This window comes from Solanum stenotomum, chromosome 12 (genome assembly GCF_019186545.1).
Source record: "Solanum stenotomum isolate F172 chromosome 12, ASM1918654v1, whole genome shotgun sequence".
Taxonomy (NCBI): Eukaryota; Viridiplantae; Streptophyta; class Magnoliopsida; order Solanales; family Solanaceae; genus Solanum; species Solanum stenotomum.
In genome coordinates, this window is record NC_064293.1 from 19,660,112 (window position 1) to 19,732,200 (window position 72,089).

At 31.3% G+C, this 72,089-nt stretch overlaps 4 protein-coding genes and 1 pseudogene across 5 annotated transcripts; 3 read left to right on the top strand and 2 right to left on the bottom strand.

The window, feature by feature from the left end:
- Positions 1-6,326: 6,326 nt before the first annotated feature.
- Positions 6,327-8,909, top strand: LOC125847210 (uncharacterized; annotated as a pseudogene).
- Positions 8,910-21,650: 12,741 nt separating this feature from the next.
- On the top strand, positions 21,651-24,046 carry LOC125848301 (uncharacterized). The gene is made up of 5 exons (XM_049528156.1): positions 21,651-21,976; positions 22,201-22,460; positions 22,629-22,722; positions 22,837-22,951; positions 23,632-24,046. The coding sequence occupies exons 1-5, from the start codon at positions 21,841-21,843 to the stop codon at positions 23,813-23,815; spliced, it is 789 nt and encodes a 262-aa protein (XP_049384113.1). The 5' UTR covers positions 21,651-21,840; the 3' UTR covers positions 23,816-24,046.
- Positions 24,047-37,284: 13,238 nt separating this feature from the next.
- On the bottom strand, positions 37,285-43,182 carry LOC125848272 (CDPK-related protein kinase-like). The gene is made up of 11 exons (XM_049528112.1): positions 42,447-43,182; positions 40,528-40,658; positions 40,215-40,256; positions 39,968-40,076; positions 39,552-39,630; positions 39,093-39,389; positions 38,900-39,012; positions 38,604-38,711; positions 38,458-38,520; positions 38,198-38,365; positions 37,285-37,908 (listed from the first exon to the last, which is right to left on the bottom strand). Exons 1-11 carry the CDS (start codon positions 42,966-42,968, stop codon positions 37,768-37,770), a joined length of 1,773 nt encoding a protein of 590 aa, XP_049384069.1. The 5' UTR covers positions 42,969-43,182; the 3' UTR covers positions 37,285-37,767.
- Positions 43,183-49,411: 6,229 nt separating this feature from the next.
- On the bottom strand, positions 49,412-53,596 carry LOC125848293 (phosphoglycerate mutase-like protein 4). Of its 2 annotated transcripts, XM_049528140.1 has the most exons (7): positions 53,365-53,596; positions 52,968-53,088; positions 52,128-52,178; positions 51,525-51,635; positions 50,481-50,612; positions 49,966-50,041; positions 49,412-49,880 (listed from the first exon to the last, which is right to left on the bottom strand). In XM_049528140.1, exons 1-7 carry the CDS (start codon positions 53,559-53,561, stop codon positions 49,657-49,659), a joined length of 912 nt encoding a protein of 303 aa, XP_049384097.1. In that variant the 5' UTR covers positions 53,562-53,596; the 3' UTR covers positions 49,412-49,656. The 2 variants fall into 2 exon arrangements, with proteins under 2 accessions (XP_049384097.1, XP_049384098.1); XM_049528141.1 differs by lacking the exon at positions 50,481-50,612.
- An 8,228-nt stretch (positions 53,597-61,824) lies between these two features.
- LOC125848281 (patatin-like protein 1) lies at positions 61,825-64,971 on the top strand. The gene is made up of 6 exons (XM_049528124.1): positions 61,825-62,070; positions 62,361-62,542; positions 62,644-62,827; positions 63,255-63,416; positions 63,526-63,828; positions 64,511-64,971. The coding sequence occupies exons 1-6, from the start codon at positions 61,894-61,896 to the stop codon at positions 64,763-64,765; spliced, it is 1,263 nt and encodes a 420-aa protein (XP_049384081.1). The 5' UTR covers positions 61,825-61,893; the 3' UTR covers positions 64,766-64,971.
- The last annotated feature ends 7,118 nt before the right edge of the window (positions 64,972-72,089 follow it).

Below are 72,089 nucleotides of genomic sequence, written 5' to 3' on the forward strand. Positions count from 1 at the left end.
TGGCAATTTGATGATAGTTCCTAATATGCCTTGTCAACCAAAAGAATGCTCGTATATATACTTTGAAGTTGAACTGGTCATTGCTCATTATTAAAAATAGAAAACAAAGGGACAGCACAGTGTTTGTTCAAATTTCATATGATTAATATGAACATGAAAATTAAAAATAGTTCAAAGCATCTGTAGCCTAAAGTGATTGTATTCGTATGTTGAAAAGAATAAGGAAGGATACATATTGTATTTCAAGAAACTTGGGTTTGTAAATTGGAAAAGAAAAATAGTTCTACATCTATTACTGTTTCAAAAATAGATTAATTTTTTTAAAAAAAGTAAATTATTTTTACAATTACACTAATTTCCCTAATCATTTTCAAGACTTAATATACAGGTGGTGTGGTAAAAGGAGCCATGACAGTTACTATTATTTTTTAATGAGTGTATCAAGTCCAACAAGTAAAGTAAACGGAAAAGGAGTAAAATGAAGTTGAACCTGTTTAATTCTTTGAAATTCGCGTGTCTTCTATTCAATTGCTGACTATAAATGTCAATGCAAATAGATTTACATTTTACCATACTGTTTAACATGCATGTAGCTTGTTAATTGGATCCTCACACTACATAAAGAAAATGAGCTTTAGCTGCAATTAATTAGCAATTGCCGCTAAATATTTATTTTTAGCGGCAATTAATATATGTCCCTAAAGGCTTTAGCGATATTGGATCTAATGACACTTAACTAATGCTGATAAAGACTTTAACACTCTTTATTAATGTGTCTATTTATTGTTGCTAAAAATTATTTTTTATTGTAGTGATCAATGAATGTGCATAAATTGATCTTTGAGCTCCTGTTGATATGTTTGTATTCTAATTTCATTAAATTACTTACAAACGCACTTGCATGCAACTACCCATTTGAATGACGAGATTGTTGCGAGGTTCTAACATGAAAGCCTTTTTGTCCACCACCACCAACTTGTTTTCTAGCACACATTCGATGCACAATGTGTTACTTATTTTCACCGTTTTAATTTGTATGACACTTTTTTAGTCTATTTAGAAAAATATATATGTCACATTTTTATAATTAGAAAAGAGAAATCTATCTTTAAAATTTCTTTCTATCGTCTTGAAATGATTCATAGTCACACAAATATCTAATATATATTTTATATACAGTAATAAATTTCAAGAATCCTCCCGTGTTTTTTAGACTGTCAAATCAAATGATGCCACATATTTGTAATGGAGGGAATATCTTGAGGAATCTTTCCTCGATGTTGGGGAGTACTTACCTTCAGCTCACATGCCTTCTTTAGCTTTTTAACTCAATATATACCCACCTAAAACCCTTGGCAAACACACAATACACATTGCTAGCTAGCTCTAAATACTTTTAACTAGCTTTTGTTTCCTCTCTATACGCATTTCCTTCATATGGCCAACTTTTCTGTTTGTGGTTCACTCTTCATGTTATTAATCTTGTCAAACCTATTCCTTTTCAGCCAAGGAAGAAATTTGGCGGCGTCAACACAAAATGTTAATCTTGTTAATGATATAAAAGTAACCTTAGGAGCAAAGATTGAAAAGAAGATTACTGGGAGACGTGGATTTAGATTGATGGAAGGATCAGTAGATGCTTATCATTTTGCTACCCCAGGTCACAGTCCAGGCATTGGTCACTCTAAACACGATTGATATATATAAGCCAATGTAGTTATATTTGGTGATGGACACTCAATCGATCATTTGTAATGCTCATTAATTTCTGTCTGTGTTTTTCAATATGCATGTATTTATGTAGTGCTTTTCAAACCCCACGTGTGAAATTACACTGGGTATGTATGTTGTTGTTGTATGTATGCAGTGCTTCATCAGTTCGGGTAGGTCTCTAGGGCACAATGTTGTAAATTTGATTTTAGTTCTGAATTTAATTAGAGTTACATTTTCATCGAGCATCCTTGTTGAGTTTCTTATCTTATCCGTTGGATCACAATTTGATGAATTCTAGCTACGTATTCTGGGGCCGAAACAAAATTAATGTAGAATTGAACGACATGCTATTTAAAAGCTTAAGTTGTTACATGGTGACCTCTCTTAAAATTTGGTTCAAACAAAAATTTATTTCGCGGGAAAATTGTAGATGGTGGAAAAAGACTTTTTATTATGTTATCCTGTTGAACCAAATTTCGACCTTGAAATATGAATTGGTGCATGTTTTCGCTCATTGCGCTATCGCGTCTGCGCAAGATTTAATTTTTGATAGCTTCTGTTTTAGAGGTTCTATCTTGTATGAAACCACCCTGAGCCCTCGAGTTATATCCCAATCCCCGTAAATCATAAACTGTAATGCATATTATACATGCATTCAAAATTTTAAGCTCAATATCGTTAGTAATTTGTATCATATTCAAGTCAATCATATATTGATATCTCGTATCAGACGTGGTATCTGAGTCAACAGAATATGTACCAGGCGTGGTACTTAAGCCAATCAAAAGATATCATATGTCAGGCATGGTATAGAGCCAACCATAAATGAATCAATCAACAATCATAATCACAATGAATACAAATCTCATTTGTACACCCAAGTAAATACATTTATTGCATGCGAATGACAACAAGTTAACATTTCAGTTATACTTCTTCCATTTTCATTATACATGTTATACTAACAAAGCAGTTAGCAAACTAATATAACATAAATGGAAAACAAACAATAATCCTACCTCAAATCAAGCTTGAAAGCTCTATCAAACCCGAGTGTTCCCCTTGTTATAAAGTCTAGCTCATTCTTAGTTTTTAAACAATCAAACTAACATATAATCAGACCCAAATGGTTTAAATACACCCGGATTATATCCTAATTCAAAATCAAGGCCAATTTCATGATAATTCTCTCTAAATCAGGATTTTCCACCACTATACCAAACAAAACTATCTTCTAAGAACACCACCATAAATTCTAAAGCTTAAGAATCTAATTACTAAGTTAGGAGAGTATTTTACTTACCTTTACCGATAATAACGATGAAAAACACATAAAATTCTCCCTAAGTCGCCCCTGCTTTTCCCTATAACGTGGTTGCAAAATAATGAGCAATTTTTTGGAATTTACTTCATTAACTGCAACTAACCCCACTATAGCGGCTTAGTTCCACTGCTATAAACGGTGTGTCGCCCATTATAACGACTTGCACGAGACAGAGACTTAGAAATTCTCCAAAATTAGCCTATTTCGCGACATACCTTTAAACCTTGACGTTCTAAACTAACCATTCATACAAAATTCTATATCGTGTGTTCTATTCATCCGAACACACTACCAAAAATTCCTACAGACTCCTTGACATCTTATCAACAAGGAAATCAGACTTTACCTAGACGTTTAACCCAATCCTCCCCAAATTGTCCTAGAACTTGCCTCACTCAGATTTCGTCAAAGCTTAGCCTATCCTGAAATTGTTGGCTCACAACTCCAAAATTTTCCACTCTCATTTTCCTTCTCTAATAGTTCACCCATAACGACGAGGGAGGTCGTTACAACAAATTATTTTTGGGGGAAGTTTTGGGTGAAGTTTCACCATTTGCTTGGTCATAAATTTTGGGAGAAATGTTTTTTTTTAAAAAAATAAATATGAATTATATCCATAAGTTTTAATAAATATTAAAAATACCCTTAAGTTGGTATTATCATTTTATAAGGAACATGTTTCGTAAAAAGCCATGATAAAGAACACAATGAATATGAATCTGAAAAAAAGGAAGAAAACAAAAGGACAATATCATATTTGTATACGAAAAACTATTATTACTCCTTGTAATTAGAAGTGATTTCTGAGAGCAAGCTCGAATAAAATTTGTATAAAATATGTATATAACTGTACAAATTTTGTATATCAAACTAAGACTGAAATTTAGTCTAAAACTATAAATGATGGGTGTTGTTATAAAATATAAAAGTTAAGGTTAAATTTCAAATTTTAAAGGATTTCTTATACTAAAACTTGATCCAAATACTATTTTTTTTTCCAGTATTTAAAAATTTGAGATATTTGTCGAACAACAACAAGTTATATGGTTAAACACCATTTTCAAAATAAATTTGAAAACATTTTTGGCCAAACGGTAAGTCAAGTAATTCCATAAGCCAGGTAGACTAGTTTTTGACAAAGAACCTTTTTTGCCATAAATTGCAAAAGGAATCTTCCCCTAGTTGTGCCAAATGATGTTGCTTTTAAGTTGGAAGTTGGAAGCCGCAAAGGGTCACCTAGGCATTTAGGTTGCCTCTCTAATTAATATAAAATAAAAATACTTGTGGCTGTAAAGTGAGCAGCTGATTCCTATAAACCTCTTCATTATACAAGTACACACAATGCCTTGGTAAGTGCTTAAGAGCATAGAACCAGTTGGACTCTCCTCTGTATTTTCAATAGGTAGCCCTTGAGGTCTCGAAAAGGTAGGTAGATTAAAGCCTTTTATTTCATGGAAAGTGTTAAATAGCCAAAAAAATTAATCAGAATTTGACTAAAAAATTTAAAAAACTAGAGAGAATACTATTTTATAGTATACTTACAAAAGTTGAAAATCGAACAATATTTAATATATTCAGATCCAACCACCTTGGAATTAAAGAGATTTTCTTTCCTCTCAGAGATGTTGGAAAGGAGAAAATGGCATACTACTATTTTTTAATCAGCAATGAAACAATAACGACAAAAGGATTAGTTATTATAAAAATAAAAAACCTAGAGAGAGTAGAAAGGCAAAAGGCAAAAGGCAAAAGCTGCTCCAACAACATTGGTTGTCAAGTATAAATTACAAATTAAGTGATACTTAATACTCACTTAGCTTCATGGAATCTGGTCAATAGGTAATCATGCACTCCAGCAGTAGACTTTCAGAAGATTAATTATAATATTGTCACTAATTTTTTCATATATAATAAAATGTAGAGTAATGCTAAATGAACAAAAAAATTGGTCAGAAAATTAAAAAAATTATAATTTTTTTTTTAATTTTAAAATAAACTGATCTTTTCTCTATTTTTTAGTTAAAAGATATTAAAGTTAAAAAGGTAAAATATTTTAAAAAATAAAATAACATAGATAAAATAAAATTCTGACCAGCCTTTCTAGCAAAAAAGATTTATCCTAAAATAGAGTATTATATATGTGGCATGACAAAATAAAAGTGCACCTGGACTGAAAAATTAATTAACGTACCTGGATGTTCTTTGTGGGCGGCTCTCACACAGTAAATCTTTCAGAAAACAAAACTTGTACGTTATCTCTATTAGACATACATCCGTATCATATTTATTAATATTTTTTTTTATAATTTAAAATAATTACACTATTATTTCACTGATTAATAATTTTATATCATATTTCAAGTCAGATACTCGTTACTTAATACATTAAAATGGAGAGAGTAGCAAGCGAGAGAAGGAGAGAGTCTAGCAAAATCAGAGACGAAGTCAGGATTAAGAATTTGGGGTTCTAAACTTCTTTAATAAGTATCAATTAATTTTGTTAGGGTTTCATAAATTAATATACATATTTTTTTAATTAATTTTCTAGTACAAATACAGAGTCTACGGTGATTATAAAAAGATCCAAAAGAACTGCCGACCTAGGGTTTGGCTCCTACATAGGCAGCATTTGCGCAGCTATCATGGCTGCTACGGCCACTGGACGGCCTCCTTTCGAGGCTGTCCAGGCCCCCCCACCACCCCAAACTACCACATACACCACCCTTTTCAATTTCAATACTATAAATCCTAAACAATCTGCCCTAATTAACTAAAAAATAATGGTAAAATCAATCGAAATAATTCATGGAAAACCTACTATCACGTTTTTAATGGAGGAAAGAGAAGACTTTATGATCGAAGAGGAATTACATCAAGCAGTGGTGTTTAAATTATCCCATGGTGCGCCAGATTTGAAGGTATTAAAGTCAATTTTACTGAAACATCTTGGTACCAAGGGCAATTGTTTAATAGACTTACTTGCTCCAAGACAAATTTTGTTGAATATGAAGATTATGTATTATCTTTATCTCGCTCAGTTAATTATGATCTCTACAATGGAGAAGAGCACTATTGTAGGATTTTTTCATGATCCATTGGATATAACCCTAAGGAGGAAACGACGTTAGCTGTGGTTTGGATTTCTTTATCGAACTTATCTCCAGATTTGTTTGCAAAGAAGTCTCTGATGTCTATAGCATCAGCAGTTGGGAAACCAATAGCTATAGATAAAGCTACTCAAAGCAAGTCAAGACCTAGCACGACTAGGGTCAAGGTAATACTTGATCTAATGAAAAAGCTTTCAAATCGTATAAGATTGTAGTTTGTGGATGGAAAATCTGGTAAGTTGATCAAGGTTTTTCAGGAGATTGTATATGATAATCTACCTTTGTATTGCAATTATTGTAAGCACCAAGGCCATGATGAAGATAATTGCCGTTTCATCTCGAGAAGAAATCAAAATAACAAACAAATTAATGATATCATTGAAGTTGCTTTAAAAGGTACTACCGATAGTGAAAAGTATCAAGGTGATGCGAGAGAAATACTAAATGAAAAAAGAAAGATTGTAGATGTCAATCAAAGTAAAACTACTTCTTTAGATCGACAATTAGTTGCTGCCACTTTTGAGCAAAATCGTGCAAACTTGATGAATGTTGATACAAGTAATATTGGTGTTCAAACAACTACCGAAAATAAAGATGATTGCAATAACCAACAGGTTGCTACTAATGAGGTGCAATCAAAAAAAGTTGGGCTGAATTTGATGTCTAATGCAACTATAAGCGCAGGGGGAACACCAAGAATTGGGGTTGATGCGCCGCAAGTTGGTTCAAGGAAAAAATTAATGGATTCAAAACAAAAACTAATGGATACATTTGATGTTGAAGATGCTGAAATTTATGGAAAACATGTTTTGCTAGTTGAAAACGAGAATGCAACTAAAAACTGGACAGTGGTTGCACAAAAAAAAATCAACTAGTAGCTGAATCCTTTCCCCAACTAGACAAAATAATTCTCCATGTAGTGAAAAAGGTCCGACTGAAAATTTTCATGACAGTGAGAAGAGGCAAGATATTAGTAATTATGCCTCAAGAGACCAATTATGTTCGAATAGCTTTGATGCTTTATTGAAGAATACTGGAAAGCAAGTAAGGTTAACAGAGAATGACAACGATTTGATCCAAGAAGATCAGGTCTCATCACCTGCTTTGAATAGCAAATTAAGTTCAGAAGTTTTCGTATTTGTGCCTAAATGTGTGCTTGCAAAGAAGAATGAGTCAAGGGCCTTAGGGGTCGTTTGGTTTGAATACAAGTTATCCTGGGATTAGTTATGTTGGGATAAATTATGCTGGGATTAGTTATGTTGAGAGTAGTTTTTATTGCTTGTTTGGTTTGTCATATTCAAACTTATATCCATTGCATAATTTTTAATAATAAGTTGTTTGTTTACAAAAATACCCTCCACCTTATTTTTTTTTTATTTTACATTCTCTTTGCAAAATGTAGTTATTCATTCTCAAAAATTAAACTTTCATGTTATTTAGCTTAAATATTTTTATATGTGCATTTCCATGATTGTGCCGTGTGTTTTTAGAATTAAACTTTCATCTTATTTAACTTTAAAATAAAACTTCCATCTTATTTAACTTAAAAATAAAAATCATCTTATTTAGCTTAAAAATAAAACATTCATCTTATTTAGCTTAAAAATTAAACTTTCATCTTATTTAGCTTAAAAATTAAACTTTCATTTTAAATTTATCAAAGTAAAAGAAATTTTATCATTAAAGTTATCTACATTTTAATGGATACATAGAATATAATTTTTAAGTGAGTAATAAACTATGTAATTTAGTAGTGAGTGAATATTTTAAGAGAAATCAAAATATAAATAAACATAAAATTAGGCAAAAAAAAAAATCAACCTATAATATATTCATAAATAAAAATTGTATTTATAAAATGTATTTTTTTAATAGAAAAATATATTATGATAAAAACAACGATTAAGTAAGGTTGTGAATGTTACTATAGTTGTTGAAAATTATATTAATATACATGAATGTATGAGTGGTGTATAAAAGAGAGTTTAAGGGGATAATTTTGTTAATTTACATACTTTATCCCAGGATAAGTTATCCTGGGATTACTATTCCACCCTCAAGGAGGGATAACTTATCCCAGTACTATTTGTTAATCTTGGGATAAGTTATCCCATCCTGTCTAACCAAACAACGGATTAAGAGACACTAAATTTTTATCCCATGATAACTTTCTCTATCCATCACACCAAACGACCCCTTAGTGTCAAATACAATTGATTTGGGTGAGGATTCTCTTGATGAAGATGAGGAAGACGATATGCTGGACATATGCTTTGATAGAGTGGCTAGGGAAGGGGATATATTACCTAGGCAACAAAGAAGTAGAAGCAACAAAAGCAAAAAGAAGACACATGACAACACGATGAACGGTAAAATGACTGAGGAGTTTGTTCCAAGGCACCTACCGATGCGACAGGCAAAGCAAAACTATTTGACAGTATCAATAGGTTCAACTAGATCCAACAAATCCATAAAGAAGGTATGAATTATCAAATGTTGTTGGATGGATTTGAAGAAGAAGACAAGAGAAAAATACTTCAAGTTACTTTTGATGGACAATCAATCTTTTTTAATTCATGCTTTTGTAATAGAAAGTTTGAGGTTGGTAGCTCAACTTTCTTCTTGATTGACATATTTTTACATTATTTAAGCATCCTCATTTGTAATATCATCATGGAGTGTATTACTAACTCTGTGATGATCAGAAAATACTAAGTTCTCTCTAGCTCTTATTTTCTTCATGCTTGTTAAGTAACAGTAGTTAGGTACTTCATTAGGATTAGTAAGGTAAGGCCTAGCCCCCTTTGCTTGTACTTGTTCCTACTAATATATTTTTATGTTTAATAAAAGGCCTCTAGACACTGTCTAGTGGTAAATTTGCTTTAAAAAAAGGATCTACTGAAAAGCTATTTGGTTTGCCCGAATCCATGAACCCCCACCTAGCTGCGCCTCTGAGCAAGATAGGAGAAAGGCGAACAAGATACACAGATATATGTGAATCACACTAGATACATGTATCTAAATTCTGACGCTTTTGATTAGAATTTCGAATACTGGCAGTTAATTAATTAGGTTAGTTCATTATATTAATTAAATGCATCACCATCTAAAACCCCACATTGATCCTTGTACTATTTCTTTTATAAATTACAGACAAAGATTTACTTACTAAATTAATTGCCTATGTTCGTAGACTGCTTTAAAATAAATAAAAATATACACCAGTCTCACATGGAGACACAAACTCGTGGATTCAATTTAAAAATAACAGCAAGTTGGAAGCACTAGTACTCTATATATATTTTTCTTTGGCAAACTATCCAATATGCATTGTTCGACTAAAGTTACTTATAGATCGGAGAGTAATTAGTTGAACATTCTTAATAAAAAATTATATTGTACATATTAAAAATACTTAATATTTTATATACAAGTCAAAAACTATTTTTTTTTTTGGGATATATATAAATTCTTGAATGATCTTAGCTAAATTTGTAAGTTTGTTATATTTAATATAAATATACATTATGCACATATGTAATGAAGATTTCCATAATCCACTAACTTATTTAGGATTACAGTGTAGCTGAGTTTTTATATAATCATCTTTTCTAAAAAGGTTAAATCACTTAGCTTGAAGTTCCAAATGTCCATACTTTTCATGGATAGTGATTCTCCAAATGAGAAGAATGTTTATTTATTGTTGCTCGAAAAACAGTATGAAAATTATCACTGCAATTTTTGATACCTTCAACTGCTTAAATTTGAAAATTCAAAAATATAATAATTTTAACGAACAAAAGAGAAAGATAATATGTAATTTGTCGCAAATAAAAAGAGGGTTTATGCAGTAATTGTGATAAACCTTAACGATGAAGAAAATGAGAAAGAGACTTTTTGGATCGGATTGAAATTATTGATGCATCTGGCATGCTATTGATGTATCTAACACATTATTAAGTTAAGATTATATGTATCTAATATTTTATCGGTAAATCTTATTAAGTGTATATGTATCTAACAAAATATACGCATGTATCTGAATAATAATTTGTGAATCTGAGTTAAGAAGTCTAAACTTTGCTGAATCGCCAAAGAAAGAGAAGGATTTTGATTATTTTGATTTTTTTAGGACTTGTGATATGTCATATCCTTTAAAGTTGTTGTAGAAGTGATTTTCTCCTTAATTAATGACTTTCAGTCATATTTCTTAATTAGACACACTCCTTAATTAATGACTTTCAATTAGATCACTTAATTAGACACATTAATTAATACGAGATACATGTATCTGAGACCCAAAATATGGTAAGGAATGAAATATTGCAAACTAGTGCGAATCTAAGTAATTAAATACTACCTCCATCCACTTTTATTTGTCATGATTTCCTTTTTAGAGTCAAACAATAGAACTTTGACTAACATTTTGCGATGTATTTTTTCATCATATTGATATCCAAAAAATTGCAATTTATAGTAATTTTCGCATAGTTTTTGAATATCTATATTTTTTAATTAAAATATCGAATTAATGTAATCTAATTCAAATTCAAAAATTAGTCAAATAAACTTTCGAAAAGCTCAACATGATAATTAAAAGTGAACGAGGGAGTACTAAAGTAGTGAGAATTGTGTAAGTTGCCCTATGTACAACTTGTACCTTAGATTTGGGTTACTGGGCCTCTTTTCTTGCGCTCTATTACTCTGTGGGGTTCATATTAGTTGAAGCCCATTTTACTGAAAGACTCCACATCTTGCTCTAGCCCAAATCCTCTTTCTAAAATGGGCCATATTGAACCTCTAATTTCTACAGACTGGCCTTCGCTCAGTTCTGCAGGGTAACTGAGCAAATAGCCCATTTGGGGGCAATTTTTTTGAGCTATGCCACAAGTTTATAAATTTTTGTATGTCTACTAATTTCTAGGGATGGAAACGGGGCGGGACAGGGTGGGTTTTAGGTTATACAGAGTAGGATGAGTTTTGAGCTATGCGGGGAGGACTAATTTTTTTATGGATTGAGCTCAACCCAACCCGCCCTGTCCTGCCCCGTTTCTTTGCCATCCCTATCCATTTCAAAATAGTTTTATTTATAACAGATTGAAGTTAAGAAAATTCATGTCGAAAGTTATAAATTTTATTTGAAATGAATAGGTCATGTACTAATGTATATGACTGAATATTAGTCGCATAACATTTTTGCATGCACTTCAAGTACTACGGAGAATGATCAATGCCCAGAAACAAGTCTACTGCCTTTATAACAAACCTCTTTGGTGGTTTATAATATTATGTTTGTTTTCTATATTCTAACTTTTCTTAACCTTCTATTAACATATTTATCATAAATATAAAAAATTAAAAGTTGATAAATTTCATCCTTATAAATATACTCTTTTATTTAACAAATGATTTGAAATTAAAGCCCATTTCCGCAAAAAAAAACTAATAATAAATAGGCCAGCTGAATATTTTGTGTAGTTACATTTTATTTTAGATGTGGACTGCTTCGTAGGTTAATTTTTTTTAAAAAAAATGCATGATAGTGTAAAAATAGTACTTTATCCCATCAAACCACTTTCAAGAAATTACATATAAAATTAATATGATCAAGAAAAAGTTACATGAGGAGATATATTATTAAATCCAAATTTTAATAAGATCCCCACATATTCAAATAGTGAAAGGATTATGTTAATGAAAGCTAACAACCTTAATGTTTTGGACCAAAAAGAAATTTTAAAAAACTAAACTAAAACAAAAATATTCATTAAATTAAAATTTATTATTCAAAATAATTTAATTATTCGAATATTAATTATTTAAACTGACCATTCTGCCCATTTTATTGCAACGAAGTACATTTTGACATCTACTCCTCATTACTGATAAAGGAATAAACTCTATCCTTGTTGGATCACCGTCAGAATTTTCAGTTTTATATTTTGAACAATGTTAGTATTAAAGAGTTTTAAAGCTGTCAAAGGAATAAAAAAAACGTTCTTTATGGCCTCCTCCCCTTATCGTCAAGTGGTGGTGGGAATGATAAGTACTAAGTTCGAAGCTACTGAGTTTCGAACACGCAAGCGCCCTAAGTGTTAATTGTTTTAAGGCATTTGAAATCACTGAGCTACACCACCTTATTGTGTCAAGAGTGTCTAGAATATGTTATTTAATTACTTAATATATCATTTTACTTGTTTATACAGTATTATTTTCAGATAAATGGTGTCCAATTGGACACTCATATAGCTCTGCACCTGTATCGAACACCAAATTAAAAAAGTAAAAAAGTAAGAAAATTTTAAAATTTGAGATGCCGTAAATGTGGTAGACGGTAGGAAATTTATTGTCTAACTTTTTAGCTACTACTTGCAAAGGTCCCATGTTTTTAGGCACAAAAAAGTTAGATGAGGACTCTGGTTGCACTGCACCATCAAAGTGACTATTTTCCGGCTCATGCCAAAGGGAGTGGAGTGGTTCCGCTACATTAATTTTTGCTGATATTTTTTGTGTTCAGTATATGAATAAAAAAATTTATTACAATATATTATTTAATATAATCTAAATAAATATTATGGGAGGTGAAGATGGTGGGTAGGAAGTGTGAGGTAATTGGGGTGTGAGCTACGAGAATGGGGTAAAGATGTGATGTGTTGAAATATGGGGAGGACATGTAATATTATTTGTATAATTTATTTTCTATAAGTCTATAAGGAAAGTCATTTTTCTAAATTTTAAGTATTTCTTATAAAAAAGTATTTTTCAAAATTTTTGAACAACTATATATGAAAAATTGCGAGATGTTTTCTGAAAACTATATTCTTGTAATTTTAAAGATTAGAATCTATTTTGAATATTTTCTCTATATTATTTACTTAATATTTGTTAGTGGTAATACGTGAAAGAGAAAAGCTCTGGCCAGATCAGTACAAAAAGAAATGTGGTAAACTGCAAGCTACTTCATTCCTCAATAAACACCTTTATTTTTCATAATTCCCATTATTTCCTGTCATTTCAAAATATTTTCAAAATTTTTTATTTTACTTTCAAAATCAAACTTTCGAATACATAACTCCCCACTCCCAAAACTCATGTTTATCATTTCCTAATTTCACTCCACAAATCTCTCCCAATTTTTATTTTCATGATCTTGTCAGTTAATTGCTCCATTACATTTGAAATTCGAAATCAGTCTCTTTTCTGTCAAAATAAATTCAAACGTGAAATAGGTACCCTTTTCATCTTCTCCAATTGTCTGTTCATCCTTTGTTTTTCAATTTATTTTTTCAAAACATTGATACATATGGATGGTGCATCATCTTTTAGTCTTGGTTTTACACAATTAAATGAACCTAATATTGATCGCGTTTTAAGTCTGAAAATGTTGGTTGGGCTGAAAATAAATCTAAAAAACTGCACGATCCTTTAGTAATGGCGAAGGTAAACATTGAGAAGTTGAAGAAGGATGACCCTTCATCTTCGAAAGCACAGGTTGTTAAAATCCCAAAAAAGAGGGATACAAATTTTGCTCCTGCAATTTCTCAACCATCCTTACCTAAGGTCAGTATGTCGATCTTATTTTATCGATTGTTAAATTTTTTTTGTTAGTTAGTTAATCAAATAATGATACATTAATGAAAAATTCATGTTTCATATTGTAATGTATCAATTTTTAAGTTTAATTAATTGATACACTAAACCCTAATTTTGTTCATTATTTGAGGAGTTGTTGTAGTTATGTAAAATTATTGAAACAAAAATAATGTTCAATGGTGTATCATTCAAAACATATATTATTCAGTGTGTTTCTGCTACATTAGTAGCATGTTAAATGGTCTATCATTTAAAATTGTATTAGTCAGTGTGTATCAGATACATTATATCAGTTTTAATGAGTATCAGATATAAAAATTCACTAAAATGTATCACATACACATATACGATACATTGCAAGTTACTAATTATTTAACTGTACTCCATTGTTTGTATCATGTTTAAGTGTTGGGCAATTTTTGTATCATGTTCAACTGGTGGGCATTTTTTGTATCATGTGTTACTGTTGTTAGTTTTGTATCATGTGTAATTGTTTGTTATTTTTGTATCATGTTTAACTGTTGATCATTTTTTGTTCAATACAATCTATAAATATGTGATAAAAAAAATTTCAACTCACTCTTTGAGGTTTGATTTTACATACAACATGTGTTTTGTAGATGATTTGAATGTGTCCATAGGTGTCGAGGGTATTGAGTTATTCAAAAAAATCTATTGTTGGCATACCTCAACATTCCTAACTGCAATTACCAAGGACAAATCACAAAATGCTTGTTGCTTCTTGAGGTGAAGCTGGATAACATAAATGAGCTCCATATTCGGCATGTAAATGGGAACATACTGTGTTTCAGTATCAAATAATTTACAAAAATAATCGGACTGAAATGCACAAGGAATCCCGATGATTTCAAATATTCAGATTCTACTCAAAGCTGGCTTCTTCAAACATAGTTTCCTCATTCAAAAAATAATGTGAGCAAGGGACGATTTGTTCAACGATTTATATAAGATGATCGGGACAACAATCAGGACGTTGTCCAAATGGAAATTCTTTACTTCATTCACACCTTTGTTTTCTCTCAACTGGGTGATACACCTATACATGTCAATGAATTTCTAATGGTTGAAGATGGTAGATATCAACATTTTTCTTGGGGACAACTTGCATTCTCCAACATTGAGGCAAGAGTTCACCAAAGAAAAACACATTAATATATAGCTGCAATTTTTTCAGATACATTAGAAAAATAATAATAGATACATTAAAACAATATATTCTCTTCCACACTATACATTAAACAACAAAAAATTCATATATTGATACATTAACATAAAAAAATCTGAAACGTTATAGTAACAATACACTAACTCACAACTATAAAAATCCATTAAATATACATCAAATGAAACTAGAATCGTATCAAGTTGAAAGTAGTAATGTATCATGATTTAAGTTGAAAGCAGTAATGTATCATGATTGATCTATCTGATACTTTATACTCCCTCCGTCCCTATTTACTTGTCCATATTTCCTTTTTTGGTTGTCCCTATTTAGTTGTCCATTTTGACAAATCAAGAAAGGACAACAAATTTTTTCCTATTATACCCTTATTTACACTTCTTGAAAATTGTAAAAGTGTATGTTGTTTCCCTCCAATTTATTTCACTTTAATTCAAATAAGTGGTTGTAATTTTGAAGTGAAAAGTTGTCATAAGGGTAAAATTGTAACTTTACTGTGCTAATCATTGTTGCCTTAATCTGTGTGCCATTTCTAAAGTGGACAACTAAAAAGGGACGGAGGGAGTATTAACAGTACAATAACTCACAAATTTGAAAACCCATAACATATACGTCGAAGGTTTAATGTATCAAGCTCTAACCAGTAATGTATCATTATGTATAGATCAATATACGAATTCTTGAATGAAAAAATAATGATTAAAGCACAAAAATATGTGTTGCATACCTTTTGTTATCAGATCTTTTAACTCGAAATTGAAGTTATGTTCTATTTTGTATTTTGTCATTACAACCACTAGAGTGATTTTATCCTTGTACAATTGTTTCACCTTCACTTCGTACTATTTGTATCAACTATGTAATTCGCTATCTCCATATTTTATATATAGCACGAATCACCAATTTTTGATTCCATCAAATTAAGAGCATGTGTGTCCTTTTCAACACAGACAATTACACCAAATCTTTGTATCTCGCTAACATTCTTAGCAGTTGTATCAATACGGATACATAGCAAAAACAACCTCACGTTTCTTCACCTCAACATACAATTTTACTCTTATATCATTCCTAATAATCAGTGGAGATGAAATACCTTTTACAATGTATCGGATCTTAATTTTTTTCCTCAATTCATCAATATTCAACTCAGCTGCAATGGCTGAAACTAGATTCATGAATGAAATATTTTCACCAATCACTATCCCATCACTCATGTATCATTCATAGCTAATCTCATTTTCCCATATTCCTGAATGCTTCAACAAAATCGAAATATTCATTACGTATCTGATCAAATTTTCAACAAAAGTTTTGAATCCTACTCAAAAGTTTCTTCGTTAAAACATGGACAAAGATGAACATTATTTTGAATTGATTTTTTATTTAGGATTCACATTTCTCTGATTGACAGTAAGGAGGAACTGAACAACGTGAATTATTGGATTTTACTTTGATTTTCCGTTTGTTTTCCCTTTTAAGCGCAACAACCACAAATATAATGTATCATAATTAATGTATTCGAACTATCAATTATGTATTCGGAATGTGTAAAATTTAAGGAATTAATTTAATTTTAAAAAGAATAAGGACATGATTTAATTTCACCATTACACTATGAGATTCTTAATTTTTTTTTTACATAAATTTAATTTTGATTTTCATTAAAATCACCATGCGAAAGACTAAACCTCGCCAAATCACCATTATAGTAAAAATAAAAAAAAATCGAGTGAATTCATGCTATACGGATAAGAGAATAATTATTAGAAAAAATAAATTCAAAATAGATAATAACCTTTAAAATATACAAGGACATGTGGCCTCTAAGACTACTGGATACAATTGTTCGTGCTAGCACGGGCCCAATATGTAGAATTTAAAAAGTTGAATAAATTTAAGGACAAATTGCTTAACTACACTCCTTTACTTACCTTAATATCCATTTATCCCTACTTATTTCAAAAATTTCAAAAATCCCTTATTTTACCTATGTATCCCGCATGTATCATGTGCGCAACGCTATGTGGAATGTATCAAACACTATGTATCCCTCTATGTGGAATGTATCAAACCTAATGTATCCCGTGCACAACGCTATGTATCCCGCTATGTGGAATGTATCAAACCTAATGTATCCCGTGCATAACGCTATGTATCCCACAAATATCATTTTTAAGGAATTTTTGGTAAATAGAAAACTAGAAGAGATAGGATGTTATTTAGTACTTATAGTATGTGGTTCCTATAATTTATACTAAATTTAATATGATTTTTAGATATATAAGTGGTTAATTACTTTTTGTTTGCGCAAATTTATTGTGGAGAGGTCCATTAAGATGTCTATAATTAAAGTGATATTCGTCATCAACCGTTAATTTTTCACTCAAAGTAGTTACAAGATATAAAACAATATTACCGACATTCAAAATAATAAAGCAACAACTAAAGTATTAATTTAAAACTAAAAGTCATAGCTAAAACAAATTCCATAATTTTGAAAAAATTATACACTAATTAAATTATAGTAGAAAAAATAAGTACTTTTTTTTTAAAATTCCGAAACACGCTGAAGCAGGAACGTCGACGAAGATGTGTCTGTTTCAACATGAAATCTTGAATTTAAAACTAAAAGTCATAGCTAAAAAGGATTCCATAATTTCGAAAAGATTATACGTTAATTAGATTAAAGTAGAACAAAAGAAATAAATTTTTTTTAAAAATATTTCTGAAACACGCTAAAGGAGGCACGTCAATTTTAAAAGTCATAGCTAAAAAGGATTCAATAATTTCAAAAAAAATTATACACTAATTAAATTAAAGTAGAATAAAAGAAATAAATTATTTTTTTCCAGGAACATGCTAAAGCAGGCACGTCGACGGAGAACTAAAAGTCATAGCTAAAACAAATTCTATAATTTTGAAAAAATTATACACTAACTAAATTAAAATAGAACAAAAGAAATAAATTTTGAATTTTTTTTTCGAAACACGCTGAAGCAGGCACATCAATTTTAAAAGTCTTAGCTAAAAAGAATTCCATAATTTCAAAAAAATTATACACTAATTAAATTAAAATAGAACAAAAGAAATAATTTTTTAATTTTTTTTTTCCGGACAGACGTTGAAGCGGCAGTACTAACTATCTCTTATATAATAAGAAAATATATTGATGATTACTTGGGCAAAAGTTAACTGAATGAAGCCACTTGGATCCATAAATACTTTATTTGCTTAAAGATGAACAATTTTATTATCATTCAAAAAATGAATATATTTTTACCCGCAAAAGTTAACTGAATGAAGCCACTTGGATCCNAATTTTTTTTTCGAAACACGCTGAAGCAGGCACATCAATTTTAAAAGTCTTAGCTAAAAAGAATTCCATAATTTCAAAAAAATTATACACTAATTAAATTAAAATAGAACAAAAGAAAATTTTTTAATTTTTTTTTCCGGAAAGACGTCTCTTATATAATAAGAAAATATATTGATGATTACTTGGGCAAAAGTTGACTGAATGAAGCCACTTGGATCCATAAATACTTTATTTGCTTAAAGATGAACAATTTTATTATCATTCAAGAAATGAATATATTTTTACCCGCAAAAGTTATCTGAATGAAGCCACTTGGATCCATGAATACGTTATTTGCTTAAAGATAAACAATTTTATTATCATTCAAGAAATGAATATATTTTTACCCGCAAAAGTTAACTAAATGAAGCCACTTGGATCCATAAATACTTTATCTGCTTAAAGATGAACAATTTTATTATCATTGAAGAAATGAATATATTTTTACCCGTTAATTTTAAGTTGGGTAAGAATTTGATATGTTTTTAAGCAATTTTTTTTTAAATTTTTTATCGTAATTTCATGTGGTATGCAAATATTTATTCATATATATTTTTCTATTAAAAAAAAGAAGAATCTTTGTCTGAATTTATACTTTGAAAAAAAGGAGGTTTAAAGGTGTTATTTTCAATCCATATCGTCTCTATTTCACTTGTACATTCTGCGATATTTATGAGGAATACGGAACACTTTAAAGCAAAAGATACTTAATTATATATTCTTTCATAAATATAAAGCCTAACAATTTGAGAAAATAATCAAAACTTCTTTTAACTCCTATATAATTTTTATCTTATAAGAAAAATTATGTCCATAAATAAAGTATCAATATACCTAACGACACAACATCAATATATCACATATTTCCTTATTTTTGTTATAAATAAATGTGCTAATACAAACTTTTAATTATATATGATATAATTTTATAAAAATTCACTAATAAATTAAGATCCGGAATCCTATGATCGCAACGCCAAGTTAATTTTGGCCACGCAAGGAACGTTTTTTTAGTTGTTTAAGGCGTACGTGTAGTGGAGAATAAGTAGATGCATTTCATTTTAGTCAATGAGTAGACGTGGATCACTTAAGCACGCAATCATATTTGAGGAGATTTTAAAGTGTAAAACTTTATAGTTTATACCATGATGGTCCTCTCCAATAATTGGATTCCTTTTCAAAACACTGACAATATTGGACCAATTAATTTAAGGAACTTGATTTTCTTCTTTTTTTCCAAAAGTATATATTCTCCACTTTACAAAATAAAAGTATATTAGTAAAACTTTTCTTGGAATGTTTTATCTTGTATCACTTTAACAAGATATCTCTAGAATTTAGTGAGATGTTCAGAATCCCTTGATCCATAATCAAACTTAAGTTTCAGGTTTATGACATCGAGACATGAAAGTAGAGAAATTTTTAGTAGGGAATAATTTCTACTTTAATTTATCATGCACGATGAGTGATATATTACTCCTCTCCTAGGTGTTTATATATTTCTTTGCGTCTTTGATAACTCGAATTCATATGCATTAATAACCAAATATAATTTGTATATACTATAGATAATGTAATTTTTTTTCTACGTGATCATCAAATAAATCATATTCATCCCCAAAAGCACGCATTTGTAAAAGGGCCTTTAACCAAAGTAAAAGATTACTTCGTTCTTGATAGTTAGTTACTTACTCAGTGGATAGGAACATACTCTGGATCAGAATCATGGGGAATACTTCTTGATCATTTCTATGAACGTAAAACCCCAATTTGAATTCCTTTTATGTATAGAAATATCCTCTTGGATAACTTACATAATCTCAATTACTAATTCTTTGTGTATCTTGGTCTTCCTAATCATCCACTCATTTTTTGTTTCAAAAACCTCCCGTTCTGGAAATTATCGTAAACGTACCTGCAGTATCCAAGGAAAACCCAATGGAATATATGCAAATTGATTTAGACTTTGACTTTACACATAGGAAAAGGTATCTACAAAAGTTGCATAAGTACTTTATATTTTTTGTGTTTTTTGTTTAGTGTTTGATGGATCTGTGTTTGATATCTGCATTGAAGTCCTAATTCAGATTCGTGCTGAGTTGGGTTCCATTCGAGCAATATCACTCCCTATTAAGGATTGTTAAAAGAGGAACAACTCAGCACGCATAATTACTGTATATCAATTATATATAATATAGAGAACTTTTAAACCAGAATTGTAAGAAGGAAACTAGAGATGTCACTTGTATGTTTCCACCTGTTTATGTAGTGCCTGTTTGACCCTAAATGCAGAAATAAAAAAAATAAAAAATGGTTATATTAAATTCCCACAAAATTACTTTTACAAAAAACAATTCTATTATTTGAAATCATTTTAGTATTTAAAATGTTTCATTTATGTAGTATTTTCTGGTTTTCTTTCATAATAATTCTTTTGTATAAAGTTATTATATTCATTTACAAATTTTATTTCTTTAAACAACTCAATGTTTAAAAAAATGGCTGGAGAGTTAATTAAATATAGAATGAAAGGAAAACGTGGTGGTTAAAAAATAAAAGTTACACCACGAAAACAGATAAGATATAAATATACTGATGCCAATCATGCCATACACTTAGTTAGGAAATCAACAACAACAACATATTTGAGTGGAGAAAGAGGTGCGTGCCACACAATCTTAATAGTTCAGTTAGTTGGTTACCTGAAATTCCACCTTAATGGTGAGGGTTCGATTCCCTCCCCATTATCCCTTCCCTTACCCCCAATTTTTTAAAGAAACACATAGTGGAGTAGGAAAATGGTGCAAGATTTTAGTGTTAGGTTTCAAGACCTAAGTTACTGCCTTGAAATATTATCAACTTTGAAGTAATCTCTTTGAAGCCAACGATATATCCAGAACAAAATCTCTATCTCATAAAAATATAGGTTAAGATATATGTGCATCTTATACATTTCAGACTTCATTTATAAAGTTATATATATGGAGTATATTGTTGGAATGATCAATGGTTTGAATTTTGAAATACAGGCAATCGCAACCAATTGGATCTGAGGCGTAATCGATGAAACTGATTTTTTCAAAATCCCTTTAATCTTGTGGCCTTAAACATGTTTCATGGAAACTTAGTATCAAAAACAGACTAAAAAAGAGAACAAGTCATTGATCTCTTTAAGACCAAGCTAAGGAATTAATAATTATTTTGGAGTAGCTATTTTTAAGGTGTACAATTGACATTTAGCGGGAAAAAAAGAGAATTTTTTTTTAGCATGGACCATGGGCCATGGGCAGTTATTGATGCGATTGATACTTATCAGTAGCGCAATCATTAGGTATTGAGCACTATTTTTGTCCAGACATGAGCTACGACACCGCCAAAGAGGTAAATTAAAGCTTCTTGTACGCCACAAAAACATCCATCCGATTATCCTACACTTGTTGTATACTGTTGCAAAATTCTGCAAGAGAAGCTTCATTTGATTTCGTCGTACAGGACATGATCCGATAAAATTGAAACCATACAGAGTGCTAAAATTAATTAGAAGATGCGGAGCATGGCGAGTTCAGTCTCATCCAAAGGCATTGCTGCCATTGTTGGTGTGGGCCCAAAACTCGGCCGTTCAATCGCCCGCAAGTTCGCCCACGAAGGCTATACCGTTGCTATCCTTGCCCGTGACTTAGGTTCGTGTTCTCTCTTACATCTATCTTTTTGGTAGAAAGTACGGCTCTAGAGTGAATTCTGTAAGTTCAATTAAATTCATTATTTTTTAGTTGAAGTTTGTAAATATCATGTATGCAAAAAGAATTTAAATCATAAATTCGCCTAGTTCTGTCATTTGGTATATATATGACTAAATCAGAGTCACATGATTTTAATAGTGCAATTTAGTAATTTATTGGTACAGGTAGATTATCAAGATTTGCTGATGAGATAGCTAGAGAAGAGAAAGCGCAGGTGTTTGCAATCCGTATCGATTGTTCAGATTCTCGAAGCATAAGAGAGGCATTCGAGGGAGTTCTATCACTTGGCTTTGTGGAAGTGTTGGTTTACAATGCACACCAACCAACATCTTGGCACCCAACAAACTTCACAGACATTAAAGTTGAACAATTTCAGAAATCTCTCGCTGTCTCCTCCGTCGGCGCCTTTCACTGCGCTCAACAGGTCTCTTCTTTTTTTTACATACCACATATTCCTAGCTAATTATGTACGTACGTGAGACGAATTTAATTCTATACATCAATTCAAAATTCAAATTAAGTACCACTGATGAACAGCATGATCACCTTGTTTCAGTTTCTGGTTTCAAATTTTTGGTATTGAAAATGTCAGGTACTTCTAGGTATGGTGGAAAGAGGAAGAGGGACAATTCTTTTCACCGGTTGTTCAGCTTCTCTTAGTGGTATAGCCGGTTATTCTGAATTATGTACGTGATGATCATCATAATTAATTTTCTTTTACTTACTCTTTTCATTTTTATTTACAATTCAAAATTAGGACTCAAATTAAACTAATGTTGTTTTCGATATGGATATGTCAGGCTGTGGAAAGTTTGCAATGAGAGGCCTATCCCAATGTCTGGCAAAGGAGTTTCAACCTCTTGGAGTACACGTGGCGCATGTCATCATTCACGGTATCGTCGGCGCACCCGCCCGGTTAGTCTGTTTGCTCTCTCTAAGATTCTATTTTTACTTCTTCTTTTTTTTTTTGCTTCGTTAAGATTCTACCTCATTTTCGAAAAGAAAATCTTCATAGTTTAATTGATTGATTATTTGAATTTTCATGAAAAGAAAGAAAAAAAAAAAAACAACATTCCACGAGATGCAAGGAATCCTTTAGCTGTATTTATATATGTAACAATGACAACTCATTCCTTTTGCTGGGATATTTTTTTGGGAATATATGTAGCTTATTCATAATCCCATAAGATTAGAGAGAGAAAGCAACATGGCATATATATGCTGTTCTACCTGACTCAGCATATAAAATATCTGACAGCTTATTTTGAAGAAAAAAAACGTGCTAAAAGAAAATCACTAGAAGTTGTTTGTGTCTGAATATGGCTTTTCTCAAAAGTTTGAGGAAAATCTACTTCTTAGGTTTTGAAAAACCGTTTTTACTATTTTTTAGAATCACTAATCTTCTTCCAAAAATTTGATCAAATACCTTAAGAAAAAAAATACTTTTGACCTTCTAAAAACTTGATCAAAACGGGTTATTAAGAGCTATACATTTTTACCAAGAATGATACGTTTAATTACCTGTATTACCTTATAGATCATCTGATTTTAACTTAAAATGTTGAGTGTATTTATTATGAAGTTTATTATAACAGGGGGGCAATAGCGTCAAGTTCGCAACAGAGGTTGTTGGTTGGGGAACAAGAGCAGCAACAAACCGGAGAGGTGTTAATGGACCCAAATGGGCTGGCCCAGACCTACTGGCATTTGCATATCCAAGATCGATCTGCTTGGACCCAAGAGATTGATCTCCACCCCTCCAACCAATCATACATCTAAAGATCAAATCAATAGTGTTATTAATTTTAGAGGTGTGAAATTAAATTATCCTCTATTTTTACTACCTTTTATTAACTACAAAAAGGGCATGATATGTGTTTTATAGACATTTTTTTTTTATTATAAGAGTGTGAGTGATTTATTGTGAAATTTAGTTAATTTGGATTGGCAGTGTAATAAGAATAGTTATTGGATTTTACTTGTATGCATTAATAATTTTTATTTTTTTGGTTATTTTGCATATATATATATTTTCAAATAGTTAGTTCGGTTTGTTACTGTTATTTTATTTGTAGGGTTAAGTGGCATAATAGTATAAAAAATTGTAGCTGTCAGTAACACCTTGGTTGTTGATGTATTGTATTGTTAATTTAAATACAATGTGTTTTGATTATTATTTAGATTTTATTGCATCGTATCGTTTAAATTCATCGTTAGATAACGTTTGTAACAATTGATTTGGTGTGATCACATTGTTATCCTAATATTTTCTTCTTATTTTGTCTCTATTTATTATTTAATAATGATATTTTTATCACTTATCCTACCTTTTCATAGTAGCTCTATCATGTATACATTACTTTTCTTGTAGGTTTATCATTCAACTTGTTGATATGTAACGTTATATAAATAAAGGCGGAGCTAGGCGGGGTTCTTGGGTTTGGATGAACCCAGTAACTTTTTCATAGACCATGTATTTGTACTAGAAAATTAAATAAATATATATATATATATATATATGTATATATTTTTATTTATTTATTTATTTATTTATTTTTTTATTTTTTTTTATTTTTTTTTAATAAAAACATATAAATAAGTTAACGAATCCAATCCAATAAGAAAAAAGGTAAATTACACATTTGGCTGGTTGCTAAAAAATAATATCCTGTAGTAAAAACATTTCCTTGCCAAATATATAGAAAGCATCACACTGTTTTGCTAAATATATATATAGGTAAATATTTTTATGATGAGTGGCTATTTATGTCACTTTCAGCGGGAAGAGAAGGCATATGATTTGGGGGGCAGATGTTGCATGGCTAGAATAGGAATTCGTGTTGTAATAGAGAACACACAAAGGCACTTTCTTCGATAATCTACTTTCTCCGTCTATTTTTAATTATCACAATTTTCTTTTTTAGTGTCAAATGATAAAAACTTTGACTAATATTTTATGATGTATTTTTTCTCAAATTGATATATAAAAAATTACAATTCATAGTACGTTTCCTACAGTGTTAAAGTATCTAAATTTTTTTGTTTAAAAGTGAATTGATGAGGAAACTCAAAAGAAAAAGAAACCATCGAGTGTCAAATGATATGTCATCTAAGATAGTACCGTGTCTCTAATTATTTGTCCATTTTTTCTTTTATAATTATCTCTAATTATTTGTTCATTTTGACAAATTAAGAAAGGACAAAATAATTTTACTTATTATATCCTCAATTAATTACTTTGAAAAAGATAGAACTTCTTGAAAATCTTAAATTTTTAATCCATCAATTTCATAACTAATAGAAATAAAATAATAAACTCATTATATCAATAATTATTTTCTTAATAAGATATGTCAATTTAAAAGTTGACGAGTAATATGGCATAGGAAGTATTGAACAACCAAAACAAATAATTAGCCGTCATTTTCTGGTCCATCCATTTTTATTTTTTTTGTCGCTTAACGACTTATAAATGATTTCACTCATCAAGTCAATCCTCATTCCCAATACAGTATTTTGCCCTGGCTTTTCATTTTGGCTATTTCTTTTTTATGAAAATTTCTAATATGACATATACTATATTAATAATTTTGAGTTATAGCAGTATATTTAGACTTTTAAATTATAATATTAAAAATTTCAGGTTGTAACAGATTATTAAAAAAAAGGGTTACTTTTAATAATTAAAAACATTTGATTTAAAAAGAATAAAAAGATTTTTAAAAAATTAAAATAAAACGTTTCTGAAGGAAAAAATGAAAAAAACGAAAATAGGGGTGGCAATTAAATTTGAATTAATTTAAGATAATTATTAATTAGCATAAATTAAGGAATTTCAAACTAATTAAGAATATTCAGTTTCTTTAATTCACTCCAATTTGTTAAAATTAATTTAATAATCTGATTTTATCCATTTTTCTTTCACGTTTCTCTCTCTTCGATTTTCTTCCAAAAATTGTCACTGGCGACAAATTGATTTTTTTTTTGTTTGAAAAAACCTATTTTTTTTGTGATGGACAGCTACGTATCAATATTAATTAAACATGGCGGAAGATGGGTTGTTTCAGGTGAGTATCTTTTAATTGTTTACCATTTTTATTTGGATTTCAGTGAAATAAAAAAAAAGCGAAACTGTAAATCGTCACTATATTGAATGTGATATGTTTTTTGTATATACAATACGTTTTGTTCATAATACTTATTAGTTGTTGTGAAATTGTAATATTAGTGATTTTCTTGGTAAGTTTCTGTTTTTTGGTAGTGATTTAGTGTCACCATATTATTGATTACTGGTTTTTTTTCTTGGGAAGTTTCTGTAATATTATTGATTACTGGTTTTTTTTCGTGAAAAAATAAATTAAAATGCATAGTTTTGAATGAATTTGTTAGTGTAAGTGTAATGAATTTGGTACGAAAGTGTCTTCACTAATGTGGAAAAAAGGTTGTTTAGAATTTTGAAGAATTGTATGACAATTGTTTTAAGTTGATATGAAAGTGTGTTAACTACTTAGTAAAAAAAGTTATTTTGAATTTTGAATAAGTGTATTAAAAATGTTTTAAGTTGGTATGAAATGTGAAATGTTATTGTTTATATAAGTTTTATCAATTATGTATAAATTTGTGTGAAAGAATGAACTATTTGGTATGAGAAATGTATAAATTTGGTATAAATGATGATTGTATGTATGAAGTTTGTATTAAGTAGGTATGAAATCTAAATTTTTTTTTATAATGAAATATGTTTGTAGTGTCGTGCTGATAATTGTTCCTGGATGATGAACTCATCATGTTTGAATAAATCAAAGCTATTTAAAATCAGAAAGTACTGTGTGGAACACACTTGTTCCGTTAGAGATAGAGTGTATGCAAGGCGTCAGGGAATAACTAACGTAGTAGCTGTTTTAATAATGGATAAATTTATTGATCCATCGACTGTATACACTCCCAAAGATATAGCGGAAGACGTGTTGAAAGTGCATGATGTTGCGCTAACATACATGCAGGCCTGGAGAGCTAAAGAAAAGGCGATAAAATTGGTGCGTGGAGATCCAGCCGAGTCATATGCCAAACTTCCAGGTTTTTTTTATAACTAAATTTTGTATTTTATATTATTGATTGAATTGGTATGAATTTTAACAATGCAACAATCTGGCATGCAGTTTGTTTACAGATTGAATTTCCATTATCCATTTGGTTTCCTTTCTGTATCCAATTAATATCCATTTTGTATCTAATTTAAATATAATTGGTGTCCATTTTGTATCNGTGGAGATCCAGCCGAGTCATATGCCAAACTTCCAGGTTTTTTTTATAACTAAATTTTGTATTTTATATTATTGATTGAATTGGTGTGAATTTTAACAATGCAACAATCTGGCATGCAGTTTGTTTACAGATTGAATTTTCATTATCCATTTGGTTTCCTTTCTGTATCCAATTACTATCCATTTTGTATCTAATTTGAATATAATTGGTGTCCATTTTGTATCCAATAGTATATTTGTTGTGTTGTAATGTTCAGCTATCTAATTATAAAATTAATTGTAAAAACTGGAAAACTTCCAGGTTATTTATACATATTGGAGCAGACATATCCTAGTTCGATTTTAAAATTAGAAAGGACGAAATGTGATAAATTCTTATATGCATTTGTTGCATTAGAAGCATGTATTAGAGGTTGGGAATATTGTAGGCCAATTGTAGCTGTTGATGGGGCAGCTTTAAGAGGCTCATATGGTGGTACAATGTTGATGGCAAGCACTATGGATTCAGAGATAGTTTTTGAATTTTTTACATTTATAATCAACAATAAATATGATATAAGGTGTGTTTTAAATTTGTATGATGTTTTTTTTAATTGATGCATCAGGTCACATACTTCCACTTGCTTATGCCATAGTGGATTCTGAGAATGATGTATCATGGACCTGGTTCTTTGAATAGTTTAGGGAAACATATGGAAAAAGGGAAAACATGTGTTTTATGTCAGATAGAAACTAGAGCATATGGAAAGGGACTGCCAGAGTATATCTTGGATTGGAACATTTTGCTTGCATATGACACTTATGCTATAATGTTTTGAAGAACTTTCATAGGAATACTGAAGATTTGAATAAGCTATTTTTTACAATGGCAAAGGCTTATAAATACAACAATTTGAGGCGATTATGCAAAGAATAGACCAGATAGATCTAAGAATAAGAGATTATTTATATGATATCGGGTATAGCAAATGGTCAAGAGCTTATTCAAAATGTAAGCAAATATGGACCATGACTTCAAACATAGCCGAATCTTTGAATAATGTTAACAGGATAGCAAGGAGGTTGCCAGTGATTTCACTTCTTGAATTTATGAGGGTAATAGTTCAAAGATGGATTCATAAGCACAACGAGGAGGCTGCAAAAACTAGATCAGAGCTTACAAAAAAATATGATCTTATGCTCCAGAAAAGTATTGCTTTGTCTAGCAGTATGAGGGTATGATTGTTCCTTTATTCATTATTATTTAAATGTATTCATGTATGCAATTAGTATGATTATTGAATTAATTTTGAATATTTTTGTGTGTTAGGTAATACCATCAACAGTTGATATGCATGCTGTTGTTGGTGGACCAAAGCGGTACATAGTAAACTTAAACACTAAGATGTGTAGTTGCGGAAGATTTCAAAATGATGAGATACCGTGCGGGCATGGAATAGCAGTTCTTAGATACAGAAGACTGCATGAAATATATTACTACTCTTCTTTTTATAGCCTGAAGAATTTTCAAGATACATATGTCATCCATGCTGAACTTCTCCCATGTGAGAGTACATGGGATATACCAAATAATGTTTCAGAGCCTAAATTGATGTCGCCCGGTCTAAAGAGAACAGTAGAAAGACCGCAACTTGAATGCTGGAAGGGGTTTGCTGATGTAAATTCAAAAGGTCTAAAGTTACTTGCAGTAAATGTCGTCAAGTTGGCCACAACATGACGACATGTTCAAATTATCCTGTGCAAAAAAAATGATTATTTATTTGTTTAGACTATATAAAATTTTAATTTTATTTTGTCTTTTAGACTCATGTTTTGTTTTGATATGAAACATAATTGGTGTGAAATGCATTATAACTAAGTGTTTAATATACTGTTCATTTTTTATACGCGATGCATTCATTAATCATACAAATTGCATACTGTTGGAAATAAAATTTATTTCAGTTTAATATATAAGATAGTGTTAATATTAGTGATAATTATACAAGGTAATTATGGAATGCATTTGGTATCCTGAGTAATTAATGTAGTTTATCATGAATATTAATTTGGTTTTCAACTGGTGTCCTATTATAAATGAAATTAAAACAATCTTTATACCAATCTTATTTAGGTGTCATTCAAATACTAACTTCAGTTTATATCACACATATATATACCAACGAAAATCAATTTCATGTAAACATTCATTAATTTCGTATAAACATTCATACCATTTGTGTATCAATATTTTATCACAATTCATACAATATCCAACAATCAAACATTAAAGTCAGAGGCATACATTTATTAATCAGATTTCATACACGTTTCATCCAAAAATATGTTTAGAATATAAAGTAAGCATAATGTGATATATTTAGAAAAAATTCGCTAGTTTAAAAATTAATCCAATTTCATACACGTTTGACAATTAATAGACAAATCGCTATTTTCATACAAATTTAATAATTCATATCATATACACAATTAATAGATAGTCACACCAATGTTAAAACACAATCCATACCATTATATCACAATTCATACAGTACCTAACATTCAAACATTAATTTTTTGATACTAATTATAAGACAAAGTTGGTTCATGATCTCTAAATTTGTATTATGTTTTCGTCTAGTTAGTAATACACATTAATATCATTAAGTCTAAATGTTGAATCAAATTGGTATGCAATCTGTATAAAACTGACATCCCGTAAAATGGTATATTCAATGTGTAATATATTCCCCAAATAGTGAATCCAACTGGTATGAAGTCTGTATATAACTGGCATCCCGACAAATGATAATTCATTTGTAGATGATATCTGACTGAATTAAACATATGATATTATATATCATCATATATTTTAACACAAAAAATTGTCCTAAAGTTGAAAAAAAGAAATGTTGTTCTAAAAAAGTAGAAGGTGCAATAGACTATATCTAATTTCTTGTCCGTTGTCTTGGTGTAGGATAATTGGTGGTATCCAGAACATGTTCTTTTGCTCTGCGAGATCCACCAAATTTGCTAGCAACCGTACCAGTAACTTCACTCTCACTGATCGCGCCATCCTCATTCTTTATTTTTCCATAATGCCATAGGATTATGGCATACCTTTGACGATGATACTTTGCATCGATATCAATAGAACGCATATCAAAAATATCATTACTGATGTATTCAGCAAATAGACATGTGTATAAACCACAATCACTGAAAAAATGAAAAAAAATAAGAAAGAAAAAATATTTTAAGAAATAAATTAATTTAACTTTTCTAATGAAATCAGTAAAGTATAGAAATACGTACTTTGAACTATCTTCTTGTTGAGGAGCATGCATCATATGCTTGATATCAAGTGGATCGGATTGAGACTTGTGTACATAATTAGGGAGTTTATTGGCATACAGATCAAGCGTTTTACCATAAAATTCTGTGCTGGTCAAAAATAGTGGTATCATTGTTGCAAATTTACCAACTGCTTCATTTACTTTCTTGGTGTGAACAGATCCTCCCTTCATCGAGTCGTATACATGTAGACATTTAAGCTTGATTCTGAATACAATAAAAAAATCAGTGAAATTTCTCATTAATATTGACAGGAATAATGACATCGTCAACATTGTCCCAAGGAATGTTGGCAAGCAGTTTGAAGCCTCTAATGCACTGTCTAACATCGTGGTCGAGAAATGGATCTCATGTCGCAATTTGACTCTCTCCATTGTTTCTCAATGTTATCAACCCACGTCATAAACCAACAGTCAACCGTACTGTATGATAGTGGTATGGGAGAGTACTTTGCCTTCTTTCGCAGATAATACATAATGGTATTAACATTCTGTTAACATTTAAAAATTCATTAAAAAATGTTTCAAATATATACAGAATGCATATAAATTTCATTCTACCATCATGTTTAGTGCATTGTTCATGAAAGTATATTTTTATTCCAAATTCATTCAAAAATCATATCAAATGCATACATGAACACTGTATACCAAGTTTATTCATAAATCATTCAATATGCATACAACATGGATATGTATATTTTAAAATATATTTTAAACAAAAACTACAAATATAATTACAACAATCTGGAATACGAGTTTTAAATTAACTATTTAAAAGGTTGATATATAAGACTTACCCCATCTTCCCAAGGCCTACCAGGTTTAACCATTATGTTGAAAAAATCCTTTTCTGCAACTTTGACAACACCAAAGTCCATTTGAGGTTCAAAACTATCTTTGAGCTTTGAATAAGCAGATTTCCTGTGAATAGTAAGACTATACTAAAAACAGTGTATACAAATTGATTGGATTATATTGAAAGAAAAAAAATTGCTTTATTTTTTATTTACACATACCTGCCACGCCTAGATGAGACATCTTTGAAAACCCATTTGTTAAACTCATCGATCAACTCAGTTGCAACCTCAAACCCATTGTGACTTTCAAACGGATGTTTAATACGAAATAAAATAGGAACTCTTCTTGAACTGCTTTCGCCTTCTGACAACCGAATATACGGAGATGTGTCATACTTGCCGGGGTTCCTATTTCTTGGTTGCACATCTGGGGTTGTATTAGCATTTAGAATTGGATCAAGTGCAACAATCTGTGTCATAATAAAATCTGAATAATAATCCGATGTTGGTGATTTTGAATTTGATGATTCAGGTATGTCAGCATTAAAAACAACACCAACTATTTGGTCATTTGACTTCTGAGCTTCATCTATATATTAAAAAAAATAATGTTAAACAAACTTTGAAAGTGAATATACATATCATAATAAGATTGAAATTCATACCATCCGTGTTTGAAGTATGAGTGTATTCCCTCATTGAAACTAAAGGCTGATCCATTGGAGCTTTTTCAGATTCTTCAACATGTTGATGGGCATCATCCTAATGCATGACATAATATAAAATCCAATCATAAAATAATGCAAAAAAACTGTCTCATATAAAATTTATACAAGATTAATACAAAGTTTAAACAAACAACAATAACATGTCACTAATATTGCCTTTCACATATTTAATACTGTATTAATACCAAAATTGAACCAACATAAAAAATTGAACAATAACAGTTAAAACATTATTAATACAAAAAATTAATAAAAATTTTATAACACCACTAACAAAACTGAAAAATCATATCAATTTAATACAAATATTAAACAGACAAAACTGAAAAATATTAAACAAATAGAGACTGTATAAAAATTTGGTCATACCAATTTAATATCAATATTAAACAGACAGAAATTGGAAAATCATGCATAAAATTTGGTCATACCAAAATAATACTAACTTAAGTCTAAATTTGTACATTTCATACTTACTTGCACATACACACTTCATATCATGATACACCAACTGTTTCAATTTTTTAACTTGTAAAACCATTTAATACCTGTTGGTGGGTTGCTTGTGATGATTGACCTCTTGAAGACCTAATCTCCTCAATTATCAATTTTGTCGAATTGTCGACATATGCTTTCATGTCGGTCATGTGCTTGTCAACCTTATCAATAGATGTAGACATATATGTTAAACATTAAAATAGTACAGAAAAATAATTAATAAAAATTAATTGAAAAGGGATTGAAAAATAACATTATCTTTCAGTTCTTTCAACTCCATCTGAACCTGTCATTAAACATTGAAAGGGTGGATAAATTCTTTGTAACATGGTAAAAAAAATATTAAATCATAATTTTTAATTGTATACCTCCACAATTTTCTTTTTCAACTCTACATACTTTTCGTCGAAGTCAACATCGTGCCTTTCTGATGTTGCTTGATCTTCTGCCTCATGGTGACTAGAAGATTGATGCAAATTGATATGATCCATGACATTTATCTCTTCGTCAGTAAGCACTATGTTTTTGAATTTATGTTGTGATAACAAAATAAGATGTGAGAACTAAAATTTATAAAAAAAAATGTAATAACTTATAATTAGTAAAGGACAATAACTAAAAGATAACTTGGTTGTCATGTGTTCTGAAAATCGTATTCTTTAAGTCATCGAAAAAAATACTCTCATTCGATGTCTTTCAATTGAGAATACGCGGTGTGACATTTGAAACACGGATAGCAACTGTGTTGTCAAAAGAATGACAACACTCATAAAACCAAACCTGCAACGCTATATGGAATTGACTGAATTTGAATGACGTAGGATTCTTTCCCAACCTACGGCTGCAAGCTTTAAGAGTTAATATAAAACATTCATTGCCCCATGGGAAGTTGACATATTGACCAGACTTAACCAAATCAAAATACAATTTAGGAATGGTTGTTTTTTAGGCCTCCGAATCAGTCAAAAATGAAGTAATGAAGTACAGAATGACAATTTTTAAACGGTCTTCAGTCTCAAAAAAGTTAGCATGTTTAAACTTATTGAAAAAGTCTAACTTAGGGACTTTGGTCATATCCCCAAAATATTTTAAGATAAGTCTATTGGGATTATACGGATCTGAAAAAAAATCAGTAAGAAGTCCACATTTAAGACCAGTTATCGCTGCAAATTTCTTGATTCCAAAACGTAATTATGTACCGTTTATTTTCACGACAAACATGTCGTCTCTGACATTTTCATATTCAAGAATCATCAAATGTCGCAACAGTTGACATTGAATCTTTATGTGGTGTATGTCATAAAATACACCAAAGCGTGTTTGTTCGAGAAATTGTTGAAACCTCTCTTGCTCGAGGAAATCCAGCAGATCACCAAAAACATTCATGTTTGTACATGAAGCCGAGTGTGTGTATATCTTCCTTGCCTATAAAATAAAATTGTTTATACTAAATTAAAACACACTTCATACAAATGTTATTCAAGTTTCATTCCAGCAGAAACTATAGGTTAAAAATAGTTATAATTAAATTATATCATATAAATTAAATAAAAAATAAATCAAAATCATATGAACATTGATAAAAAAATAATATAAAAGTATGTTCATACAAATATTATTCATGTTTCATACACATGCATATACATAAATTTTAGTACTGCCATATTTATAAATAAAATTCACACCAATTTTATTCAAACATCATACCAACTTCATTTGCACTGTTGCATTCATCAATCTATTTTCATAAATTTATCTCATTACGCTAACAATAATTTAACAATTTTAATACATTAATGGATAAATTGAAAAATAAACCTTCTTAATAGGAAAAATCCCAATTTCATATCAATATTATTCTAAATTTATACAAAACAAAGTAATTAAACAATTCATATAATTTTATTCGCATCAATTTAATAATTCATACCATATACAAAATTAATAGACAATCCCACCAATGTTAATACACAATTCATACCATTCGCATACCAATATTGTATCAAAATACATACAAAATCCAACAATCAAACATTAACCTCATATCCATACACATTTTATTCATATTTCGAACAATTTTCACACATACAAACGTTTCGAAAACAACAATAAGCATAATGTGATATAAAAAAATCACTATTTTGTCTAATGTGAAAATAAATTAAATAAAGTACTTACCCTAACAACTTTTTTGTGTTTTTTGGATGTTGGTATTTCTGATTCCTTCTTTTTTGTTGTACTTCTTGTTGATGGTTTTGAAGATTCAGCAACTTCTACATTTGTTGTTTTTTTTTTCTTTTTTGCTTCACTAACAAAATCAGAATCAGATTCAGAAGGGGTTTCAACAATTTTCCCCTTCCTGTTCTTCCCCTTTTGATTTGCCGAAGTCGCCCTTTTCTTTGCTTCATTTTTTTTCTCTTTTTTATCTTTCAACTGAGATGAACCACACGTCGCCGAAATTTCAGCAATTTTAGGCGGGGGTTTGAGTTAATATATTGAAAGTTGGAACATGAACTTCATCAATAGAAGTTCCTTCAACCGATTTGGCACTCTTTCGAGGCGTTTCATTGTGTTTCTTAGACATGATGATGATGAGAAACGTAACGAGAGAGACAATTGTGGAGTTAGGGTATTGGGGTTGTGAGAAAGATTGGATGGACGGTTGTGAGTGTGGTGTAGTGGAGTGGTGAGGAAGATGAGAGTGGAAATTGTGAATATGGGGTAGTGGGGTGGTGGCGTGTAGAAACTGATAGGCGTGGGTAGGCGGGGAACTGTGATTGGTGTATGAGATATTTGGAGTGTAACGGTAAACAAGGAAGTCTAATCAATGTAAATCCCTAAATTCGTGTAACTAATAATTTTGATTTTAAAAAAGGAACTGCAATTAAATTAGTTTGCTATTAATAATTAATAATATAAAAATATAAAGAGATTAATCATTTTTAAATAATTTTTAAATAAAGTTAAATTTAAGTTATATGTTATAACCCGTAAATAAACTGTTACAAGGAAGAATTTTTTAAGAGTGTGTTTAAAACTTATAATAGTGTCCCTTAAATGTGTATATGGTGTGATTTTTCCTTCTTTTTTCGACCTACTTTGAAATCTACTTCCTTCGTTCCATTTTATATGTCAAATCTTTTTATAAATAGTTAATTTATAATATTTGTCATTTCATAAAATCAATGCATAAAATATCATATTGTTCTTTTTTTTACCCTTGTGAGTTATTATCCTTGAAAATATACATTTGACCCACTTAAAAAAGTTAAGTAAATAATTCATGTTCATTGGTTAAATTAATTAATCAAAATAAATAATTCATATTCATTGATTGAAAACTTGAGTTTCAAAAAAATTAAATAAGGGTAGAAAGGTAAAGTTACATAATTTCTTAATGCAAGTACAATGTAAAAAGGTGATATATAAAATGAGACGGAGAAAGTATAATTTTTCTCACATCTATTATGAAAATAATGTTCGTCAATATTTTTTATTGTTGTTTTGTCAACATAGTTGTTTATTGAATTTTTTTGACATTTAAGATATTCTAAGTGGAAGTTAAAAATTCAAGACCATGCGTTCGATGTCGCCTGGTGTAATTTCTTTAGCTTTAACTGAAGGCCGCAAAAGGTCAAATAAGAACGAAAGTTCAGTGATTATATGATCCATAACAGTTTTATTCATTTTTGGGTTTGGAGTTGTGGGGGGTTCTATATGGTCAAATTGACATGAAATGTTCTTGTTAAGACGCACTCCCTCCATTCCATATTAATTAAATTTTTGATGTGTTTCACACCCTTTAAGAAAAGTAGATTAAGACATAAATTGAACATAGTTTTTCATTTTTACCCTTATTAAGTATTGTCAAATTTATTGAAGTCATCACATTGAAAATTCAAATGAAGGGAAAAATTGGAAGGGTAGTCTAAAGTAGTCTTGAAAACTGAACAATTAAGTTAATTTGAAAAATGAAAAATACCTCAAAAATTCAATTAATATGAAATGGAGGGATTGTCATATTGATAATAAATACACAATTTTTTCATTCAAATTGTAATCCTCGTGAAGATAGAGGTTCAATTCATTCTTTCTTTAATTACAAGAAAGGCTTATACAGACAAATTTAGAAGCCCAATTAATGTGCCAAAGAACTTCAACCATTTTGATGGAGATTTAAGTAAGGCTAATAATAGCCCAATTTAAACTGTCCTTTTACTGAAAAAAGAATTAATAATCTTAGAGGTAATACACTCTTTAGTTCATTGCTTTTCCAAACAAGTTTGTTAAGTAAAAAAGCAATCAAACAAAAAGAGAATACTAACTACCAATTTTTAGTTAGTTTCAATAAAAGTTTTGCTCAGCAGATTGTCCATTAATTGCATTCACATTAATCTGCCTGAGACAGTTGATAAACGTATACGATATCGTGGATGAATCACTGTTTAAACGATCGAAAGACACATCATATCATACACCTGTGTTTTGAGGTAAATCTCAATGTTCACTGTTAAATAATAATGCTATTCAGCAACACTTGACACAATCTATGGTGGGCTATATAAGTTCCATTACCTGAAGATTAACACAGGAGGCAGGGTCATCTCAATGCCACAAGTTCTCTAGTTTGGTTGAGAAGCAAGAAAGTGATGAATTTTTTTCAACTATGAAGGGTATGTTTACAAACATAATGATACAATCATACAATGCAATGGCAGTGGTCAGGGCTGTCTAACATCTTGTATAAGTGTGTCTAGTAACCAGCTGAGAGATACTCTCACATGTAACCAAACAGAAACTAACTATTCATTTACACGAGGAAAACAAAAACTATATGCCATGGCGCCAATGCTAAGATAAAAACATCTTCTGCTAGGAATTCATCCCAAAGGAACAACATATACTGGTCCCTGAAAGTGACTGCATCACATTTCACTACGTACACGGTACAGGTATATATTGAAGCTTCAGAGTGGGGGACCGAAGTTGATCTTTAACCAACTCATGTGCTACTCATGTAATTGTCAATAACACATCAGCAATGATATGAGGATAAGAATGCACTGAAAGGACTCATTGAACTTATGTGACGATATCGAGCAGCTGGAATCATTGGATTTTTGTGATTGAGCGGCTTGACACACCATGCAACAACTTTGCAAAACCAAGAAAACTAAGCTTTCCATCAGTGTGTCTAATCCAGTCAAGAAGAACAGCGTGAACAGGTACAGATGGACCAAGACCAAGTTCCTGAACCAGCAATTCAAAAATGTCTTAGTCAGGTTCTCTTCCTAATTACTTACATACTTCCAGCCATCAAAGAAATAGTGTGACGTCCCTCTCCCAATAAAAGTAAGAAATGGAAAAAGATAAAAAAGAAGGGGATGGAGCAACGGTCCTGTCATTCCAAAAGAAAGGCAAAGAAGAATAACACCCCGACCGTCCCAAAAGAAGAAAAAAAGAGATTCTTTTATACAAGACAAGGACGGAGATATCAGTACTAAAATACGAAAATAAAAAGCATGTAATTCAGAATTACCGAAGCTAATTCTTCTATGACAATTGCTCTGTTGCCATCTTTCTCAAAAATTTCATATGCACAGCGCGCATGTTGTTCCCATTGGTCAAGAGCCTCAAGCTGATATACACTTAATGCAGCAGCACAGAATTCCTCAAAATCCATTCTTCTGTATTGCAGTGCATTAAGCTGACATGACAAGGGACAAGAAAACTTAGTATCACAAGTTAGAGCTTAACAAATTCAATTAGATAACTACATATGAAGGACTTAGAGCATACTGAAGCAACGAAATCATGAATGCGTGCCTCCTTCATGGCATCTGTTGCATATTTCATCAGGGCCTGGAGATATCATACTTATAAAGGTCAGAAACATCCGTAAAATCATAGAAACAATTACCTATTAAATTTGGAAGAAGACAGACCGCTTTAATGTTATCCAAGTTTATGGTGCCATTTTTGTTTGGTTCCAGCAGTGCAAACTGCTCCTTCAAATGGACCAGCTCATCTACGGTCAATGTCTTTGACAAAGCCTGCAAAAACTCCAATGACAGAAAATTAGAGATGCAGAGAAGTCAAATGTAAAAGTACGTAAATAAATAGAAAGCAAACACTAGTGCTACTCAATAATAGGCGTTAATACTCCATCGATAGAATTGTACATAAAAGAGTAAAAGACTAAAGAGAATCAAAAGAGCTTCCTCAATTGCATCACACCTACCCGTAGAGCAGCTTTCCGAAGAGCAGATGAACGCATGTAAGTCTTCATGAGTTTGAATATCAGTATATCCAAAGGCACTTCTACGTCGTGACTATTCTTTATCCAAGGATGACCTGAAACAGTAAGTCTTCCAGAAGTTTCAGAAAAATAAAGAACAGAATTGCCCTTCTCTAAGTTGACACAAGAAACTCACCCAAGGCCTGAGCTGCTGTCATTCTTTTCCGTGGATCCTTATTCAAGAGACGTTTCACAAAGTCTTTTGCTTCAGAAGATAATGTAGGCCAAGGCTGTTCTTCAAAACCTGGATCAGCTTTGAGAACAGCCCTAAATATCCCAGACTCAGTTCGAGCCCAAAAGGGACGGCTGCCACACAGCAAGATATATGAAATAACACCTATACTCCACACATCAGCCTCTGTACTATAAGATCGGTGTAGAACTTCTGGCGCTACATAATATGCACTACCAACAATATCATTAAGCCTTTCATCTGCAAAAGAATATGTTTGCAAGTTAATTACAAGTTGTGTTGCTACTCAATAATAATATGAATAATAAGAATATCTTTTCCTCTTTTATATTCTTTTTCTTTAAGGAGGGGTTCCCAAAGTCACAAAGTATTAGCATTAATATCAAGTGCAAATGGACGAACCTGGCTTCACAAAATCAGACAACCCAAAGTCTATGGCTTTAAGTTGTGCATTTTCGTCCTTGGACATAAACAAGAAATTCTGGTCCATTAAAAGGTACAGTTAGAACTGAAAGAGATATAGAAATGAGGAAAACAAAGCAGATAAAAAATCTTTTCTAACAAGTTATAGTTTCATTCCATGCAAGAAGAAAAGCTGACTTTGAAAAATAATCTTAATTCCCAGTAGCTCGTGCCATATCCTTGAGCAATAAATGTAACCATTTGAAACTGATTGACATCGCATCCAAATCCATTCAAGTGATGGACTTCCTTTTCCTTTTTTTATTTTCTATCTTGGGGTACGGGAGATGATTCACTATATAAACTGATGTATGTTCTTTCTAAGCAAGCATTTTAGAACTAGTAAACTTTCGCACCTCTGGTTTAAGATCCCGGTGCACCACACCTTGAAGATGACAAAATGCAACAACTTTTAATATTTGTGTCAACACAGCCCTTGCATCATCTTCTGTGTATTTTCCACCTCTGCAGCACAGAAGGATGCTACTTAATATATTATTGAAATTTATATTCTTGATCTCATAAAAAAGATTTACAAAGAGTCAAAACTAACAAGGTTGAAAAATAAAAGAAATTTGTATTCATAACAACACCAGGGACTACCTTAAAAGTATCCTATCCAAAAGCTCGCCTCCTTCACATAGCCTGAAATTCAACAAGATTGATCAGCTCCATTGCAAAAGAACAATGAGAACATGAAAACTAGCAAGTCAAACAACATTCTTTTAGTAGCAACTGCAGAAAAAATGTGATAATAAAATCCATATTTTACTGAAACATTGAAGGAAGAAACTTTCATATGATACCACTTGACCCAGATTGATGATGCATACGAAGTATACTTTGGGCTAAAACTAAGGTTCTGTATGCCATCAATAGATACAAAAGCAATGGGAGTTGAGTCGCTAGAGCTTACTCCATCACTATGTAGACATTTTCATGATCTTCGTATGCATCATAAAATTTTACTAGATTTTCGTGTCCCGTTAAAGCTCTTAATATCTTCACCTCTCTTCTCACGTCCTCAATGGCTATCGTCGTGGACATCTGAAAAAAAAATGAAGTAATGATGAGTATCAGATAACTCAGATGAATCCGGAGAAGAAATATAACCCAAAGATGCCCCGACATAGTCAACGCACAAATAAAATGCCAGAAATACGAGAAAGCAGCTTAACCAACACAAATTTTCTTTGTTCTTTATTTATTTTTTTTGGAGATAAGTACCATCCAACAGCAGTTATTTTGCACCAAACTGCAGAGACAAACATGCACGCCAAATATACTGAAAAACGCATAAAATGACTCCAACTACAGGAATATAAAAGAAGTTCCATCATAAATAATGTCAGCTGACCCTGATGATATAGATAAAGCAATCATAAGCATTATTTTTTTTGATAACCGTAGTGTCTGGTTCGACTAACTCCATGCTACTTTCTACCTCTCACCATCAATATTACTGGGTAACTCTATCCGCCAAGGCTTGGACAATTAGACAGATGAAAGAATCACCCAATGCTTTTGCCTCCACTGGGATTTCAACTTGAAGCTTTTTCCCTCTATCATCATAGAAAATCAGAATGCAATTGTTCAGCAATATGAACCTATACACTCTAGAATATGAATGGTTTTTGAAGGGAAGGGAAAAGGAGATTGGTCGAAGCTGGTTGCTTTACTACTGATGATGAACTCTTCCACACCTCTTGTGCAACCTATGTTGCTCGAACTCTTCAAACATGTCAACGGATGCTTATCAGATTCGCCAAAAGTAGTGTAGTCCGACACGGGGTGCGGCATCAAAAGTGAAGAGTCCACACAACTTTTTGAATCGTGTGCAAGTGGAAAGTACTTTGCATTTACTTATGCACACTTTTTTCTTTTTTGATAAACGTGGTGTCCGAGCTAGCTTTCCCGCACCTTGACTGTTAGGATAGATGAAAAGAGATAATCTAGTGTTTTTGTCTCTGCTATGATTTGAACTTGAGACCTCATGGTCCTCAACTCACTTGATTGGCCTACTAGGACACACCCTTGGGTGCACTTATGCCCACTACCTACCCCTCCTCTTTTACTCCGCTCAGCTACCCAAACTTGTTTAATTCCCCCACACATGGGGTAAAAGTTTATTTGCTCACAGTTAATGCTGCTCTTTTTAACACATATAAACTTGGTAGATAATGGGTTAGCCCCTCTATAATAAAATATGTGGCAGGGTTCGCATCCCTGACGTGCGCCTAACTTAGACATCACCCGCTCCCAGTTAATGCTACTTTTAGTGAATCAAATGGAGAATTGAACAACTATAGGAGTAACATTTCTGAGACACAGAACTCTAGTGATCTGTAAATGACAAGTGTGCTTCTTACTAAAACTCAATTGGATCCTTAAGATTAACCAGAAATACCAAAGATCATGCCGATATATTACAATCTGCAAGTGACTTGCTCCTTACCTCGCTTTATCAGCTCCGAACTTACATAATCAGTCAACCCGAGACAAACAGAACATGATGGATCCATTTGATAAGGTTTACAAGTTATCCCTAATTCACAGCTACTGAATTTCAGGTTTCTTCCAAACTCAAAAAGATTCAAACTTTTTATCAGGAAGAGCATAAATAAGAGATACAAATAATACTCTTTCTATTTTGGTACACTCCACCATTCGATTTTCATGACTTTCAAATATTCAAATTAATTGAACTGTTAAAATTATGAACTCTAACAAGATATTTTTTTCTCTCCTGAGCAGATCTGACCACTATAAACCAAGAAACAGTAAGCAAAGTTAATAAAATTAACTCAAAGATCAAACTTAACAAAAATTTCAAACCTTTGCTTTGGGTATGACCTTTACTGCAACTTCTTGTCCCTTAAGCTCACCTTTCTTGAACTTAGCTTTACAAGTATACCCAAAATGCCCTCTCCCAACTTCTTCTCCAAGTTCATACTTGTTTCCAAAATTCTTAGAAAACCCAAAACTCTTATCAAGACCCCCACCCCCCTCCAATTCATTTCCTTCCGGAATTGCATTGGGTTTCACAGAACCATGCCGCCGTGCTAGCACAGCTCGTATGTGTTTCGCCGGAGACGGCGGAGGAAACGGCCGCTTAAAAAACCTCCGGGGAGTAGAATTCGCCGGAGACTTCTTTGAAAAAAAATAATGCGCCGGACTTGGACTGTAAAAAGGAAAAAAAGGCGACTTTTTACCCACTTCAGCTCCCTCCTTGCTCTTATTCTCTAGCGAGTTATCTTCATTGTTAGCTTTAGCCGGAATAGCAGTTCCATCGGGAGCATAGAGATCATTGTTGGAATAATTGGGTTCAGGGGAAGGTTTTGATGTGCAACCACCCATTAAATTAGTTGAAGAATTTAGTAGCTCAAAGATGAAAACTTCGCATGAGAAGCTTTTTGTTTAAATTACTGAGAAACGGCATTTGTTGTTTTCTTGTTTTGTGAATGGCGTTGGAGAGATGGTGAAAAAAGGAAAGAGTAGACGTTGGCTTCTGTGGAAATTAAATTAAGGCTGAACTGAATGTTTTTTGCTTTTCATAAAAGAGAAAGATGATAAAACAGATAACCAAAAGATGGGGCCAAATGATGTGATGTGTATATCTATTTATACCGACCAGAGTTTGTTGTGAGATAATCCCAATTTCATATTCCTAATTATGTGTTATGATCACTTGAACGCATTTGATTAATTTCACAGAATATATGTCTATTTTTCAATAATAATAGATAATGTGTAATAAGCTAGTGTTGATCTTATACTAAGCAAAATTAAGCTAGTTAATTAGTAAATTCTACTCTCTCTTAGTCTATCAATAGTTGTCCACTATACTATTTTGTTCTATTTATGATTTCTTAAAAATTGTTCAAAGTCAATAGACAATTATTATTGGACAGAAGGAGTAAAACATATAAAAGTTTAAGTGTATACATGTTTTATTTTTTAACTAATTTCAGTTATATTTGTCATCTCTCATCAGTTGGATTCTCGACTAATTTCACCAATCCAGTAACTTTGTCGATCAAGACAATAACATGTAAGAATAAATCACTTAATTCTTTTGTCTCTAGCAACTAAAATTTGAACATGATACATCATGATTCTCAACTCACTTTATTGATCATTAGACTACACCCTTAGAGCCTAATGTCTGGATTTAGTATTAAAGGATTAATTTATGGTTGAATTTGTTTTCGAAGATTATGTGTTGATTTGGTTGGTTTCAAACAAATGTCTTTTTTATGAAGAAAAACAATAAGTAGATTTATTTTAAGAGATAAAACAATTATTTTTTTCTTAGTTGTAATTACGTTATGAATGGCCTTTTTGTTAGGTGATATGATGATCCTACCATGTACTGACAATAATTAGCTTTGTACAAGTAGGTAAGAATATAGTAATACATCTACGTACTGTGTACAATGAGTTTGATGTTCGAATATGACCACCTTAAATGCATAAACGATAGTTGATTCTTAATCTTCAAAGTACATTTATGCATGAAATCTTTTTTTAAGAAAATGAAATTTATATATTTGTTAATTACGTAAAAAGTACTATAAGTCATAATAATTGACAATTCAAAATATTTTAAAGATATATGAAAAATTTATGATAAAAATAGGCTTGTTTAAATCTGATATATGAACTGTGTCACTTAAATTGGACGAGGGAGCATATAATATTTATTTATTAATATGGATTCAAACTGACTCAGGTGACTGAATCCAATTTCCTTCACCATTCATGTTCTAGTCTAATCTAGATGATGTTTTCCATCATATCATTCATGATCGAAGTTGCACATATGGAGGAATTGAATGTTGAAGTATATATGCTAAGTTAGTTTCCCCTTCGTATCAAATCAAATAATTTAATCAGATTAGACAATGATGGATTCACATAACAATTTGTTGATTCACGAAATTCAGTAGCTTTTATTTAGATCATGTAAATTTTAAGAAATTTACTAAATATCTATTTGTAAACTTATATTAATTTAAAATTATTGTAGGATCAAAACTCACTTAGAGAAGCAAGTTAGTAAAAATTCATGTACATTCATGATTCATTAAAAAAGTTGTCAAAGTAGTCTTGATTTAGACGCCAAAGCTATTTGTAAAGCATAGCAAATCTGAAGTTTCAACCACAGAATCTCACTCGTGCTTGTCCCCCACCTTCAAGGGAAGCAATGAAACAAAACGTCAACCAAGATTCGTCTAATTTAAGATTTGAGAATCAAATGCATGTTTCTCAAGCATTTTATTATTTTTAACTTGTAACCTACATGTAAAAAAAGTAAAAAATTTGAACAAGCTAAGGGGTATCATATGAACCCCATTGCTTGAATGTGGCTCCACCGTTGGATGAGTTGTTTATCTCCTTAATTATATAGTTTTGACAATCACCTCATGACTAGCTTCGAGGTTGAGATAGTTCAAAGATTCATTTGTTTATATGATATCAGAGTTCAACCATCTCAATTCTTGATTTATCATATATTAGGGTCTTATGTTATGTACTTCACACTCCAACCGTATACTATGTTAAGCATATAAAGGTTACTAAGTACCCTGCATCGGTAATTGAGTGATGAGGTATTTGTTTTCTTTTATTCTCTTATGCAATTCGCATCTCATGAGCTAATTTTTTTAGGTCAAGTTAAGTTCTAAATTCATTTTTTCATATAAAAATAATATATATATATATATTGGTGCTCGATCTTCAATTTTATTTCAAAAATAAAATTAAAGAATTGATGTCCTAATTTAGTTAAAAATTAGACGTCATGACTTCCGCACTCTGATCGAGGAATTACATGTTAAGAACAGTAGTACATCATTTTGTATGATGAAAATGCAAATTGCAACAACGTAACTAGTGCAGGTTCATTGGATAGACATAAACAATAGGAATAAGTGAGAGGGGTGGCTTAATGGTCGGACACGGAACAACATTAACAATTGAAAAAAAGACTTCGATGGTTGATCTTTTTTTTTTTTTTTTAATTCAGGGTTCATTTCTGGTGATAGCATTTTTTGCATGATTTTTTTAATTCCTAGAGCTCGAATCGAGACTATAGTTCAGAATGGAGAGATCCCAATAATCTTACCACAATGGCGCAACCCATATGGGATGATTGTTGAATTTGATTTCAACATGTGCGTTACTACACGAGATCATCTTCAAAAGACATAATAAAATGACTTTAATTTTTTCAATCTTCTAGAAGAAATTAAAGGATATATAGACAATGACGTACACAAAATTTTACGCAAATAAGATAAGTTTATTATTGCAATTCTGCTCATAAGTGCGTTTAAATTTGAAAATGTAGTGATTTTAACTTTTAAGGCTTTACTTTCTGTCTTAAGTTAAGAGTATCTATTTTACTTTATTGGAATCTAGCTATTGTATAATATACATATTATTTCTTAATTTTAACTTGGTGACATGAAATTTCCTCCACTGAGATTGGAAATAGGAAGTGATTATGTAGGGTTGACTTGTCCATTTTGAAGAATTATTTTGTAGGTTGATCTCTAAACAAAGAAACATAAGTGGAAATTATTATGTTGCTGCCGGACAAATATTAATTGAATGATTAAGATTAACTAAAATAAAGTTATAGTCAACCTTTGAGTCAATGACCACTAATTTTGTACTCTAAAACTCTAAAAACATCATTTTTGGATATTGTCATTGTCGTAAGTGGATAGGATTCAAGTAGTGTTGACTTTCTCTTTTTGTTGCCAAAGAAGATGGAATCATGATTCTTGCTCCAAAAGAATCCTTATTAATGTTGTGCAAAAGTCAGCTCCAAATCACACATATGTGATATGCCTAATTATAGCCACATTTATTGGCTCTCATCTTCAAATGCATCTAATTTTTTAAGTAAGTGTATGTGAATTACCATTGGATCCATTGTTTTTTTTTTTTAATCTATGTAGGTATAGTTATAGTTATAGTTATATGAATAGATGGCTATAGGATATACCTGTTAATTTCAGATAAAATTATATATATATTGAGAAATTAGTACATGCTATATTAAATTGTGATAGTATGTACATACATTTGCACAACCTTAACCACTAAGTTAATTCTCTCAATTGGTTCATGCGTTTTAAAATTTAATTATTAATGTAGAATCATATACTTGTGTTTATATCACTCCTCACACTATCGATGACCAATCTAATATGATATTTAATTTCCAAAATCGTCATTGAAACTATTATTGACATTTGTGTTAAGATAATAATGTCCTCACATCTTCAAATTCTGAGTCCACTTCTGAATGCTCTCATTGCATCTAGTCTTGCAGGAAAATGAAGTTCTATATTGCTTGGTACACATGAATATTATATAAAATTAAATATATAATTCTAGTATAGTGAGGAGACCCTAAAAATAAAAAGTTATAGTGTTATAAGGTTGGGTACTCGATAGTGACAAACTAATAGCCCCAACCGTCCAATTGTTTTCATTGTCCCTCTCAATCTTTTCTTCACTATGTGCAAATTGTAGCCATGACAATGTGGTCCATAGAGTTTATCTCATTGGTACATATCTCTATGCTTTGTTTTCTTCTTCACTTCATTTTCTTTTCATTAAGGATTTATCTTTTCGATAGTAAACTTGAACTTTAAAATTAATTAATTCTCATTTTCTTGTAAAAGAATGCATGCCTTGGCAAGAAAAAGGATCCACGGAAATTATGAGAAGTAAAGACAACTAAAAGAAGACAAAATGAATAATAAAGAGAGCGGGGTACACAAAATAACGTGAGATCGACAAGTCATATGTCATTGTACTAAATTATTCAATAATAAAGATAATGAAATTTCATAAAATAAATATTGTGATATTGAGTTGTAATATTAAAAATAAGCGTAATTTTAAAATATTAAATCATGTTGAAATATGTAAGACGGGTAAGTATGTACTATTAATTACATGACTAAACGTGAAAAAAAAAAGTAAAACTAAATTACATATTTTCGTTGTCTAAATTAATGCAAAAGCAATTTTAAAAAAGATGTCCAACACTATTGCCATTTCTAATGTTAGAATTGATTTTTTTTTCTCTTAGCAATTTGGTTTTGGTGTGAACTTTATTTGAATTACTAATTACTAAAATAATGATCGATAAAATTTATTAGACCATTCAAAAAATCTAAGTTTTAAATTTGAAATAATATATTTAAGGATAAAAATCATTATAAATTATATATATAATATATAATAAACAGTTTTAAAATTTATATAAATACATAGTGTCAATTAGTTTGATTTTGACTTGTTTTTTTTTAAAAAAAAATTAAAACTACATCAAATCAATTTTGACCTTCTTTTGTTTTTTCAATATCAAATCATAATTAGGTTGTTTTTTTGTTAGATTTAATTCGGATTATGATTTAGTGCGATTTGTAAATTTTCCTTTTATACAGCGTATATAGATGTATATCCAAAAGTGGTAAGGCGGACCCGTCATATGCTTATGCCGTGCACCACTATGTCAGATGAGGCAGTACCACTAGGGTCATATTTGGCACAACTAAGCTGCCTTTACAACTTAAAAGCTGTCAAATCTTGCTTTAATCCTTTGGTGGGAGGATTTTTGCATTGGGACCAGTAGCTGCAGCAAGAAATTGGATAAAAGAGCTTGCCCATTTACTGACTGGATATTTCCTAGTTTGTTCTGTCATATTTTACTTGCTCTAATTTGTGATCCTCATGTCATAACTCTTGTTATCCACTATTACTCTTTCACCTTTCAAACAAGTCCAGAAATTACCAGTCTTCAGAACATGGAGGGAGATGAGAGTGTTAAGTAGCTCGATAAAATATTAGTGTAAGGCAAACTTTATATTATCTATTTGAGTAAAGTGATGATGATGGTGTGTTAAAACAGTGAAGAAGGTACAAATTTAGCGAATGATGATATGAATGGATGGGAGCTATGGCTTAACCCTAGTTGAACATCTAGCTACTCAACTTTGCCATTATCTCCTACCATTTTCCATTACTACAATGAAGAATATTAATATCTAAACTTGTCTGCAAGATAAAAGAAAAAAAAAAGAGTAATAATCTTAGACAAGAAGAGTACATTCTGTATTATAGATGAATTTTTGGACGGAAAGTATTAATACAAGCTATGCCTGATGAACCTCAACTCTCAAGTATGCTTTGTTTAGCGCATTAATACATGTAAATTGCATTAAATTAGTATTTAGAGGGAGGTGAAGTTGTCCTTAATCCCGCCTATTGTATAAGGGCATTGTTGTCTTTTGCCACTTAAAACGAATTTTGGACACCCCGTTCTGGGCAAAAATCTTTTAAAATACATGACTTGTGGTGTAAGCATATACTACACAAAATAATGTGGGACATGTCCATATCATCCAAATGATGCAACAGAAAAAAACTTTTGTCGTCTAATAAGCATTGACTAATACAAACTTCATATAGAATCATTCCGCCAAAGACACTCTCAATGATGCCCAATTGCAAGTCAGAAGGGATCTAGCCTTCGGCATAATGTCAAATCATCTTAAATCATTAAACATCGTCACTGCAACAGTAAATTAGTCAAAACAAAATTGTTCATTGACTGATTTACAATCGAACAATGACCAACGACAAATAGAGAACAGAAAACAAAAGGGCATCAAGTTTGCTCAATTGTTATTTGCATCCCTTAACCAGCAAGTGAGGAAGAACTATCCATCCCACATGGAAATAGATAAGAAAAGAGACGTGAATTTATTGAGTCTCCATAAATGTATCACAATGGTCCCGATTTCTCTAAAATATTGCCTTAAGCTATTAAAAGAAGAAATAGACTTGAATACAACAAAAGGAAACTGGGTATCCACTGTCTAATAGCCTTGGTGACCATTAACAAGTTATTAAAGCCGTCAAACAGGGTGACATAAATAATTCAAGATCTCCATTCATGACAAATAATGTGAAGTACCTCTTTGCAAGAAATCTGAATGTTGAGAGTGGCATGCCAAAATTAACCGGAAGTTTTGTCCCCACCAAATCCTGAGTTTAGAAATTCTGTCTTGTTGAGATGACTTACGTCGGCCCAGAGTTTAACGGTCCATTCATCTTTATCAGACAAGTGAAGTATACCAACAGATGTATTCCAGATCTTACTTTTAGACCTCCTATGTGGGGAAGCCCGCATGTGAAGTGCTCTGATTGCACCCCCGTGAGATACCACAACTACTCGTTTTCCTACATCGTGAATAAATAAATTTCATACTCACAAAGTATCTCTATGATATAACACTCTTTGATCAATCCAGTAGTTAAAGAATACCTTGGTGGTTCTTTGCAATCCTCTGTAAACAAGAAATGCAGCGTTGATAAAGTTGATCTAAACTTTCTCCACCACCCTGCAAATAAGGGGTGGGAAACTGAATACATGAAATTATGAAACAGACAAGATCATACAGTCTCTGCTCCTTCCCCTCCTTTTCTTTCATCTTGGATTGGCTACTTGATCGGTTGATCGTATGTCCTGGGAGTCCTGATTCTAATTTGGTTCAATCTAATGGCAGTTAACGCTTCCTTGATAATGGATTTTAGCTCAATTTTCCAATTTAGAGCTCACACTTATGGCATACATATGTGACGAAGCAGATTGAATAGCCAAAAAGCATAAATAAAAGAAGCAGATTGAAGAAAATTCATATTCACAATGAGTCAATGACTACAAGTTTATTCAAAGAATGTAGGATAATGCTGATCATGGCAGTAATGATACATGGGGTGCTCTTCTACTTCTTTTTTCCTTTGTCTTTTTGGGTTTGGATAGGAGAAAGGAGTACTCACTGGAATAACTTGATCATTTCGGTCAGAGAGAAAAGCCTTATAAGCCAGCGGTTGGCTTTTGGCTGCTTCACGGAGCGAAATACCTTGAAGATCTCCGAGATGTCTCTCTCGAAGGTCTGGATCTTTAATGACCTATATTAAGCACAAACCAAGACATAAAAGTAAGTTATTTACTCCAATATGTTGTCTAGTCAGCTATTCCAACATTGCATACAAATCTCAGCTATCAACTCAGTTCGCTATCCCTCCCTCATATCCATGCCGATCCCGCGCAATTGCATCTGTTCCACATTGGATGGGCATCAGCTCCTTAACATTGTTAATGACTTATTGCTTCCCAGATCTATGCTTGACAGAATGAAGATAGATTCATAGAATAGATCTTGAATATCAGTTACACAAAACTCTAACCCTTTCTTAGCCTCTTAAGCATATTCTACCGCATAGTATTGCCTGTTTCCAGAACTGAAGAGTTGCATTCTTACTAAGAGGTGAGCTGTCTTTATTCCTTACTCATTCACAGAACTAATGGACAACAACAACATATTATGAAATCACTAAGCTGACAGTTACATTAACAAGAAAAAAAAGAAGTGAAGCAACAATAGCTTAATTGTGTGAACCATTCACAGGAAACGTAAAGCAACATACTAAGAAAAATAGAACAGTGAACGATAAACCAGGATCACTTCTAGCATAGAAACCTCTAAACAGTGGAAACAGAGCTGATACTGCAGGTCGAATTCCAGGAAAATCAAGAGTACCAGGAAAAAAATAGATCGATTGTTTGAAAACAAATGATAAAAGAAACTAATTGTGAAAGTAAAATAGATATCATGAAAATAGCTGAAAACTTCCTTCCATCTACAAACTAATAAATAATTTAAACCTGCAAAAGTTTCTAATATATCACATTAACCAATTCAGTAACAAAACCAAAATCTCTTTACATAATCAGACATGATGAGAATTATAATATGTGAATTTGAAGTCAACTGTAATCTGCTTGTATTCTGACAATGCAAATCCATAGAGAATTCATACCTCTAGATCCCCACAACTCCTTGCTATTATCTCTGCTGTCTCATGGGCCCGTTTCAAGTCAGATGAATATATGACAGAGATCCTTGGCTCCTTGGAGAGCCGGGCTGCCACCTTGAATAAATGAACTTCAGGCGTTGCACCAAAAATCCCAAATAGAAAAAGAAAAAATGAAAATGGAAGAAAAGAAAGGTTGAAGTAACCCCCTTTAAGTTTTTAAGCTGAGAAACCTTGAAGTCCCACATCCCCTACCCCTCAATAAAAACAAATAAAATGCAACGGGTAAAGGTACAGATTATCTCCCTTAACTAGTGGTTTCTTAGGACTTGAATCTTTTTTTTTTGAGAAAGGTAACATTTAGGACGTGAATCTTTTCTCGATCAAAAATGTTAACAAAGATAGTGAGAAGTTTAAGCCAAGGGCTGAGCCATAATTCCTTTCTTCTCTTTAAAAATTTAAATACATGAACAGATATACTTTAGAACAAATGCTGAAGTACCAATCTCAAAAAATTATGAGGGGTAGTGTACATCAATCACAAAAGTTCAAAGCAATTAAGTGAAATACAGAATTTACTAAACAAAATACTATCCTACAGATACTTACCGCAGTAGCTTGCTGTCTTCCAATGTCATTTAATTCGACATCTAAATGTCCCTGGTGAATAAATGAAACAAGCATCAGTTACCACATCCTCTTTTATGATCCATAAAGTGTTATTGAATTTCCCATACAAAGCCAAACGATAACGATTCACAAGAAGTTCCAAGTGAATACAATTTCTCCAATAGAAATAGAGAAGTATAAACAAATTGCACCCAAACATCAAGGACTTATTTTTGGTAACCGAGAAATTTCTGAGGCCCGTAGCGCACGGTTAGAAACTCGGTGGAGAATGGACCTACCCTTCTTCCCTTCTCTACTTAAATACTTAACTACTAGACTTTTGTCTATGGCAAAGCTCGAACCCATGACGTCCGCCCAACCCATACGTCACAAATTGCGGTCTTACCACCGGACCAAAGCCCACCTAACAATATCAAGGACTTTCAACCACCTTAGATGTGTCTTTTTAAAAATGTTCTATCTGTATTTCTTCTGGTTTTGCATTATGCCATTTATGCTTTATAAGAATTTGGTAGAATTCCTTAATATGATACCAAAATATAGACAATGGATTAAATACGAGCAGTAATGAGTACAAAATATTACCAAGTTTGGACAAAATTTTCTTTCACAATGAGCAACTAGATGCAAACTAATTAGAAAGGAGCATCCTAGCTTAGAAATACTCCAAAAATTCAAAATATCAAGTTTTGCATGTCAGTTTTACCGTGTAAAGACCCCAAAAAACTTTAAACAATTACAACTCCAGAAAGAATAAGGGCACATACTTTAACAACAACAAAAAAGACAGCAGAAAGCTAAAACGAGGTAGGAAATTACCTGAATTCTGCCATCAGCGTTCCATTCCGTCTCACCATGACGGATTACGATAATCTCAGTGAAACTAGGACTCACATTTTCAGATTTCGCATCGCCGCCACATTCAGGCTGCGATATAACCCTGCTTAAGACACGTAACAAATTCACATCACAAGTTAGGGCAGAAAAGAATCGAAAACCAAAAACAAAAAAACACGATTATTATCCAAATTTAAAGGCAGTTAGTACACCTCTTAGAATATAAACACTACATACTTTTCAAAATTTTCTTTTGGTTTCCAATATACAGACCTCAAATCAACTGCTTATATGACAATGTAATTCAAATTTCTAAGCATGACAGTAATATGTGCACTTATAGCAACTGCTTAGAAAGGTAAGCGATGTAATTACAGACCTAGAAGTAGAATCAGCCATGGAAATATGAAGAAGAGGAGGGATTGAATTGAATCTCAAGGCTGGTATTCTGAGAGTATGCTTCGAAATTGCAGCAATTGGTGACAATTTTGAGCAACAAAAATGGCTGGTCTGAGAGTGGCGGAGAAGCATATGAATGTCAGGCTTTAGTGATTCCCCATAACGAAATGAGATCATCTCCGGGTCCGTAGGGAATTTGTATTCCTGCTACTGGTGAAAAATAACAAAACTAGATGGGCTTATGGATCTGGGCCAGCGTAATAGGTGTCCAAAATTTTCGATGGGTTGAGAGAGAGCCAATCCTCCTCAATCTTTTGAACTTTCAAATATAGCAAGTTAAAACATAATGAGTATAGCCGTTAATGTGGGCTAGGCCCGCTGGGCCGGTTTGGCCTAACCCATGATTTGATAGGGTTGGGTCACAATTTTTGGAGCCCATTTAAGAAAATAGTTTTTTGGTCCGACCTGAATAAGTCTGTCGATTTGTGGAATTTGAGAAAGGGAATTTTTTCAAAATGTCAATATTTTAGCATTTAATAGGATCTCTTAGCCATATTTTCAATATTTATTAAAAGTGTCAATATTTTAGTTTGTCATATATCTGATTTATGTATTTCTTAATTTGTTTAATTTGAAAGAATACAATTATTTAATAACAGAAGAGAGCAAATCGAGAGAATATTTCAAAAAAGGTAAATATCACTTAATTTTCTCATCAGTTACATTTTTTAAAGAAAACTCAAACGTGTGCCTTTTTCACAATGTATTTTTGTTTTTTTTTCCAGAATTTTGTAACCTTTTTTAAATCGTATTCATTCCAATATGTATATTATTTGTATTCATTATAGTTTTCATGTTGTATTTTGTATAATGAAACTTGTATTTTTTTATTAGTTTGTATTCATTCCAATAGTTGTGTATTTGTTTTTTTTCTTCAGAATCTTGTATCCTTTCTTAGGTCGTATTCATTCTAATATGTATTTTATTTGTGTTTGTATTCATTCTAGTTTTTATGTAGTATTTTGTATAATAATATATAAAATACAAAAAACTGTATGATGTAAAAGTGAGAATGAAATATATAACTAAAAATGAATAAGTGAATATTTGTTGCAATCATTCTTAAATAAAATACATAGCTAGTTGGCATACCTTTAGAATGAATACAAATTAGGAACAACACCAAATTCATAAACTATGCAACATAATTTTTGAATGAATACAAATATTAATAGCATACATACGGTTTTGAATACAAATTGAGAAATGATACAAAATTCTAAAAAAAATTTAAAAAAAACAAACTAATAGAAAGTTGTTCTTCCTATAAATAAAATACATATCTAGTTGACATATGAATTTAAATTAGGAACAAATACAAGATTCATAAACTATGCAACATGAGATTTTGAATGAATACAAATATTAACAACATACATACAGATTTGAATATTAATTGAGAAAGGATACAAAATTCTAAGAAAAAAAATTATAAATACAAAACAAACTAATAGGAAATTGTTCTTCCTCAACTTGGTCTTCAACAAATTTTTCGAAATCTTCAGCACCCAATTCTATTTTATTTTTATTAATAGTGTCTTTACATAATAGAGGGAAATCAAAAGATACTTGGTGACAATGTATTTACCTTTTATCAGTGGGTGAAAAACATTTTGAAGGAATTGTGAGATTTCTTGAACAAATTGGAGAAAAGTAGAAGAAGTGGTTTTCTTAGACAAGAAAAGGAGAGAACAATGATGAAAAACTCAAGAGAGAGAGAAAGGAGGAATTTGGGATAAAAGCCTAGAAACATGGAAAAGTGGGTAATGAGAGTTTTTTTTTCTTCTTTTCCACGTATAGGGAAGTAAAATTAGTTGAATGTGGGGCTTGATTTGAGAAACAAAAGGAAAGAAAATCAATTATATTAGGATACATTTTATTTGCTAAAATATTGACATATTCACATTTTCAATAATTATTTTAAAGTGTAGATGTTTTTAATAATTATGTTAGGGAGTTTGACTAGTTTACTAATTTTTTCTTTGAGGAATATGGATAGGTCCGGCTCGTGGGCCAAATAAAAATAAAATAGTGTACTAAAAATAACTAGAGTCTAAACTCAAAATCTGTTTAAAGTTTGAAATATTACAATTTAAATATAAATTATGTTTATAAAATATGAAATACATAAAATAAAAATTCCCTAAAATTTCTAGGGATTCACTACATAGGCTATGCCTATGGAATCTTGTCATAGTTTTTGTGTTTTTTTATGATTATTGGAAAATAATTAGGTTAATATTTATATTTAACTATTTATGCTTTTACTTGAAATCAAACATAATAAATATTATAAAGATAATTTTATTTGTGTATTTGATTAACAAGTAGTAACACTAACACCATGTAATATTGTCTTGTCGATATTTATGATAATATTTTTAAATTATAATTTAATTAAAAAAATTATAAAAAAAATATACTTTTAAGAAAAGAGGGTTGGCTCCGCAAAACCCGTAGCCCACGTACTTGTGGATTGGGCCGACCATTTTCTGGCCTACACCAAAAATGGGTTATCCCGGCCTGACCCGTCAAATTTTAAAGCCTGTATAAATTAGCCCGGATGCGGTGGGCCAGTCCATATTGACAACTCTAATAATGAGGCAAAATAGTTATAGTTTGTTTAATTACGATTTGTAGCTACATGTTAGAATGGGAGAGAGGCAAGCCAGATTGGGAGAGGGAGGAGAGAGGCGAATTGTATTTATATATCTGCTAGACAAAATTGTATATAGGTACATAGTATGTATATGTATTAATGATTTTATTTGTATACTTGCTGGATAATTGTATAAATCTAATTAGTATGTATATGTATTAAAGAATGAAATTTGTATATGAATACAATTTGTATCAATGAAAATTGTATCATCTAATACAACTGTATCAATATTGTATCAAGTTCAACATTTTTATCATTTGTATTAATGTAAGTATCAATTGTATAACGAATACAATTTATATCAATGAATTAATAAATTGTATCAATATTCTATCAAGTTCAACATTTGTATTTGTATAATTGATTGTTATCATTTGTATCAATGTTATATCTACAAATATATGTGTATTTGTATTTTGTATCACTAAAGAGGATATGCATATAGTCGACACTTATCATTTTTATAATTGATTATAAATATTTATATTTGTATAATTGATTGTTATTATTTGTATTGAGAAAGAGGAGGCTGAAAGAGGTAAGAGAGATGGGGGATGGGGAAGGGAAATGAGAGACGCTAGGGAGAGATGAAAAAAACCGAGCGAGAATGTAGAAAGTGGAGAGATAAAATAGTGTCACAACTCAGACCGTTGTGATTGACACTCACACTAACCCTCCGGTGGGAGAACCACTACTACAACCCAAACCAAGCAACTAAACCAAAACTAAGCATTTAAGGATACGAAACAAGTTAAATACTAAAGAATGAAATAACGAGTTCCCATAAACTCCAANAATAGTGTCACAACTCAGACCGTTGTGATTGACACTCACACTAACCCTCCGGTGGGAGAACCACTACTACAACCCAAACCAAGCAACTAAACCAAAACTAAGCATTTAAGGATATGAAACAAGTTAAATACTAAAGAACGAAATAACGAGTTCCCATAAACTCCAATCAAAAGTCTATCAACTAAACAAATGCGGAAGTAACACCTAGAACCTGAAAGTCAATGTACCAAAACATCTAAAGTTCAACAAGTCTAAACAAGAAGAGGATACAACCCTAAACTAATGCACTAATAACTAACTAGAAAGTCTAAGTCTGAAATGGTGGACATAGACGAAAGAGAACTTGTGGCACCCCGAAAGAATTGACTCACTTTTAAATTCAAACGATCACTAATCTTCTTAGCGAGGTCTGTCAATAGCCGCCGGAAGATGCCCTGTACTCAACAAAAATAAGAGCAAGTGCAGTATTAGTACATAACCACAGTGTACTAGTAGGATCACGCGGCTATCCCACTAAGTGTAACATAAGTAAGTCGATACATCATTATAATCACATGCATATATCGAACATATACAATATCATTAACATTTATGAACAACGAACAACTTCACATTTCTCAAATACACAATTATGACAAGTCTTTGGTCCTCTCATGGAACCCAAACCTAAACAGTTAGCATATCGGAACGTGGTACCCGATCCAATGATTATGCTGGAACGTGGCAACCGATCTCATAATTATGCCGAAACGTGACAACCGATCCAAGTTAGTTATGCCGGAAGTGGCAACTGATCCATTTAACACACCACAATCACAAGTATATCCTCAAGATCATACAACTAGGTTATGATTTCATGGTAACCATCATTCATCTATCTCATTTACAACAAGTATGATCAATAATACAACATTCATATACATACATGTATCATAATGAAACAAGAACAAACATACATCACACAATCATAAAATTGCAACTATCACCTACCTTGAAACCCTAGATCATACCTATGATCTCAAGTATCCAAAATAGGGCTTTTTCCACCATGGTTTCCAATTCAAAACCCTCACCCATCGATAATTATCCATTCTATTACGTTTTACAGATCGAAAAACGGATTCGGGGAGTTAAAAAGCTTACATTTAGCCTAAAAAATGGTGAAAACGGTCAAGAACTCGTATGGAGTTGTCTCCTAACTCTCAAAGTCGAAAAGTGCAGAATAAAGTCGTTTTGAGATTTATTTACGACCTTAAGTCGCGTCGAACCCGCCACAGCGGCCCTCACCTCGCTACAGCGGCCCTGCCCTGGCGACAGAAATCCCGCCTCAGCGGCTTGCACAGAACCAGTGAGCTATTTTAATAATTTCAAGACCCCCATTTCACAACACACCTTTAACCAACGACGCTCAGAAAATACCGTTCACGCTAAGATCGATTTTGGGAGTTCTACTCACCTAAATTCAATTCCGTATTCCTTAACGACTTATCTAACTACTCATGTAATCAAAATCATAATTAAAACACCCGATTGATACCAGATTTCCCTACACCTCAACGACTCCGATTTCGTCCAAATCTGGACTAGGTTGGGAAATTCCAAGTTACTACGGAAAAATTTTCCGTTTGCTTTTCTATAACGACGGAACCCGATCGTTACAAATAGCAACAAAACTCATGTAATTAAAATTTTTCTAAGACATCATTACTTAAGACTAAATTATGAATGGTACAAAATGTAATTAATATTTCAAATTGAAAAATTATTTTTTTAATAGTCTAGAATTTATTTGAATTCATGATTATTTTCTTATTTATAAAAAAAAATCTATTTATCTTCAATATTAAGTTGAAGTCATTGAATTTGAGTTCTAATTAGACTAATAATGTATATTTCAATCACACTTGTTTGTCCTTATCATTTTAAACTAGTAATGTTTATATTTTTCTTGATCAACTAGTTTGTTATAAAAAGAAATGTGTAACACATTATATAGAACTAGACATTATAAAGTCGATTCAAGCTCGATTTGAACTCGATTATATTTTGGCAAAGCTCAATTAAGCTTGACTTGATTTTATAAGAAGTTTGATTGAGTTTGGATTAATGTCCAAAATTACTTGTAGATTTGGTAAAATAGGTCAAGGGTTTGATCTCCTTCCCCGATCAAGTTGTTAAAGTCTCTTTGTATTGTTTTTTCTTTCTTTCTTATCTTTTTCTATTTTGCCCTCTTTTCTCGGTGCCTTTAGTCTCTTTTTTCCCCTTCAAATTAGGGATAGAAAGAGGGAATTACAAGATGGAGGGCTTAATCTTCACCAATAATAAAAGTTCAGTCATTCAATTGAGTTATTGAGATTATCCTCTTGGAGGTATTTTTTTGTTACCCTCTTGTTGCCTTTACTTTGTTTTTTTTTTTTCTCTTTTTTCCTGTTCTAATTCTAATTGTTATTTTTCTTTTCAATTCTGGTTCATCCTTTTAAGTTCCAAAATTCTTGTTTTTCCTTTCTTCTTTGATTCCCATTTTTGATGCTTCTCTCTATCTCTCTTTGTTTTTAATCACTTCTTTCTTTGGTGTTCCTTTTTTTGTCATTTCTTTTTTAGAAAATTTCAGAAATAGTAAAGATAATAAACATAGTAAGGGTCTATAACTATAATTTTGTTTGCTATAGAGTTTGTGTATTGTATATTTCGCTTGCTGTATATTTCGCTCGTGAATATACAAACAGGGTAAGTATGTGCAAATGGAGTTTACAGTTTGTATATTTCGCTTGCGAATATACAAACAAGGTAAGCATATACAAATTATGTATTTATACAAGATTTTTTAGAACTCCGTTTGTATATTTCGCTTGTCAATATACAAACAAGGTAATTTATATGAATTTTCATAAATCGTATACAAATATATATAGCTAGGGTAAGCATATATACAAATTCTGGATTTATACAATCAGGAATCAAATTATACAAATATTCTAGATTTATACAATCAGAGACCGAATTATACAAATTCTGGATCTATACAATTAGGAAATCGAAAAGCAAAATTTCGTGAAACTGTAGCCACATATTAAAAATAATCGAAATTATAACTATATTACATAATATACTCAAGATGTCTATCATTTCGAGTAATTTTCCCTTTACTTTGTTTCCCTTTTCGGTTCACTATTAATTAGAGTTTCAAAATTCCAAAAATTATTTTCTATTCTTCTTCTAACCTTCACTCCGCAAGTCTTTAACAATATTTGTATAACAAACGTCATCCCCCCCCCCCCCCCCCCCCAAAAAAAAATAAAAAAATAATCTTTTATCAGTTTTTCTTTAATTTGTAAAGTGAATTCAATTTAAATAAATATAATTATTGACTGCTTTCAAAGTATTGTAAACTCTTTAAGAACAATTATAAATCTTCTAAAGTTTTAAATTATTTTTATGATAATAGTATTAATTATAACTTGCTCAGAAATCATTATCATGGCAATTGACAAAATCTCATGGAACCAAATCAAACGATAATAAAATACACTCATATATACTTTTACATTTACAATCTGAATACGCCTCAATATTCAACTATTCTTCTTAGGATATGGATGCAACATATTCATCTTAATAGCTAGCTTGCATATATAAAACATTGAATCTGCCAAACACAGGCCTTATAGTCAGCATGGGATGTACTCTAGTTATAGCCTATCCAAATTACAAGTGGTTTATGTACTATTCCTATATGTCTTGCAACTTTTGTCCAACGATCATTTCACATATATTCGAAAACTCGTTCAATGCAATTAAAAATAGTTGATCCAAAGTAATCATTATTTTTAGATTTAATTAATTTTAATTTCTTTATGAAATGTGTAAAAAAAATATAACAAGTAAAATGGATCGAAGAGTACTCTGATAAAGTCATCAACTATATATGTAATATGGCCATGTGTTTGTGACTTATAATTAATTATAAATAAAATATAATTGGGTGCGTAACTATTAGTACTACTTTTCATCTTTTTCATATTGAAAGTCATAATAAGAACGAAGTTTCAACTCTAACCCACCAATGTTCAAATAAGACTGAGCACTTTACCAACTTGTGATTTGTTTTACTCGTCCCAATTATAATACAATATCTCTTCTTTTTTTCCTTCCTAATTGATGGGATAATTAATTAATAGTAGTACGATATTTGGCATCACGTCTATTATTCTTGTATGTATAGCTACTAGCTCATTTGAAAAGCAAATAAATAGGGTAAGTAGTCAACTTTGAGGTATTACCCAGAAAATCAAACACCGCAAATTATATTAAAATTTGGACATATAAGGAGATTAGAGGGGCTAAATATAAGCAGAAACTGAATTTAACACTGTTATTTTAAGTCATAAGTCATAGATAAGAGACTAATAGTTGTTAGGTAGCTGATTTGGAGTTATAAAGCTATGCATTTATTAAATTCGCATAAGTAATACGACATTTGATAGTTGATTAGAAGGTAAATTATATTTTTCATGTATAAAGTTAATACAATATTTGATTTGCACTTTAGAAACGTGCATACATAAATCATGAGAAAATCTATTTATTATTTTATATAAGATAAAAAATAAAAAAACTAATCCCTGAATAATTAATATCTACTTAAAATAATTACATATTTTCAATGTATTGACGTGAAGCCCCACTAGGTCGCCAGGATTTCATCGAGACGGTTCAAAGGTATACAGTAATAAAATATTATAAAATGGCAATTGGATACAACAGACTTTAAATTTTTGACCATTTTGCCTCTACTTTCTGAAAATATAAAAAGACTTTGTCAACAACCCAAACGACATGTATAATGGGTTAGCAGCCATCGAGATTATGTCATGACTAAAAGTGTACAAGGAATTTATGTGTATAAATAAAGCATATTTCACCTAAACTTATGAATCCAAGCCAATAATTAACTTGTTATTCTTTTTCCTCAGTCATAAAACTTAGAACATTATGGGTAGAATTTTCGTAGCTGCACTAACTTTATTAGTAACCCTTCAAGTTTTACATATTCCTATAGCTTTTGCTGCTACAACAGGAAAGAAAATAACAATTTTGAGCATCGATGGAGGTGGTATCAGAGGAATTATTCCCGGCACCCTTCTTGCTTTCCTTGAATCCAAACTTCAGGTACTTGTCAACCACGCTTTAATTATCTACATGCCACAATAATAGTAATACTCAGTAACAGAGTCAGAATTTAAACACACTTATGCTATGAATTTTGAACTGAGAGAATTTCACACATTTACAGAAGATTCAACCTGAATTAGTACTACTTTTGTATCTCATATATTTATATAAAATTTGATTTCGAAGCATTGATTATCGATTTTTATTAATTGTTGGACATGGACATGCCTTTGTTACTATTTTGACCTTTTAAATCTAAGTTGATTAATTTGTGATGGTTATTGTAGGAACTTGATGGACCAAATGCAAGAATTGCGGATTATTTTGATGTGGTAGCTGGAACGAGCACAGGTGGATTAATAGCCACCATGCTAACAGCTCCAAACAAAGATAATCGTCCTTTATATGCAGCAAAAAATATTACAAATTTCTACATGGATCATGGCCCTAAAATCTTTCCTGAGAGCAGGTTGGACGAGTAATTAATAATTCAGTGTGTTATTTTTTTTTCCTGAAGACAAAAAAATATTGATGACAAATTATATGTTTATATATATGTTATTAATGCAGTCGCAGCAGCTTCTTGAAAAGGCTAACAAATATATTTGGGGGACCAAAATATGATGGAAAATATCTGAAAACGTTGGTTAGGTCGATATTAGGCAATCTTACCGTGACGCAAGCATTGACTCAATTAGTCGTCCCATCTTTTGATATCAAGCGCCTTCAAGCCGTCGTCTTCACAACTAGTGATGTATGATCTACACCTAAATAAATTTCAATATATATATATGAACCGATCGTAATAAACTATTGTACTCTATAACTCATATGATGATATGATCAGTATACAAAACTTAAACTCATTCGTATAATTTATATTCGTTGTACAGGCCAAAGCACATGTCTCTAAGGATGCTTTNTGTTCTGTTGATAAAATCTTACCTAAAACTAGTAACTCAAAAAACAATATGAAGTACTAATAATTTTCATCTTAATAGTGTAATTTTTCTTTTTTGAATAAATACGTATATGAAGTGTATTTATATTTTAGGCCGCGAATTGAAATTTCGCTTTAGGCCCACAATTACGTTGAGCCGCCCCTGTCTATAACTCATATGATATGATCAGTATACAAAATTTAAACTCATTCGTACGTATAATTTATATTCGTTGTACAGGCCAAAGCACATGTCTCTAAGGATGCTTTACTATCGGACGTCTGCCTTGGTACCTCAGCAGCACCCACTTATTTCCCTGTACATTATTTCGAGACAAAGGATTCTCAAGGCAAAACACGTACATTTGATCTTGTTGATGGAGGTGTAGCTGCAAATAATCCCGTGAGTAACTAGCCACCATTAGATTTTAATTAACATAAATAAAATTTATTTGTCGAATAATTTTACTAGAACAATTGACCAAATTCGATCAATATATATATATTTGCAGACTCTAGTGGCAATTACTCAAACTTCGAAAGAAATCATGTTGGGTAAATTGCGAAACGCGAACTTGAAACCCATGGACTGCAAGAAAATGTTGGTTCTGTCACTAGGCACAGGTATAGCAAAGGATGAAAAGAAGTATAGCGCCGCGGCGGCTTCAGCGTGGGGTGTACTTGGTTGGTTGTACAACAATGGTGCAAGTCCATTGCTAGACGTTTTTGGTGATGCAAGTGCTGATATTGTCGATGTGCACCTCTCTACCATATTTCAGTCCCTTGAGAGCGAAAAGAATTATCTTCGAATTCAGGTACCAAATTTGATCATTTAACTTGGAAGTAAATATTTTATATTTCCCATGCAGAGCGATGGAGCCAAAATTTTACTAGAGCTACAAAATATAAGACAAGTAAATACACCAAGTTAAAAAACATATATTGTATATACATAAAAAAAATATTATTTTTATCTTATATATATACGGTATAATTTTTTGAAATAAGAAGTTTTGGTTCACATTTTTGTATGAGGATGTCTATATCAACTTGTGTAGTTAATTTTAGATATAATCATCAAAGTTTATTCAATATAACAATACAAATTATAAAATCGTATTTTAGCATATTAAAATAATTGAATTTTACTTACTATAAAGTTACTAAACTTTAAACATCGTAACAGAAAAGATACAAAGTCATCTTTTGTCACATCTAATTAGTTACATCTTATCTACTACTAGTATATAGTAATATAATAGCTAGTTGTCACAAACTCACAATACGTTACCTGCTATAACTACAAACATATTCATCATAGTGATTTATTGTTGTACTAGGTAAAGTTTTGTGACGTTAATTATTATTATAGGAAGTAAAGTTAGGTTATTTTAAGGTAGAGCGCAAAATAAATAGCCAGTTAAAATTACATTATTATAACTTAAATTTGGACGATAAACTTGCTTCATGTTGATTTTTTACAAAAAATATGTGTAGGATGATAGTTTGAGTGGGGAGGCTGCATCTATGGATGTTGCAACGAGAAAGAACATGGAGGCACTTGTGCAAATTGGTAATGATCGATTGAAGAAGGCTGTTTCAAGGGTTAATTTAGACACTGGCCGCTATGAAGAAGTTACTGGCGAAGGGACCAATGAAGAAGCTCTTATTCGCTTTGCTCAGTTGCTTTCAGAGCAAAGAAAAATTAAGCAACCACTTGACGACTTCTCTTCCACTAGAAAAATACTCTAAGAATTTTTTCTACCAATAACAGAAAACTCTAGTAATTCATTTTGCTTTGAATTTTCATAGGTTGAACACTTCTTTTAAAAATATATATATATATAAATTTATTCGATTTGGATAAAGGTAGACGTGGCTTGCTTATCAATTATCATGAACAATGCTTTTCAAAGGATAAATAAATTGTAATAAATGACATATTGGCAATTAGCATTCGTATTTTTATAGTGTACATTCCTTGAGTTGAAGGGTTTAATAATAGCATATGCACAATTGTATACGATAAGGTTCAATACGAAAAGAATTATGAGTGTATCTCCTAAGAAATTATTCTCTCTTTATGTTGGGTTGGTTAGAGTTAGATATGGGTTGACTAATCCGGTCCACCATTTTAACGTGTCATAAAATGATTAGTGGAGATAAGTTGGGCGGACCCACTTTAATTTTTATTTTTTTAAAAATTAAATCTAAATACTAATCTAAAAATATTAATATAAGTAATTATAAGATCATATTATATATTGTTGCTAACCAAATGACAAATCATAACTAAATTANATATATATATATATATATTTGTTCGATTTGGATAAAGGTAGACGTGGCTTGCTTATCAATTGTCATGTACACTGCTTTTCAAAGGATAAATAAATTGTAATAAATGACATATTGACAATTAGCATTCGTATTTTTATACTGTACATTCGTTGAGTTGAAGGGTTTAATAATAGCATATGCACAATTGTATAAGATAAGGTTCAATAGGAAGAGGATTATGAGTGTATCTCCTAAGAAATTATTCTCTCTTTATGTTGGTTAGAGCTAGATATGGGTTGACTAATCCAGTCCACCATTTTAACGTGTCATAAAATGATTAGTGGAAATAGGTTGGGCTGACCCACTTTAATTTTTATTTTTTAAAAAATTAAATCTAAAAATATTAATATAAGTAATTATAAGATCATATATATATATTGTTGCTAACCAAATGACAAATCATAACTAAATCATCTCAGTAATATTTATTAAGTACTACATAATTATCAAATATTTTCAATTGTTAGTAATGCCCACTAAGTAGAGGATTTTCTCATTGGTTGGTCACTTTCAATACATTTTAGTTGCATAAAATGCATGTATTCTAGTTGACTCGGTACTAGTTTTGTGATTGTTAATTCAAGTTTGACTTTAAGAATTTGATTATAGCTTTGTGTCATGTTCTTAAACATTATCTATTACATCTTCAATTTGAAATCTTTACTATTCAATATAGATATCTTGTTTGCCTACAAACTCCTACAAAATTAAATAAATTTTGACATTGTTATTTTTTCCGTCAATCGAACATATTTTATTAGAATCTCTCGAACTTATGGTCTTCGGGGAGCCAAAAAGTCCAAAAAGAAAAGTATGCATTGTCTCCATTTGAGTTATTAAATATTTTTAAAAAGAGACAATTTGTTTTTATGTTGAAACTTTATGTCATGGAATCAGTATATGTTAGTACAACTCAACTAGCGGATCCGGGATTGTCTTTAAGGAGTGTCAATGGTTGTAGTAAACAATATAATTATGAGGCCAATAGGGCTATAACACACAACCTCAAGAAAGTTCTCTAACGCCTTAACCACTGGACTAAACCTTTAACTTGTGTCAAGAGGTGTCAATACTTAAATATATATATATATATATAACTAAAATTTAACCTCAATATAATTTTCTGACCGACGAAGGTGTGTCGACTACATATGTTAAAACTTTTCAACATTCACAAACTCATTCACTAAACGGCGAACCCCTGCCCCTAATACTAGAGGATGAAAATAAAATATCAGGTGAAAGTTTACTTGTAAAAGGCCAACCAAGCCCATTATAAGACTCCCAAATCTCTTTGTAATGTGTACTGTGTTTGATATACAGTGTGTCAAAAATTATGTATCTATAATCTTGTCTCACTTGCATGCTCACCAATTGCGGTTTGATCACCTTGTGATTTCAAAGTAACTTATTTCTGGTCATCCATACATAATAGATTATTGTTGCCAGGATTGCTTATAGGGATGCCCAGCTTATTTCATTAATATCCACTATGAATTGAGTAGTTTCTACTTGGTTTGAGCATTCTTCCAAATATAGATTTAGTAAGAAAATTAAACACAATTAATAAATAACAATATATAGAAATATTAACCTAACTTTGTTTCATGAATAGATTACAACAAAACGCAAAAATAAATGGAGCCAATAGCATTCCTTTCTTTTGAGGTTTAGGTCTTAGAAATTTTACTTACATTATTCATAATTATAATTTTATATTTAAATTTGTTAAGACTTTGATTGTAAGGCTTGCAAAATGAATATATGATGAGTTACGTAGATTTTGTGTTTGACTCCCTTTTTTGTTATTTTTAATTCTACTTTATAAAATTTATAATTTTTTTAATCAAATATATATTTTAATTGGTTAAATAGCATAAATTCACTAGTTTAGGAGCAAATAATTACTTCCCTTCACGCGAGTTTTCAATATTACGAATCTTACCAGAATTTGGACTTCGAATACCTATGTATCTGGCGCGTCCGGATAAATCTTGTATACATGGGTTGAAATTAGGTGCAATTTGTTTTAGATACATTATATCAAGGTGGATTCACATGTATCTGACTTTCTCCCTCGCCTCTCTCCTATCTCGATCGTCCTCTATATGTATTTGTATTTCATATAGTATATGGAATGTATCTATATATGTATCAGTTACATAGACTATCTCGCTCGCCTCCCTCTTATCTGGCTCGCCTCTCTCCTATTTCAGATAGCAAAATGCATGTATCTAAGTGTATCTGACTTAAAATCTGGTATAAAATTATTAATTGGTGAGAAAAATATAATTTTTTCAAACTACACTAGGGGTGTGCACTATTTGGATTAAACCGAATTCTAATTTGGATTGGTTTTTTGGATTTTTGGTTTGGTTTTGGATTTATAATTTACTTACTTTGTTTGGTTTGGTTTCGGATTTAGAAAAATGAAAACTGAAAAAACCGAATTATATTATATCTGTGTGTGTTAGAATTAAGTTGGAGTTAACCACTTTTGTCCCTTTTTAGTTATTTTCATTATGATTTTTTTTTTTTTTATGTTTGGACATGTATAATTGATATACTTTTAAGTATTGTGTTTTACGTTTTACTTGTAATTTATATTAAAAAGTATATTTAAGAAATTCAATATTATATATAAATATATATATATATATGTATATATATATATATAACTTTGTTATGTTTCTGTTATTGACATAACCGATTAACCAAACCGAAAAAACCCAAACCAAAAAGAGAAAAACCAAACCAAACCAAATTTATTTTGGTTCGAATTGGGTTACACTTCTTCAAAACCAAAAACCGAAAACCCCAAACCGAATAGTATAAAACCAAACAGAAAAACCGAATGCACGCCCCTAAACTACACGGAGAATTAGTAAATATAATAAAAAAATAAAAGGAAAAATTGTATATAATAGCAAACTCTTAATTCAAATTAAATGTTATAAATATACTTTGATTTAATTGTACCTTATAGCAAACTATTGCTATTTTCGCCACTCCCTGGTGAAATCTCGCTCGCCACTCTCGTTTGGTGGCAGTCTCGCTAGCCTCTCTTGCTTTTATACAAACACAAATGTATAAAATGTGTTTGTGTTTGTATAAAGCGAGAGGAAATTGTATGTATACATATATTTTCGTTCCCCTATCCCAGATCTCGCTCGCCACTCTCCCAAATCTCACTCACCACCCTCGCCTCTCTCGCTTATACAAACATAAACGAAATGTATCAATTGCGCTTCTGTTTGTATAAAGCGAGAGAAAATTGTATATACATATGCAAATACATATATCTTCGTCCTATACATCTATAATTATACAATACAAATATTTCCCTACCCAATTTTCTTTTGCCTTTCTCTCTTTCTCGTTTTATACATACACAGATTATACAATTGATCTTTTGTATACAACTGTTTTCTTTTGTATATGTATAGCGAATTATACAACTGCCTTCTTTGTATGTGTATAGCGAATTATACAACTGTTTTTTTGTATATGTATAGCGAATTACACATATATATGTTTGCTATGGAGCGCAATTATGGAGCTGTTGACCAAAACAAGCTATTTTTTAATTCAATTCACCAAAGTAATATGAAACTTTAAAATTTTACAAAACTAGTATAAACGTTGTTGGTAGTAACGTATTAGGCTTTATTTCATTTTAAAAAATAAACGGACCAAAAATATTTGGGAGACGGCGTTAAAGAAGATTTACGTTACTAGCAGTAACGTTTTAGGCTTAAAACGTTACCATCAGTAACGAGTCTCTGCAAATCTGCCACTTTCGAATCTTTCTACCAAAATTCGTTATTACGAAGCACGTTTTAATGGTAAAACGTTACTCCTAGTAACGATTCTGTCCAATCAAATCACGCCCCCCAACTTAGAATCTTTGTACGAAATCTGACGTTAAAGTCGTTACTATGAGTCACGTTTTAAGACTAAAACGTTACTATGAGTAACGATTCTATCGAATCATGTCACGGGGCTCTAGAGATGTCATATTGATTTGATCTGCCAATAAAACGTTACTATACGTTACGTTTTAACTTTAAAACGTGACTGACAGGAACAACAAACTGTTAAAGTGTTCCTTTTACAATTTGACCACAGATCATTATAAGAAATGGTGGTGTAGAATGTTTATCACATTCCAATAATTTTCTATCTGTTTATGTGCCCCATTGTTGAATCAATACTCACAAAATTTTAATAGGTAAGTTATGTCAATATGTTGTAATGTATTTATAAAAACATATTTTTAATAACTATAATGCATCTTATTTTTGTGTGTAGGATTTTTGATGGCTAATTTTGAAGATAACGTGATGATTGCTTTGTATTGGGGTGGTGAAATAATCACTGAAATGGATAAATTTCGATATAACGAATGTGCAAGAATGATTGTAAGCATGTCTATTTCAACCAACTACGTTGAATTAATTAAATTGTTACATGAGAAAATGGGGACTGATGGTGAAAATATTCAATTGGATATTTCTGGAAAATATCCATGCTCATTTCAAGGTAACATTACAAGATTTATTGAGTTCAAAATTGAGAATGACCAATCTTTGCTACAATTTTTTGCCATTCCTCAGAAATTTTTGAACAAGATTGATATAAATCTTTTGGAGATGTATATAAAGATTAGACCAATAAATCAAGATAATCTATTTCGAATGAATGATCAACATGGTTATCATATGAATTTATTGGCTCAAAATTATGGATTTGCCACAATCAGTCAGCCTCATTATGCATACAGTGCAACACATGGTATCCATCAATCATTTGGTGTAGGCCCTAACGAACATGAAAATCGATCATATGCTGAATGTTCGAGTAGTCAAAGACATATGGAGAGTAGCCACAACCAATATGAAACCAGGTAGAGTAATATTTTCATATAAGAGATACTAATTCTATTTAGTAGCATGAATAATTAATTATTTTCATTTTATGTATTTCATGAAATTGACTTTTTTTTTCTACAGAGAAAATGAAACTACCTTTGATTTGTGTAATGATGCATATGCTCAAAGAAGTGAGGAAAATTCGGAGGAGGATGAACCTTCAGAAGATGATGGAGAGAGTAAAGCCATTGAAAGTGAATCCGATGAAGATATTGGAGATTTACCTCAAAACAATTGTGGGGTAAATCTTCAAAATCAATTTGATCAGGATGTATCTGAAATGCAAAATAATGATATACCTTACTTTACAACATTGGAGAACGAGGAAGATATTTTTATCTCTACTCGTGAATCCGAAATGAAATATTGTTCTGTTTGGTCCGAGGATGCAAAAAAAGATTTAGAAAAAGATATGTGTTTTAGCAGCAAAGCTAAGTTGAAACGAGCTGTGACGATTTGGAGTTTGCGCAAAAATAAAGAATTCAAGGTTGTAATATCAACTAAGAGCATATGGACTGTGAGATGTAGGTTTTATGATTCATTGGGTTGTCCATGGTTTCTTCGAGGTCGGAAGGTTGGAGGTAGTCTTTGGAAGATAGGAAAGTATTTTAATAATCATAGATGTGAGACTGAAGGGCTTACAACAGGTCATACTAACTTAGATACCAATTTAATTGCATCTTTGTTTTTAAATCAAATACGTAAAAATCCCAAATTGTTGGTAGTGGATGTCATTTCTAAGGTTCATGAAAAATTTGGTCATCAAGTTACATATAGAAAAGCGTGGCTTGGGCGTCAACGCGCATTTACATTGGTATATGGTGATTTTCAGAAATCATTTAGTGAGCTTCCTAAGTTTTTTGCAGCTTTTCAATACTCTAATCCTGGAACAGTTGTGGAATGGAAACACGAAGAGTCAATGAGTTCGCCAGAGGTAAAAACTTTCAAATTTGTATTTTGGGCATTCAAGCCATGCATTGATGGATTCCAAACTTGTCGTCCTGTTATTTCAGTAGATGNAAAAAAATTAAAATCAAATCAAATTCTATAACAAAATAGAATCCTATGTTTTGTTTTTCATCAAAGAAGGATAACTAATAGACAAACATCAACTTATGTTCTCCGGATGTAAGTTTACAATACTGATAATCTTGTCCAAGAAATGTAGATAATATCCAACTGACAATTTTTTATTTTTTTTTACCAAGTAATATTATAACAAGCTCAAAACAGAGCCTCGACAATGTACGCACTTACACCAGGACCGGAATAGAACACTATCTAATCTAATACAACACAGCCTCACGGCCCCAGACAAACATATCTAATAACCAATCAATAATACAAGGAAGCAGCAAATAAATCCCAACTGACAACTGAAGGAAAACAAACTAAGAACCATTTCAATTGTAATGAAGGCCGAAGTAAGACCAAAATTGGGTGTTCATTCATGGGTTTTTCATCAAAAAAGGAATCCTATATTGAAATTCAATTTCATGGGATTTTCCTCAATTTACAAAAGACAGAATTCTTCTATGGATTTGTCAAGCCTTACTTCGTAAAGAAAAATCAAACCTTGAACAAGAAAATTACCTTAAAATAGTTATGGCGCTGAATCTCCTTCTTCCGGCAACACTAGCGGCAAGAGTTGGGAACTGAATGGTGTTCACACCGCTAGATGAGATTGAGGTTAGGGCAGGGGTGAAATTTCAAAGTAGAACTGAAATTAGGTTTAGAGTAGGTTAAATCGTATAAGGGGCAAAATTGGGTTTATGGAAAATTTAGAATTAAATGTATAAATATAT

Excerpts from the sequence above, each read along its gene's own strand:
- LOC125848293 (XM_049528140.1), bottom strand. The coding sequence starts at position 53,561 with ATGATCTCATTTCGTTATGGGGAATCACTAAAGCCTGACATTCATATG. Across the intron at positions 53,089-53,364 it reads ATGGCTGATTCTACTTCTAG|GGTTATATCGCAGCCTGAAT; the intron begins GTCTGTAATTAC and ends TGTCTTAAGCAG. Across the intron at positions 49,881-49,965 it reads GATTGCAAAGAACCACCAAG|GAAAACGAGTAGTTGTGGTA; the intron begins GTATTCTTTAAC and ends TTCACGATGTAG.
- LOC125848281 (XM_049528124.1), top strand. The coding sequence starts at position 61,894 with ATGGGTAGAATTTTCGTAGCTGCACTAACTTTATTAGTAACCCTTCAA. Across the intron at positions 62,828-63,254 it reads TCGTCTTCACAACTAGTGAT|GCCAAAGCACATGTCTCTAA; the intron begins GTATGATCTACA and ends TTCGTTGTACAG. Across the intron at positions 63,417-63,525 it reads GTGTAGCTGCAAATAATCCC|ACTCTAGTGGCAATTACTCA; the intron begins GTGAGTAACTAG and ends ATATATTTGCAG.
- LOC125848272 (XM_049528112.1), bottom strand. The coding sequence starts at position 42,968 with ATGGGTGGTTGCACATCAAAACCTTCCCCTGAACCCAATTATTCCAAC. Across the intron at positions 40,077-40,214 it reads TTGGATAGGATACTTTTAAG|AGGTGGAAAATACACAGAAG; the intron begins GTAGTCCCTGGT and ends TCTGTGCTGCAG. Across the intron at positions 38,366-38,457 it reads TTCATGATTTCGTTGCTTCA|CTTAATGCACTGCAATACAG; the intron begins GTATGCTCTAAG and ends TTGTCATGTCAG.
- LOC125848301 (XM_049528156.1), top strand. The coding sequence starts at position 21,841 with ATGCGGAGCATGGCGAGTTCAGTCTCATCCAAAGGCATTGCTGCCATT. Across the intron at positions 21,977-22,200 it reads TATCCTTGCCCGTGACTTAG|GTAGATTATCAAGATTTGCT; the intron begins GTTCGTGTTCTC and ends TTATTGGTACAG. Across the intron at positions 22,952-23,631 it reads ATCGTCGGCGCACCCGCCCG|GGGGGCAATAGCGTCAAGTT; the intron begins GTTAGTCTGTTT and ends TTATTATAACAG.